The following is a 72,089-nucleotide window of genomic DNA, read 5'->3' as shown; positions in this document are numbered from 1 at the left end:
ACAAAGTCGTCAAGCATCCACAGCTTCAGTTCCCAGCGCGGCCGCTGTCGGCGCTCAACGATGCAGGCTTCGTGAGTGTCCGAAGCGGTACATGGGCCACTAAAGGACAGGTCCTGAAATCGTCAACGTACCCCAGGTCCTACCATGTGATGCTGGAGGAGGAGCGGACCCTTCGGCGCAATCGCAAACACCTGCTGCCGACGGGAGAAGCCTTCCAACTTGACTTCAGTCACGGCAACGATGTGGGGGAGCTGTAGTGCGTGAGTTCAAGTGCGCCCGTCAATGACGCAGCTAACAACACCACAGCAGCCCCTGCCCTGCCTCACAGTGTGCCTCCAAACCCCCCCCCCCCCCCGGAGCTCCCAAAGACAGACAAAAGCACCACCAGGACTAGAATACGACCAAAACTTTGAACAGATTTCTTGAGTTCGCTGTGCTCATATTTTCGCGTGTTACTTTCTGTTACAAGCTGTACCGTCACAAAACTTTGACACGGTCCATTTGAAAATAACGGCATAGTTCAATTCCTTTCACTGCAACAAAAGAGGATGTGACGTATCGCGCCTGGCTTCGAACGACAAGCTTGATAAGCCGAAGGGGCGTTGCCCCGTTTCTGGGTATAAAAGCGAGCGCGCAATTAAGCTTGCGGGATTCGTGCCATGGCACTGCGCTCATGCTGGTATTGTCGGTCAACCCAGTCGACGTGAAGTCGATACAATGTCCACTCGAATTTCGAGAGCGTATTCAACAGAAGCGTGAGGGAGAAACCAAGCTGCGGCTCTGCAAGCCTGAAAACCTAACGGGCGAATCCAGGGTGCGCTAGCAAGGCCAGTCGACGAAAGAGTGGCTGTTAGTTGGGAGTTTGATGACGTAAGAGTGACTAACGCAAAAAAGCGCCAGAGAAATGCTTAACTCTGTGTTATTAAAGTGGGGTGGGTTATTATGGTAGGCTGTGTCTTAAAAAATTGACTGGGTTTTGCCACAAGCAAGAAGTCTAGGAGTTCCCTCCTTACGTGCTTGGCTATGGCGCCCTCTTGTCAGTGTCAGGGCACCCTTTTCGTGATGTTGATAACTTTTTATGGCGCAAGTGCTTTTATGGTAAAAGAGCGCCAACGCACAAGGTGTTTTCGTCTGTTCGATATTGGGTCAGAGACAAATTTCCCAAGCAGTAAACGCTAACAAAGCCGAACAAAGGCGTAGGGAAAGCTTGCTCATCCCCTAAAAGAATGAACGACAGCATGGTGGGCGGTACTCATAAAAATTTCGAATTGCATGCCACAGTACGACAGTACGTTTCATAAAATGGCAGTTAAAAACCAACTAAACGTGGACCATTGCAGTGCTGACATTCCCACGGCTTCACCGACAGGTCCAATATGATGAAGCATATTCGTATCCACACAGGCGAAAAGCCATTCCAGTGCACACATTGCAGAAAAACGTTCACCCAGAAGCATAGTATGATGACACACATTCGCACCCACACCGGCAAGAGACCATTCAAGTGCACTAACTGCAGCAAGACCTTCACTAGAAAAGATTTACTGTCTGCCCATTTCCGCATCCACACGGCCGAGAGGCCATACCAGTGCAACCTATGTCCACTGGCTTTTACGCAAAAAATGAATCTAAAGAGGCATGTGAAAACCCAAAAGAAGTGAGCATTTCTATGACATTTACTTAAGGGCACTTGCCTGTTAACAAGAACTTAAATACTGAATGGAAAGCTGCACACTCCCATTAAACTCTTGCCCCTTTTCTAAGCATCCAGGGTCACACATATAGACTGCCTTCATTCATTGCTCTGATTGACAAATTTTGCTGCCTATTCATTTCCATTGGGCTCATCTTTATGCAGCATAGAAAATTTCCCCAGTATTCAAGGCGGCAATTTGCCGCGTTTTCACGCGGATAGGATTTTAAATATATCACCTCCAATCCAGGATTCCCGCGATCAAACGGGCTAGCCGAAAAGGATGTTCAGGTGGTAAAGAGCCTGCTCAAGAAAACTACCGAAGCAAAGCAGGATTTCTGTCCGGCACTTTTGGCGTACAGGACTTCTCCTTTGGAGGGTGGACAGACACCAGCAGCTATCCTCCAAGGCCACAGACTACGGACAACTCTGCCTGACTACCAATCTGGACCAGCCCACAAAGTCGTCAAGCATCCACAGCTTCAGTTCCCAGCGCGGCCGCTGTCGGCGCTCAACGATGCAGGCTTCGTGAGTGTCCGAAGCGGTACATGGGCCACTAAAGGACAGGTCCTGAAATCGTCAACGTACCCCAGGTCCTACCATGTGATGCTGGAGGAGGAGCGGACCCTTCGGCGCAATCGCAAACACCTGCTGCCGACGGGAGAAGCCTTCCAACTTGACTTCAGTCACGGCAACGATGTGGGGGAGCTGTAGTGCGTGAGTTCAAGTGCGCCCGTCAATGACGCAGCTAACAACACCACAGCAGCCCCTGCCCTGCCTCACAGTGTGCCTCCAAACCCCCCCCCCCCCGGAGCTCCCAAAGACAGACAAAAGCACCACCAGGACTAGAATACGACCAAAACTTTGAACAGATTTCTTGAGTTCGCTGTGCTCATATTTTCGCGTGTTACTTTCTGTTACAAGCTGTACCGTCACAAAACTTTGACACGGTCCATTTGAAAATAACGGCATAGTTCAATTCCTTTCACTGCAACAAAAGAGGATGTGACGTATCGCGCCTGGCTTCGAACGACAAGCTTGATAAGCCGAAGGGGCGTTGCCCCGTTTCTGGGTATAAAAGCGAGCGCGCAATTAAGCTTGCGGGATTCGTGCCATGGCACTGCGCTCATGCTGGTATTGTCGGTCAACCCAGTCGACGTGAAGTCGATACAATGTCCACTCGAATTTCGAGAGCGTATTCAACAGAAGCGTGAGGGAGAAACCAAGCTGCGGCTCTGCAAGCCTGAAAACCTAACGGGCGAATCCAGGGTGCGCTAGCAAGGCCAGTCGACGAAAGAGTGGCTGTTAGTTGGGAGTTTGATGACGTAAGAGTGACTAACGCAAAAAAGCGCCAGAGAAATGCTTAACTCTGTGTTATTAAAGTGGGGTGGGTTATTATGGTAGGCTGTGTCTTAAAAAATTGACTGGGTTTTGCCACAAGCAAGAAGTCTAGGAGTTCCCTCCTACCGTGCTTGGCTATGGCGCCCTCTTGTCAGTGTCAGGGCACCCTTTTCGTGATGTTGATAACTTTTTATGGCGCAAGTGCTTTTATGGTAAAAGAGCGCCAACGCACAAGGTGTTTTCGTCTGTTCGATATTGGGTCAGAGACAAATTTCCCAAGCAGTAAACGCTAACAAAGCCGAACAAAGGCGTAGGGAAAGCTTGCTCATCCCCTAAAAGAATGAACGACAGCATGGTGGGCGGTACTCATAAAAATTTCGAATTGCATGCCACAGTACGACAGTACGTTTCATAAAATGGCAGTTAAAAACCAACTAAACGTGGACCATTGCAGTGCTGACATTCCCACGGCTTCACCGACAGGTCCAATATGATGAAGCATATTCGTATCCACACAGGCGAAAAGCCATTCCAGTGCACACATTGCAGAAAAACGTTCACCCAGAAGCATAGTATGATGACACACATTCGCACCCACACCGGCAAGAGACCATTCAAGTGCACTAACTGCAGCAAGACCTTCACTAGAAAAGATTTACTGTCTGCCCATCTCCGCATCCACACGGCCGAGAGGCCATACCAGTGCAACCTATGTCCACTGGCTTTTACGCAAAAAATGAATCTAAAGAGGCATGTGAAAACCCACAAGAAGTGAGCATTTCTGTGACATTTACTTAAGGGCACTTGCCTGTTAACAAGAACTTAAATACTGAATGGAAAGCTGCACACTCCCATTAAACTCTTGCCCCTTTTCTAAGCATCCAGGGTCACACATATAGACTGCCTTCATTCATTGCTCTGATTGACAAATTTTGTTGCCTATTCATTTCCATAGGGCTCATTTTTATGCAGCATAGAAAATTTCCCCAGTATTCAAGGCGGCAATTTGCCGCGTTTTCACGCGGATAGGATTTTAAATATATCACCTCCAATCCAGGATTCCCGCGATCAAACGGGCTAGCCGAAAAGGATGTTCAGGTGGTAAAGAGCCTGCTCAAGAAAACTACCGAAGCAAAGCAGGATTTCTGTCCGGCACTTTTGGCGTACAGGACTTCTCCTTTGGAGGGTGGACAGACACCAGCAGCTATCCTCCAAGGCCACAGACTACGGACAACTCTGCCTGACTACCAATCTGGACCAGCCCACAAAGTCGTCAAGCATCCACAGCTTCAGTCCCCAGCGCGGCCGCTGTCGGCGCTCAACGATGCAGGCTTCGTGAGTGTCCGAAGCGGTACATGGGCCACTAAAGGACAGGTCCTGAAATCGTCAACGTACCCCAGGTCCTACCATGTGATGCTGGAGGAGGAGCGGACCCTTCGGCGCAATCGCAAACACCTGCTGCCGACGGGAGAAGCCTTCCAACTTGACTTCAGTCACGGCAACGATGTGGGGGAGCTGTAGTGCGTGAGTTCAAGTGCGCCCGTCAATGACGCAGCTAACAACACCACAGCAGCCCCTGCCCTGCCTCACAGTGTGCCTCCAAACCCCCCCCCCCCCGAGCTCCCAAAGACAGACAAAAGCACCACCAGGACTAGAATACGACCAAAACTTTGAACAGATTTCTTGAGTTCGCTGTGCTCATATTTTCGCGTGTTACTTTCTGTTACAAGCTGTACCGTCACAAAACTTTGACACGGTCCATTTGAAAATAACGGCATAGTTCAATTCCTTTCACTGCAACAAAAGAGGATGTGACGTATCGCGCCTGGCTTCGAACGACAAGCTTGATAAGCCGAAGGGGCGTTGCCCCGTTTCTGGGTATAAAAGCGAGCGCGCAATTAAGCTTGCGGGATTCGTGCCATGGCACTGCGCTCATGCTGGTATTGTCGGTCAACCCAGTCGACGTGAAGTCGATACAATGTCCACTCGAATTTCGAGAGCGTATTCAACAGAAGCGTGAGGGAGAAACCAAGCTGCCGCTCTGCAAGCCTGAAAACCTAACGGGCGAATCCAGGGTGCGCTAGCAAGGCCAGTCGACGAAAGAGTGGCTGTTAGTTGGGAGTTTGATGACGTAAGAGTTACTAACGCAAAAAAGCGCCAGAGAAATGCTTAACTTGCTTAACTCTGTGTTATTAAAGTGGGGTGGGTTATTATGGTACGCTGTGTCTTAAAAAATTGACTGGGTTTTGCCACAAGCAAGAAGTCTAGGAGTTCCCTCCTACCGTGCTTGGCTATGGCGCCCTCTTGTCAGTGTCAGGGCACCCTTTTCGTGATGTTGATAACTTTTTTATGGCGCAAGTGCTTTTATGGTAAAAGAGCGCCAACGCACAAGGTGTTTTCGTCTGTTCGATATTGGGTCAGAGACAAATTTCCCAAGCAGTAAACGCTAACAAAGCCGAACAAAGGCGTAGGGAAAGCTTGCTCATCCCCTAAAAGAATGAACGACAGCATGGTGGGCGGTACTCATAAAAATTTCGAATTGCATGCCACAGTACGACAGTACGTTTCATAAAATGGCAGTTAAAAACCAACTAAACGTGGACCATTGCAGTGCTGACATTCCCACGGCTTCACCGACAGGTCCAATATGATGAAGCATATTCGTATCCACACAGGCGAAAAGCCATTCCAGTGCACACATTGCAGAAAAACGTTCACCCAGAAGCATAGTATGATGACACACATTCGCACCCACACCGGCAAGAGACCATTCAAGTGCACTAACTGCAGCAAGACCTTCACTAGAAAAGATTTACTGTCTGCCCATCTCCGCATCCACACGGCCGAGAGGCCATACCAGTGCAACCTATGTCCACTGGCTTTTACGCAAAAAATGAATCTAAAGAGGCATGTGAAAACCCACAAGAAGTGAGCATTTCTGTGACATTTACTTAAGGGCACTTGCCTGTTAACAAGAACTTAAATACTGAATGGAAAGCTGCACACTCCCATTAAACTCTTGCCCCTTTTCTAAGCATCCAGGGTCACACATATAGACTGCCTTCATTCATTGCTCTGATTGACAAATTTTGTTGCCTATTCATTTCCATTGGGCTCATTTTTATGCAGCATAGAAAATTTCCCCAGTATTCAAGGCGGCAATTTGCCGCGTTTTCACGCGGATAGGATTTTAAATATATCACCTCCAATCCAGGATTCCCGCGATCAAACGGGCAAGCCGAAAAGGATGTTCAGGTGGTAAAGAGCCTGCTCAAGAAAACTACCGAAGCAAAGCAGGATTTCTGTCCGGCACTTTTGGCGTACAGGACTTCTCCTTTGGAGGGTGGACAGACACCAGCAGCTATCCTCCAAGGCCACAGACTACGGACAACTCTGCCTGACTACCAATCTGGACCAGCCCACAAAGTCGTCAAGCATCCACAGCTTCAGTCCCCAGCGCGGCCGCTGTCGGCGCTCAACGATGCAGGCTTCGTGAGTGTCCGAAGCGGTACATGGGCCACTAAAGGACAGGTCCTGAAATCGTCAACGTACCCCAGGTCCTACCATGTGATGCTGGAGGAGGGAGAAGCTTTTCAACTTGACTTCAGTCACGGACACGATGTGGGGGAGCTGTAGTGCGCGAGTTCAAGTGCGCCCGTCAATGACGCAGCTAACAACACCACAGCAGCCCCTGCCCTGCCTCACAGTGTGCCTCCAACCCCCCCCCCCCCCCCCCCGGAGCTCCCAAAGACAGACAAAAGCACCACCAGGACTAGAATACGACCAAAACTTTGAACAGATTTCTTGAGTTCGCTGTGCTCATATTTTCGCGTGTTACTTTCTGTTACAAGCTGTACCGTCACAAAACTTTGACACGGTCCATTTGAAAATAACGGCATAGTTCAATTCCTTTCACTGCAACAAAAGAGGATGTGACGTATCGCGCCTGGCTTCGAACGACAAGCTTGATAAGCCGAAGGGGCGTTGCCCCGTTTCTGGGTATAAAAGCGAGCGCGCAATTAAGCTTGCGGGATTCGTGCCATGGCACTGCGCTCATGCTGGTATTGTCGGTCAACCCAGTCGACGTGAAGTCGATACAATCTCCACTCGAATTTCGAGAGCGTATTCAACAGAAGCGTGAGGGAGAAACCAAGCTGCGGCTCTGCAAGCCTGAAAACCTAACGGGCGAATCCAGGGTGCGCTAGCAAGGCCAGTCGACGAAAGAGTGGCTGTTAGTTGGGAGTTTGATGACGTAAGAGTGACTAACGCAAAAAAGCGCCAGAGAAATGCTTAACTCTGTGTTATTAAAGGGGTGGGTTATTATGGTACGCTGTGTCTTAAAAAATTGACTGGGTTTTGCCACAAGCAAGAAGTCTAGGAGTTCCCTCCTACCGTGCTTGGCTATGGCGCCCTCTTGTCAGTGTCAGGGCACCCTTTTCGTGATGTTGATAACTTTTTTATGGCGCAAGTGCTTTTATGGTAAAAGAGCGCCAACGCACAAGGTGTTTTCGTCTGTTCGATATTGGGTCAGAGACAAATTTCCCAAGCAGTAAACGCTAACAAATCCGAACAAAGGCGTAGGGAAAGCTTGCTCATCCCCTAAAAGAATGAACGACAGCATGGTGGGCGGTACTCATAAAAATTTCGAATTGCATGCCACAGTACGACAGTACGTTTCATAAAATGGCAGTTAAAAACCAACTAAACGTGGACCATTGCAGTGCTGACATTCCCACGGCTTCACCGACAGGTCCAATATGATGAAGCATATTCGTATCCACACAGGCGAAAAGCCATTCCAGTGCACACATTGCAGAAAAACGTTCACCCAGAAGCATAGTATGATGACACACATTCGCACCCACACCGGCAAGAGACCATTCAAGTGCACTAACTGCAGCAAGACCTTCACTAGAAAAGATTTACTGTCTGCCCATTTCCGCATCCACACGGCCGAGAGGCCATACCAGTGCAACCTATGTCCACTGGCTTTTACGCAAAAAATGAATCTAAAGAGGCATGTGAAAACCCAAAAGAAGTGAGCATTTCTATGACATTTACTTAAGGGCACTTGCCTGTTAACAAGAACTTAAATACTGAATGGAAAGCTGCACACTCCCATTAAACTCTTGCCCCTTTTCTAAGCATCCAGGGTCACACATATAGACTGCCTTCATTCATTGCTCTGATTGACAAATTTTGCTGCCTATTCATTTCCATTGGGCTCATCTTTATGCAGCATAGAAAATTTCCCCAGTATTCAAGGCGGCAATTTGCCGCGTTTTCACGCGGATAGGATTTTAAATATATCACCTCCAATCCAGGATTCCCGCGATCAAACGGGCTAGCCGAAAAGGATGTTCAGGTGGTAAAGAGCCTGCTCAAGAAAACTACCGAAGCAAAGCAGGATTTCTGTCCGGCACTTTTGGCGTACAGGACTTCTCCTTTGGAGGGTGGACAGACACCAGCAGCTATCCTCCAAGGCCACAGACTACGGACAACTCTGCCTGACTACCAATCTGGACCAGCCCACAAAGTCGTCAAGCATCCACAGCTTCAGTTCCCAGCGCGGCCGCTGTCGGCGCTCAACGATGCAGGCTTCGTGAGTGTCCGAAGCGGTACATGGGCCACTAAAGGACAGGTCCTGAAATCGTCAACGTACCCCAGGTCCTACCATGTGATGCTGGAGGAGGAGCGGACCCTTCGGCGCAATCGCAAACACCTGCTGCCGACGGGAGAAGCCTTCCAACTTGACTTCAGTCACGGCAACGATGTGGGGGAGCTGTAGTGCGTGAGTTCAAGTGCGCCCGTCAATGACGCAGCTAACAACACCACAGCAGCCCCTGCCCTGCCTCACAGTGTGCCTCCAAACCCCCCCCCCCCCCCCGGAGCTCCCAAAGACAGACAAAAGCACCACCAGGACTAGAATACGACCAAAACTTTGAACAGATTTCTTGAGTTCGCTGTGCTCATATTTTCGCGTGTTACTTTCTGTTACAAGCTGTACCGTCACAAAACTTTGACACGGTCCATTTGAAAATAACGGCATAGTTCAATTCCTTTCACTGCAACAAAAGAGGATGTGACGTATCGCGCCTGGCTTCGAACGACAAGCTTGATAAGCCGAAGGGGCGTTGCCCCGTTTCTGGGTATAAAAGCGAGCGCGCAATTAAGCTTGCGGGATTCGTGCCATGGCACTGCGCTCATGCTGGTATTGTCGGTCAACCCAGTCGACGTGAAGTCGATACAATCTCCACTCGAATTTCGAGAGCGTATTCAACAGAAGCGTGAGGGAGAAACCAAGCTGCGGCTCTGCAAGCCTGAAAACCTAACGGGCGAATCCAGGGTGCGCTAGCAAGGCCAGTCGACGAAAGAGTGGCTGTTAGTTGGGAGTTTGATGACGTAAGAGTGACTAACGCAAAAAAGCGCCAGAGAAATGCTTAACTCTGTGTTATTAAAGTGGGGTGGGTTATTATGGTACGCTGTGTCTTAAAAAATTGACTGGGTTTTGCCACAAGCAAGAAGTCTAGGAGTTCCCTCCTACCGTGCTTGGCTATGGCGCCCTCTTGTCAGTGTCAGGGCACCCTTTTCGTGATGTTGATAAATTTTTATGGCGCAAGTGCTTTTATGGTAAAAGAGCGCCAATGCACAAGGTGTTTTCGTCTGTTCGATATTGGGTCAGAGACAAATTTCCCAAGCAGTAAACGCTAACAAAGCCGAACAAAGGCGTAGGGAAAGCTTGCTCATCCCCTAAAAGAATGAACGACAGCATGGTGGGCGGTACTCATAAAAATTTCGAATTGCATGCCACAGTACGACAGTACGTTTCATAAAATGGCAGTTAAAAACCAACTAAACGTGGACCATTGCAGTGCTGACATTCCCACGGCTTCACCGACAGGTCCAATATGATGAAGCATATTCGTATCCACACAGGCGAAAAGCCATTCCAGTGCACACATTGCAGAAAAACGTTCACCCAGAAGCATAGTATGATGACACACATTCGCACCCACACCGGCAAGAGACCATTCAAGTGCACTAACTGCAGCAAGACCTTCACTAGAAAAGATTTACTGTCTGCCCATTTCCGCATCCACACGGCCGAGAGGCCATACCAGTGCAACCTATGTCCACTGGCTTTTACGCAAAAAATGAATCTAAAGAGGCATGTGAAAACCCACAAGAAGTGAGCATTTCTGTGACATTTACTTAAGGGCACTTGCCTGTTAACAAGAACTTAAATACTGAATGGAAAGCTGCACACTCCCATTAAACTCTTGCCCCTTTTCTAAGCATCGAGGGTCACACATATAGACTGCCTTCATTCATTGCTCTGATTGACAAATTTTGCTGCCTATTCATTTCCATTGGGCTCATCTTTATGCAGCATAGAAAATTTCCCCAGTATTCAAGGCGGCAATTTGCCGCGTTTTCACGCGGATAGGATTTTAAATATATCACCTCCAATCCAGGATTCCCGCGATCAAACGGGCTAGCCGAAAAGGATGTTCAGGTGGTAAAGAGCCTGCTCAAGAAAACTACCGAAGCAAAGCAGGATTTCTGTCCGGCACTTTTGGCGTACAGGACTTCTCCTTTGGAGGGTGGACAGACACCAGCAGCTATCCTCCAAGGCCACAGACTACGGACAACTCTGCCTGACTACCAATCTGGACCAGCCCACAAAGTCGTCAAGCATCCACAGCTTCAGTTCCCAGCGCGGCCGCTGTCGGCGCTCAACGATGCAGGCTTCGTGAGTGTCCGAAGCGGTACATGGGCCACTAAAGGACAGGTCCTGAAATCGTCAACGTACCCCAGGTCCTACCATGTGATGCTGGAGGAGGAGCGGACCCTTCGGCGCAATCGCAAACACCTGCTGCCGCCGGGAGAAGCCTTCCAACTTGACTTCAGTCACGGCAACGATGTGGGGGAGCTGTAGTGCGTGAGTTCAAGTGCGCCCGTCAATGACGCAGCTAACAACACCACAGCAGCCCCTGCCCTGCCTCACAGTGTGCCTCCAAACCCCCCCCCCCCCCCCCCGGAGCTCCCAAAGACAGACAAAAGCACCACCAGGACTAGAATACGACCAAAACTTTGAACAGATTTCTTGAGTTCGCTGTGCTCATATTTTCGCGTGTTACTTTCTGTTACAAGCTGTACCGTCACAAAACTTTGACACGGTCCATTTGAAAATAACGGCATAGTTCAATTCCTTTCACTGCAACAAAAGAGGATGTGACGTATCGCGCCTGGCTTCGAACGACAAGCTTGATAAGCCGAAGGGGCGTTGCCCCGTTTCTGGGTATAAAAGCGAGCGCGCAATTAAGCTTGCGGGATTCGTGCCATGGCACTGCGCTCATGCTGGTATTGTCGGTCAACCCAGTCGACGTGAAGTCGATACAATCTCCACTCGAATTTCGAGAGCGTATTCAACAGAAGCGTGAGGGAGAAACCAAGCTGCGGCTCTGCAAGCCTGAAAACCTAACGGGCGAATCCAGGGTGCGCTAGCAAGGCCAGTCGACGAAAGAGTGGCTGTTAGTTGGGAGTTTGATGACGTAAGAGTGACTAACGCAAAAAAGCGCCAGAGAAATGCTTAACTCTGTGTTATTAAAGTGGGGTGGGCTATTATGGTACGCTGTGTCTTAAAAAATTGACTGGGTTTTGCCACAAGCAAGAAGTCTAGGAGTTCCCTCCTACCGTGCTTGGCTATGGCGCCCTCTTGTCAGTGTCAGGGCACCCTTTTCGTGATGTTGATAAATTTTTATGGCGCAAGTGCTTTTATGGTAAAAGAGCGCCAATGCACAAGGTGTTTTCGTCTGTTCGATATTGGGTCAGAGACAAATTTCCCAAGCAGTAAACGCTAACAAAGCCGAACAAAGGCGTAGGGAAAGCTTGCTCATCCCCTAAAAGAATGAACGACAGCATGGTGGGCGGTACTCATAAAAATTTCGAATTGCATGCCACAGTACGACAGTACGTTTCATAAAATGGCAGTTAAAAACCAACTAAACGTGGACCATTGCAGTGCTGACATTCCCACGGCTTCACCGACAGGTCCAATATGATGAAGCATATTCGTATCCACACAGGCGAAAAGCCATTCCAGTGCACACATTGCAGAAAAACGTTCACCCAGAAGCATAGTATGATGACACACATTCGCACCCACACCGGCAAGAGACCATTCAAGTGCACTAACTGCAGCAAGACCTTCACTAGAAAAGATTTACTGTCTGCCCATCTCCGCATCCACACGGCCGAGAGGCCATACCAGTGCAACCTATGTCCACTGGCTTTTACGCAAAAAATGAATCTAAAGAGGCATGTGAAAACCCACAAGAAGTGAGCATTTCTGTGACATTTACTTAAGGGCACTTGCCTGTTAACAAGAACTTAAATACTGAATGGAAAGCTGCACACTCCCATTAAACTCTTGCCCCTTTTCTAAGCATCGAGGGTCACACATATAGACTGCCTTCATTCATTGCTCTGATTGACAAATTTTGCTGCCTATTCATTTCCATTGGGCTCATCTTTATGCAGCATAGAAAATTTCCCCAGTATTCAAGGCGGCAATTTGCCGCGTTTTCACGCGGATAGGATTTTAAATATATCACCTCCAATCCAGGATTCCCGCGATCAAACGGGCTAGCCGAAAAGGATGTTCAGGTGGTAAAGAGCCTGCTCAAGAAAACTACCGAAGCAAAGCAGGATTTCTGTCCGGCACTTTTGGCGTACAGGACTTCTCCTTTGGAGGGTGGACAGACACCAGCAGCTATCCTCCAAGGCCACAGACTACGGACAACTCTGCCTGACTACCAATCTGGACCAGCCCACAAAGTCGTCAAGCATCCACAGCTTCAGTTCCCAGCGCGGCCGCTGTCGGCGCTCAACGATGCAGGCTTCGTGAGTGTCCGAAGCGGTACATGGGCCACTAAAGGACAGGTCCTGAAATCGTCAACGTACCCCAGGTCCTACCATGTGATGCTGGAGGAGGAGCGGACCCTTCGGCGCAATCGCAAACACCTGCTGCCGCCGGGAGAAGCCTTCCAACTTGACTTCAGTCACGGCAACGATGTGGGGGAGCTGTAGTGCGTGAGTTCAAGTGCGCCCGTCAATGACGCAGCTAACAACACCACAGCAGCCCCTGCCCTGCCTCACAGTGTGCCTCCAAACCCCCCCCCCCCCCCGGAGCTCCCAAAGACAGACAAAAGCACCACCAGGACTAGAATACGACCAAAACTTTGAACAGATTTCTTGAGTTCGCTGTGCTCATATTTTCGCGTGTTACTTTCTGTTACAAGCTGTACCGTCACAAAACTTTGACACGGTCCATTTGAAAATAACGGCATAGTTCAATTCCTTTCACTGCAACAAAAGAGGATGTGACGTATCGCGCCTGGCTTCGAACGACAAGCTTGATAAGCCGAAGGGGCGTTGCCCCGTTTCTGGGTATAAAAGCGAGCGCGCAATTAAGCTTGCGGGATTCGTGCCATGGCACTGCGCTCATGCTGGTATTGTCGGTCAACCCAGTCGACGTGAAGTCGATACAATCTCCACTCGAATTTCGAGAGCGTATTCAACAGAAGCGTGAGGGAGAAACCAAGCTGCGGCTCTGCAAGCCTGAAAACCTAACGGGCGAATCCAGGGTGCGCTAGCAAGGCCAGTCGACGAAAGAGTGGCTGTTAGTTGGGAGTTTGATGACGTAAGAGTGACTAACGCAAAAAAGCGCCAGAGAAATGCTTAACTCTGTGTTATTAAAGGGGTGGGTTATTATGGTACGCTGTGTCTTAAAAAATTGACTGGGTTTTGCCACAAGCAAGAAGTCTAGGAGTTCCCTCCTACCGTGCTTGGCTATGGCGCCCTCTTGTCAGTGTCAGGGCACCCTTTTCGTGATGTTGATAACTTTTTTATGGCGCAAGTGCTTTTATGGTAAAAGAGCGCCAACGCACAAGGTGTTTTCGTCTGTTCGATATTGGGTCAGAGACAAATTTCCCAAGCAGTAAACGCTAACAAAGCCGAACAAAGGCGTAGGGAAAGCTTGCTCATCCCCTAAAAGAATGAACGACAGCATGGTGGGCGGTACTCATAAAAATTTCGAATTGCATGCCACAGTACGACAGTACGTTTCATAAAATGGCAGTTAAAAACCAACTAAACGTGGACCATTGCAGTGCTGACATTCCCACGGCTTCACCGACAGGTCCAATATGATGAAGCATATTCGTATCCACACAGGCGAAAAGCCATTCCAGTGCACACATTGCAGAAAAACGTTCACCCAGAAGCATAGTATGATGACACACATTCGCACCCACACCGGCAAGAGACCATTCAAGTGCACTAACTGCAGCAAGACCTTCACTAGAAAAGATTTACTGTCTGCCCATTTCCGCATCCACACGGCCGAGAGGCCATACCAGTGCAACCTATGTCCACTGGCTTTTACGCAAAAAATGAATCTAAAGAGGCATGTGAAAACCCAAAAGAAGTGAGCATTTCTATGACATTTACTTAAGGGCACTTGCCTGTTAACAAGAACTTAAATACTGAATGGAAAGCTGCACACTCCCATTAAACTCTTGCCCCTTTTCTAAGCATCCAGGGTCACACATATAGACTGCCTTCATTCATTGCTCTGATTGACAAATTTTGCTGCCTATTCATTTCCATTGGGCTCATCTTTATGCAGCATAGAAAATTTCCCCAGTATTCAAGGCGGCAATTTGCCGCGTTTTCACGCGGATAGGATTTTAAATATATCACCTCCAATCCAGGATTCCCGCGATCAAACGGGCTAGCCGAAAAGGATGTTCAGGTGGTAAAGAGCCTGCTCAAGAAAACTACCGAAGCAAAGCAGGATTTCTGTCCGGCACTTTTGGCGTACAGGACTTCTCCTTTGGAGGGTGGACAGACACCAGCAGCTATCCTCCAAGGCCACAGACTACGGACAACTCTGCCTGACTACCAATCTGGACCAGCCCACAAAGTCGTCAAGCATCCACAGCTTCAGTTCCCAGCGCGGCCGCTGTCGGCGCTCAACGATGCAGGCTTCGTGAGTGTCCGAAGCGGTACATGGGCCACTAAAGGACAGGTCCTGAAATCGTCAACGTACCCCAGGTCCTACCATGTGATGCTGGAGGAGGAGCGGACCCTTCGGCGCAATCGCAAACACCTGCTGCCGACGGGAGAAGCCTTCCAACTTGACTTCAGTCACGGCAACGATGTGGGGGAGCTGTAGTGCGTGAGTTCAAGTGCGCCCGTCAATGACGCAGCTAACAACACCACAGCAGCCCCTGCCCTGCCTCACAGTGTGCCTCCAAACCCCCCCCCCCCCCGGAGCTCCCAAAGACAGACAAAAGCACCACCAGGACTAGAATACGACCAAAACTTTGAACAGATTTCTTGAGTTCGCTGTGCTCATATTTTCGCGTGTTACTTTCTGTTACAAGCTGTACCGTCACAAAACTTTGACACGGTCCATTTGAAAATAACGGCATAGTTCAATTCCTTTCACTGCAACAAAAGAGGATGTGACGTATCGCGCCTGGCTTCGAACGACAAGCTTGATAAGCCGAAGAGGCGTTGCCCCGTTTCTGTGTATAAAAGCGAGCGCGCAATTAAGCTTGCGGGATTCGTGCCATGGCACTGCGCTCATGCTGGTATTGTCGGTCAACCCAGTCGACGTGAAGTCGATACAATCTCCACTCGAATTTCGAGAGCGTATTCAACAGAAGCGTGAGGGAGAAACCAAGCTGCGGCTCTGCAAGCCTGAAAACCTAACGGGCGAATCCAAGGTGCGCTAGCAAGGCCAGTCGACGAAAGAGTGGCTGTTAGTTGGGAGTTTGATGACGTAAGAGTGACTAACGCAAAAAAGCGCCAGAGAAATGCTTAACTCTGTGTTATTAAAGTGGGGTGGGTTATTATGGTACGCTGTGTCTTAAAAAATTGACTGGGTTTTGCCACAAGCAAGAAGTCTAGGAGTTCCCTCCTACCGTGCTTGGCTATGGCGCCCTCTTGTCAGTGTCAGGGCACCCTTTTCGTGATGTTGATAAATTTTTATGGCGCAAGTGCTTTTATGGTAAAAGAGCGCCAATGCACAAGATGTTTTCGTCTGTTCGATATTGGGTCAGAGACAAATTTCCCAAGCAGTAAACGCTAACAAAGCCGAACAAAGGCGTAGGGAAAGCTTGCTCATCCCCTAAAAGAATGAACGACAGCATGGTGGGTGGTACTCATAAAAATTTCGAATTGCATGCCACAGTACGACAGTACGTTTCATAAAATGGCAGTTAAAAACCAACTAAACGTGGACCATTGCAGTGCTGACATTCCCACGGCTTCACCGACAGGTCCAATATGATGAAGCATATTCGTATCCACACAGGCGAAAAGCCATTCCAGTGCACACATTGCAGAAAAACGTTCACCCAGAAGCATAGTATGATGACACACATTCGCACCCACACCGGCAAGAGACCATTCAAGTGCACTAACTGCAGCAAGACCTTCACTAGAAATGATTTACTGTCTGCCCATCTCCGCATCCACACGGCCGAGAGGCCATACCAGTGCAACTTATGTCCACTGGCTTTTACGCAAAAAATGAATCTAAAGAGGCATGTGAAAACCCACAAGAAGTGAGCATTTCTGTGACATTTACTTAAGGGCACTTGCCTGTTAACAAGAACTTAAATACTGAATGGAAAGCTGCACACTCCCATTAAACTCTTGCCCCTTTTCTAAGCATCCAGGGTCAAACATATAGACTGCCTTCATTCATTGCTCTGATTGACAAATTTTGCTGCCTATTCATTTCCATTGGGCTCATTTTTATGCAGCATAGAAAATTTCCCCAGTATTCAAGGCGGCAATTTGCCGCGTTTTCACGCGGATAGGATTTTAAATATATCATCTCCAATCCAGGATTCCCGCGATCAAACGGGCTAGCCTAAAAGGATGTTCAGGTGGTAAAGAGCCTGCTCAAGAAAACTACCGAAGCAAAGCAGGATTTCTGTCCGGCACTTTTGGCGTACAGGACTTCTCCTTTGGAGGGTGGACAGACACCAGCAGCTATCCTCCAAGGCCACAGACTACGGACAACTCTGCCTGACTACCGATCTGGACCAGCCCACAAAGTCGTCAAGCATCCACAGCTTCAGTCCCCAGCGCGGCCGCTGTCGGCGCTCAACGATGCAGGCTTCGTGAGTGTCCGAAGCGGTACATGGGCCACTAAAGGACAGGTCCTGAAATCGTCAACATACCCCAGGTCCTACCATGTGATGCTGGAGGAGGAGCGGACCCTTCGGCGCAATCGCAAACACCTGCTGCCGACGGGAGAAGCCTTCCAACTTGACTTCAGTCACGGCAACGATGTGGGGGAGCTGTAGTGCGTGAGTTCAAGTGCGCCCGTCAATGACGCAGCTAACAACACCACAGCAGCCCCTGCCCTGCCTCACAGTGTGCCTCCAAACCCCCCCCCCCCCCCCCACGGAGCTCCCAAAGACAGACAAAAGCACCACCAGGACTAGAATACGACCAAAACTTTGAACAGATTTCTTGAGTTCGCTGTGCTCATATTTTCGCGTGTTACTTTCTGTTACAAGCTGTACCGTCACAAAACTTTGACACGGTCCATTTGAAAATAACGGCATAGTTCAATTCCTTTCACTGCAACAAAAGAGGATGTGACGTATCGCGCCTGGCTTCGAACGACAAGCTTGATAAGCCGAAGGGGCGTTGCCCCGTTTCTGGGTATAAAAGCGAGCGCGCAATTAAGCTTGCGGGATTCATGCCATGGCACTGCGCTCATGCTGGTATTGTCGGTCAACCCAGTCGACGTGAAGTCGATACAATGTCCACTCGAATTTCGAGAGCGTATTCAACAGAAGCGTGAGGGAGAAACCAAGCTGCGGCTCTGCAAGCCTGAAAACCTAACGGGCGAATCCAGGGTGCGCTAGCAAGGCCAGTCGACGAAAGAGTGGCTGTTAGTTGGGAGTTTGATGACGTAAGAGTGACTAACGCAAAAAAGCGCCAGAGAAATGCTTAACTCTGTGTTATTAAAGTGGGGTGGGTTATTATGGTACGCTGTGTCTTAAAAAATTGACTGGGTTTTGCCACAAGCAAGAAGTCTAGGAGTTCCCTCCTACCGTGCTTGGCTATGGCGCCCTCTTGTCAGTGTCAGGGCACCCTTTTCGTGATGTTGATAACTTTTTATGGCGCAAGTGCTTTTATGGTAAAAGAGCGCCAACGCACAAGGTGTTTTCGTCTGTTCGATATTGGGTCAGAGACAAATTTCCCAAGCAGTAAACGCTAACAAAGCCGAACAAAGGCGTAGGGAAAGCTTGCTCATCCCCTAAAAGAATGAACGACAGCATGGTGGGCGGTACTCATAAAAATTTCGAATTGCATGCCACAGTACGACAGTACGTTTCATAAAATGGCAGTTAAAAACCAACTAAACGTGGACCATTGCAGTGCTGACATTCCCACGGCTTCACCGACAGGTCCAATATGATGAAGCATATTCGTATCCACACAGGCGAAAAGCCATTCCAGTGCACACATTGCAGAAAAACGTTCACCCATAAGCATAGTATGATGACACACATTCGCAACCACACCGGCAAGAGACCATTCAAGTGCACTAACTGCAGCAAGACCTTCACTAGAAAAGATTTACTGTCTGCCCATCTCCGCATCCACACGGCCGAGAGGCCATACCAGTGCAACCTATGTCCACTGGCTTTTACGCAAAAAATGAATCTAAAGAGGCATGTGAAAACCCAAAAGAAGTGAGCATTTCTATGACATTTACTTAAGGGCACTTGCCTGTTAACAAGAACTTAAATACTGAATGGAAAGCTGCACACTCCCATTAAACTCTTGCCCCTTTTCTAAGCATCCAGGGTCACACATATAGACTGCCTTCATTCATTGCTCTGATTGACAAATTTTGCTGCCTATTTATTTCCATTGGGCTCATCTTTATGCAGCATAGAAAATTTCCCCAGTATTCAAGGCGGCAATTTGCCGCGTTTTCACGCGGATAGGATTTTAAATATATCACCTCCAATCCAGGATTCCCGCGATCAAACGGGCTAGCCGAAAAGGATGTTCAGGTGGTAAAGAGCCTGCTCAAGAAAACTACCGAAGCAAAGCAGGATTTCTGTCCGGCACTTTTGGCGTACAGGACTTCTCCTTTGGAGGGTGGACAGACACCAGCAGCTATCCTCCAAGGCCACAGACTACGGACAACTCTGCCTGACTACCAATCTGGACCAGCCCACAAAGTCGTCAAGCATCCACAGCTTCAGTTCCCAGCGCGGCCGCTGTCGGCGCTCAACGATGCAGGCTTCGTGAGTGTCCGAAGCGGTACATGGGCCACTAAAGGACAGGTCCTGAAATCGTCAACGTACCCCAGGTCCTACCATGTGATGCTGGAGGAGGAGCGGACCCTTCGGCGCAATCGCAAACACCTGCTGCCGACGGGAGAAGCCTTCCAACTTGACTTCAGTCACGGCAACGATGTGGGGGAGCTGTAGTGCGTGAGTTCAAGTGCGCCCGTCAATGACGCAGCTAACAACACCACAGCAGCCCCTGCCCTGCCTCACAGTGTGCCTCCAAACCCCCCCCCCCCCCCGGAGCTCCCAAAGACAGACAAAAGCACCACCAGGACTAGAATACGACCAAAACTTTGAACAGATTTCTTGAGTTCGCTGTGCTCATATTTTCGCGTGTTACTTTCTGCTACAAGCTGTACCGTCACAAAACTTTGACACGGTCCATTTGAAAATAACGGCATAGTTCAATTCCTTTCACTGCAACAAAAGAGGATGTGACGTATCGCGCCTGGCTTCGAACGACAAGCTTGATAAGCCGAAGGGGCGTTGCCCCGTTTCTGGGTATAAAAGCGAGCGCGCAATTAAGCTTGCGGGATTCGTGCCATGGCACTGCGCTCATGCTGGTATTGTCGGTCAACCCAGTCGACGTGAAGTCGATACAATCTCCACTCGAATTTCGAGAGCGTATTCAACAGAAGCGTGAGGGAGAAACCAAGCTGCGGCTCTGCAAGCCTGAAAACCTAACGGGCGAATCCAGGGTGCGCTAGCAAGGCCAGTCGACGAAAGAGTGGCTGTTAGTTGGGAGTTTGATGACGTAAGAGTGACTAACGCAAAAAAGCGCCAGAGAAATGCTTAACTCTGTGTTATTAAAGTGGGGTGGGTTATTATGGTACGCTGTGTCTTAAAAAAATGACTGGGTTTTGCCACAAGCAAGAAGTCTTGGAGTTCCCTCCTACCGTGCTTGGCTACGGCGCCCTCTTGTCAGTGTCAGGGCACCCTTTTCGTGATGTTGATAAATATTTATGGCGCAAGTGCTTTTATGGTAACAGAGCGCCAACGCACAAGGTGTTTTCGTCTGTTCGATATTGGGTCAGAGACAAATTTCCCAAGCAGTAAACGCTAACAAAGCCGAACAAAGGCGTAGGGAAAGCTTGCTCATCCCCTAAAAGAATGAACGACAGCATGGTGGGTGGTAGTCATAAAAATTTCGAATTGCATGCCACAGTACGACAGTACGTTTCATAAAATGGCAGTTAAAAACCAACTAAACGTGGACCATTGCAGTGCTGACATTCCCACGGCTTCACCGACAGGTCCAATATGATGAAGCATATTCGTATCCACACAGGCGAAAAGCCATTCCAGTGCACACATTGCAGAAAAACGTTCACCCAGAATCATAGTATGATGACACACATTCGCACCCACACCGGCAAGAGACCATTCAAGTGCACTAACTGCAGCAAGACCTTCACTAGAAATGATTTACTGTCTGCCCATCTCCGCATCCACACGGCCGAGAGGCCATACCAGTGCAACCTATGTCCACTGGCTTTTACGCAAAAAATGAATCTAAAGAGGCATGTGAAAACCCACATGAAGTGAGCATTTCTGTGACATTTACTTAAGGGCACTTGCCTGTTAACAAGAACTTAAATACTGATTGGAAAGCTGCACACTCCCATTAAACTCTTGCCCCTTTTCTAAGCATCCAGGGTCACACATATAGACTGCCTTCATTCATTGCTCTGATTGACAAATTTTGCTGCCTATTCATTTCCATTGGGCTCATTTTTATGCAGCATAGAAAATTTCCCCAGTATTCAAGGCGGCAATTTGCCGCGTTTTCACGCGGATAGGATTTTAAATATATCACCTCCAATCCAGGATTCCCGCGATCAAACGGGCTAGCCTAAAAGGATGTTCAGGTGGTAAAGAGCCTGCTCAAGAAAACTACCGAAGCAAAGCAGGATTTCTGTCCGGCACTTTTGGCGTACAGGACTTCTCCTTTGGAGGGTGGACAGACACCAGCAGCTATCCTCCAAGGCCACAGACTACGGACAACTCTGCCTGACTACCGATCTGGACCAGCCCACAAAGTCGTCAAGCATCCACAGCTTCAGTCCCCAGCGCGGCCGCTGTCGGCGCTCAACGATGCAGGCTTCGTGAGTGTCCGAAGCGGTACATGGGCCACTAAAGGACAGGTCCTGAAATCGTCAACATACCCCAGGTCCTACCATGTGATGCTGGAGGAGGAGCGGACCCTTCGGCGCAATCGCAAACACCTGCTGCCGACGGGAGAAGCCTTCCAACTTGACTTCAGTCACGGCAACGATGTGGGGGAGCTGTAGTGCGTGAGTTCAAGTGCGCCCGTCAATGACGCAGCTAACAACACCACAGCAGCCCCTGCCCTGCCTCACAGTGTGCCTCCAAACCCCCCCCCCCCCCCCGGAGCTCCCAAAGACAGACAAAAGCACCACCAGGACTAGAATACGACCAAAACTTTGAACAGATTTCTTGAGTTCGCTGTGCTCATATTTTCGCGTGTTACTTTCTGTTACAAGCTGTACCGTCACAAAACTTTGACACGGTCCATTTGAAAATAACGGCATAGTTCAATTCCTTTCACTGCAACAAAAGAGGATGTGACGTATCGCGCCTGGCTTCGAACGACAAGCTTGATAAGCCGAAGGGGCGTTGCCCCGTTTCTGGGTATAAAAGCGAGCGCGCAATTAAGCTTGCGGGATTCGTGCCATGGCACTGCGCTCATGCTGGTATTGTCGGTCAACCCAGTCGACGTGAAGTCGATACAATGTCCACTCGAATTTCGAGAGCGTATTCAACAGAAGCGTGAGGGAGAAACCAAGCTGCGGCTCTGCAAGCCTGAAAACCTAACGGGCGAATCCAGGGTGCGCTAGCAAGGCCAGTCGACGAAAGAGTGGCTGTTAGTTGGGAGTTTGATGACGTAAGAGTGACTAACGCAAAAAAGCGCCAGAGAAATGCTTAACTCTGTGTTATTAAAGTGGGGTGGGTTATTATGGTAGGCTGTGTCTTAAAAAATTGACTGGGTTTTGCCACAAGCAAGAAGTCTAGGAGTTCCCTCCTACCGTGCTTGGCTATGGCGCCCTCTTGTCAGTGTCAGGGCACCCTTTTCGTGATGTTGATAACTTATTATGGCGCAAGTGCTTTTATGGTAAAAGAGCGCCAACGCACAAGGTGTTTTCGTCTGTTCGATATTGGGTCAGAGACAAATTTCCCAAGCAGTAAACGCTAACAAAGCCGAACAAAGGCGTAGGGAAAGCTTGCTCATCCCCTAAAAGAATGAACGACAGCATGGTGGGCGGTACTCATAAAAATTTCGAATTGCATGCCACAGTACGACAGTACGTTTCATAAAATGGCAGTTAAAAACCAACTAAACGTGGACCATTGCAGTGCTGACATTCCCACGGCTTCACCGACAGGTCCAATATGATGAAGCATATTCGTATCCACACAGGCGAAAAGCCATTCCAGTGCACACATTGCAGAAAAACGTTCACCCAGAAGCATAGTATGATGACACACATTCGCACCCACACCGGCAAGAGACCATTCAAGTGCACTAACTGCAGCAAGACCTTCACTAGAAATGATTTACTGTCTGCCCATCTCCGCATCCACACGGCCGAGAGGCCATACCAGTGCAACCTATGTCCACTGGCTTTTACGCAAAAAATGAATCTAAAGAGGCATGTGAAAACCCACAAGAAGTGAGCATTTCTGTGACATTTACTTAAGGGCACTTGCCTGTTAACAAGAACTTAAATACTGATTGGAAAGCTGCACACTCCCATTAAACTCTTGCCCCTTTTCTAAGCATCCAGGGTCACACATATAGACTGCCTTCATTCATTGCTCTGATTGACAAATTTTGCTGCCTATTCATTTCCATTGGGCTCATTTTTATGCAGCATAGAAAATTTCCCCAGTATTCAAGGCGGCAATTTGCCGCGTTTTCACGCGGATAGGATTTTAAATATATCACCTGCAATCCAGGATTCCCGCGATCAAACGGGCTAGCCTAAAAGGATGTTCAGGTGGTAAAGAGCCTGCTCAAGAAAACTACCGAAGCAAAGCAGGATTTCTGTCCGGCACTTTTGGCGTACAGGACTTCTCCTTTGGAGGGTGGACAGACACCAGCAGCTATCCTCCAAGGCCACAGACTACGGACAACTCTGCCTGACTACCGATCTGGACCAGCCCACAAAGTCGTCAAGCATCCACAGCTTCAGTCCCCAGCGCGGCCGCTGTCGGCGCTCAACGATGCAGGCCTCGTGAGTGTCCGAAGCGGTACATGGGCCACTAAAGGACAGGTCCTGAAATCGTCAACATACCCCAGGTCCTACCATGTGATGCTGGAGGAGGAGCGGACCCTTCGGCGCAATCGCAAACACCTGCTGCCGACGGGAGAAGCCTTCCAACTTGACTTCAGTCACGGCAACGATGTGGGGGAGCTGTAGTGCGTGAGTTCAAGTGCGCCCGTCAATGACGCAGCTAACAACACCACAGCAGCCCCTGCCCTGCCTCACAGTGTGCCTCCAAACCCCCCCCCCCCCTCCCCGGAGCTCCCAAAGACAGACAAAAGCACCACCAGGACTAGAATACGACCAAAACTTTGAACAGATTTCTTGAGTTCGCTGTGCTCATATTTTCGCGTGTTACTTTCTGTTACAAGCTGTACCGTCACAAAACTTTGACACGGTCCATTTGAACATAACGGCATAGTTCACTTCCTTTCACTGCAACAAAAGAGGATGTGACGTATCGCGCCTGGCTTCGAACGACAAGGTTGATAAGCCGAAGGGGCGTTGCCCCGTTTCTGGGTATAAAAGCGAGCGCGCAATTAAGCTTGCGGGATTCGTGCCATGGCACTGCGCTCATGCTGGTATTGTCGGTCAACCCAGTCGACGTGAAGTCGATACAATGTCCACTCGAATTTCGAGAGCGTATTCAACAGAAGCGTGAGGGAGAAACCAAGCTGCGGCTCTGCAAGCCTGAAAACCTAACGGGCGAATCCAGGGTGCGCTAGCAAGGCCAGTCGCACGAAGGAGTGGCTGTTAGTTGGGAGTTTGATGACGTAAGAGTGACTAACGCAAAAAAGCGCCAGAGAAATGCTTAACTCTGTGTTATTAAAGTGGGGTGGGTTATTATGGTACGCTGTGTCTTAAAAAATTGACTGGGTTTTGCCACAAGCAAGAAGTCTAGGAGTTCCCTCCTACCGTGCTTGGCTACGGCGCCCTCTTGTCAGTGTCAGGGCACCATTTTCGTGATGTTGATAACTTTTTATGGCGCAAGTGCTTTTATGGTAAAAGAGCGCCAACGCACAAGGTGTTTTCGTCTGTTCGATATTGGGTCAGAGACAAATTTCCCAAGCAGTAAACGCTAACAAAGCCGAACAAAGGCGTAGGGAAAGCTTGCTCATCCCCTAAAAGAATGAACGACAGCATGGTGGGCGGTACTCATAAAAATTTCGAATTGCATGCCACAGTACGACAGTACGTTTCATAAAATGGCAGTTAAAAACCAACTAAACGTGGACCATTGCAGTGCTGACATTCCCACGGCTTCACCGACAGGTCCAATATGATGAAGCATATTCGTATCCACACAGGCGAAAAGCCATTCCAGTGCACACATTGCAGAAAAACGTTCACCCAGAAGCATAGTATGATGACACACATTCGCACCCACACCGGCAAGAGACCATTCAAGTGCACTAACTGCAGCAAGACCTTCACTAGAAAAGATTTACTGTCTGCCCATCTCCGCATCCACACGGCCGAGAGGCCATACCAGTGCAACCTATGTCCACTGGCTTTTACGCAAAAAATGAATCTAAAGAGGCATGTGAAAACCCAAAAGAAGTGAGCATTTCTATGACATTTACTTAAGGGCACTTGCCTGTTAACAAGAACTTAAATACTGAATGGAAAGCTGCACACTCCCATTAAACTCTTGCCCCTTTTCTAAGCATCCAGGGTCACACATATAGACTGCCTTCATTCATTGCTCTGATTGACAAATTTTGCTGCCTATTCATTTCCATTGGGCTCATCTTTATGCAGCATAGAAAATTTCCCCAGTATTCAAGGCGGCAATTTGCCGCGTTTTGACGCGGATAGGATTTTAAATATATCACCTCCAATCCAGGATTCCCGCGATCAAACGGGCTAGCCGAAAAGGATGTTCAGGTGGTAAAGAGCCTGCTCAAGAAAACTACCGAAGCAAAGCAGGATTTCTGTCCGGCACTTTTGGCGTACAGGACTTCTCCTTTGGAGGGTGGACAGACACCAGCAGCTATCCTCCAAGGCCACAGACTACGGACAACTCTGCCTGACTACCAATCTGGACCAGCCCACAAAGTCGTCAAGCATCCACAGCTTCAGTTCCCAGCGCGGCCGCTGTCGGCGCTCAACGATGCAGGCTTCGTGAGTGTCCGAAGCGGTACATGGGCCACTAAAGGACAGGTCCTGAAATCGTCAACGTACCCCAGGTCCTACCATGTGATGCTGGAGGAGGAGCGGACCCTTCGGCGCAATCGCAAACACCTGCTGCCGACGGGAGAAGCCTTCCAACTTGACTTCAGTCACGGCAACGATGTGGGGGAGCTGTAGTGCGTGAGTTCAAGTGCGCCCGTCAATGACGCAGCTATCAACACCACAGCAGCCCCTGCCCTGCCTCACAGTGTGCCTCCAAACCCCCCCCCCCGGAGCTCCCAAAGACAGACAAAAGCACCACCAGGACTAGAATACGACCAAAACTTTGAACAGATTTCTTGAGTTCGCTGTGCTCATATTTTCGCGTGTTACTTTCTGTTACAAGCTGTACCGTCACAAAACTTTGACACGGTCCATTTGAAAATAACGGCATAGTTCAATTCCTTTCACTGCAACAAAAGAGGATGTGACGTATCGCGCCTGGCTTCGAACGACAAGCTTGATAAGCCGAAGGGGCGTTGCCCCGTTTCTGGGTATAAAAGCGAGCGCGCAATTAAGCTTGCGGGATTCGTGCCATGGCACTGCGCTCATGCTGGTATTGTCGGTCAACCCAGTCGACGTGAAGTCGATACAATCTCCACTCGAATTTCGAGAGCGTATTCAACAGAAGCGTGAGGGAGAAACCAAGCTGCGGCTCTGCAAGCCTGAAAACCTAACGGGCGAATCCAGGGTGCGCTAGCAAGGCCAGTCGACGAAAGAGTGGCTGTTAGTTGGGAGTTTGATGACGTAAGAGTGACTAACGCAAAAAAGCGCCAGAGAAATGCTTAACTCTGTGTTATTAAAGTGGGGTGGGTTATTATGGTACGCTGTGTCTTAAAAAATTGACTGGGTTTTGCCACAAGCAAGAAGTCTAGGAGTTCCCTCCTACCGTGCTTGGCTATGGCGCCCTCTTGTAAGTGTCAGGGCACCCTTTTCGTGATGTTGATAAATTTTTATGGCGCAAGTGCTTTTATGGTAAAAGAGCGCCAACGCACAAGGTGTTTTCGTCTGTTCGATATTGGGTCAGAGACAAATTTCCCAAGCAGTAAACGCTAACAAAGCCGAACAAAGGCGTAGGGAAAGCTTGCTCATCCCCTAAAAGAATGAACGACAGCATGGTGGGTGGTACTCATAAAAATTTCGAATTGCATGCCACAGTACGACAGTACGTTTCATAAAATGGCAGTTAAAAACCAACTAAACGTGGACCATTGCAGTGCTGACATTCCCACGGCTTCACCGACAGGTCCAATATGATGAAGCATATTCGTATCCACACAGGCGAAAAGCCATTCCAGTGCACACATTGCAGAAAAACGTTCACCCAGAAGCATAGTATGATGACACACATTCGCACCCACACCGGCAAGAGACCATTCAAGTGCACTAACTGCAGCAAGACCTTCACTAGAAAAGATTTACTGTCTGCCCTTCTCCGCATCCACATGGCCGAGAGGCCATACCAGTGCAACCTATGTCCACTGGCTTTTACGCAAAAAATGAATCTAAAAAGCCATGTGAAAACCCACAAGAAGTGAGCATTTCTGTGACATTTACTTAAGGGCACTTGCCTGTTAACAAGAACTTAAATACTGAATGGAAAGCTGCACACTCCCATTAAACTCTTGCCCCTTTTCTAAGCATCCAGGGTCACACATATAGACTGCCTTCATTCATTGCTCTGATTGACAAATTTTGCTGCCTATTCATTTCCATTGGGCTCATTTTTATGCAGCATAGAAAATTTCCCCAGTATTCAAGGCGGCAATTTGCCGCGTTTTCACGCGGATAGGATTTTAAATATATCACCTCCAATCCAGGATTCCCGCGATAAAACGGGCTAGCCGAAAAGGATGTTCAGGTGGTAAAGAGCCTGCTCAAGAAAACTACCGAAGCAAAGCAGGATTTCTGTCCGGCACTTTTGGCGTACAGGACTTCTCCTTTGGAGGGTGGACAGACACCAGCAGCTATCCTCCAAGGCCACAGACTACGGACAACTCTGCCTAACTCCCGATCTGGACCAGCCCACAAAGTCGTCAAGCATCCACATCTTCAGTCCCCAGCGCGGCCGCTGTCGGCGCTCAACGATGCAGGCTTCGTGAGTGTCCGAAGCGGTACATGGGCCACTAATGGACAGGTCCTGAAATCGTCAACATACCCCAGGTCCTACCATGTGATGCTGGAGGAGGAGCGGACCCTTCGGCGCAATCGCAAACACCTGCTGCCGACGGGAGAAGCCTTCCAACTTGACTTCAGTCACGGCAACGATGTGGGGGAGCTGTAGTGCGTGAGTTCAAGTGCGCCCGTCAATGACGCAGCTAACAACACCACAGCAGCCCCTGCTCTGCCTCACAGTGTGCCTCCAACCCCCCCCCCCCCCCGGAGCTCCCAAAGACAGACAAAAGCACCACCAGGACTAGAATACGACCAAAACTTTGAACAGATTTCTTGAGTTCGTTGTGCTCAAATTTTCGCGTGTTACTTTCTGTTACAAGCTGTACCGTCACAAAACTTTGACACGGTCCATTTGAAAATAACGGCATAGTTCAATTCCTTTCACTGCAACAAAAGAGGATGTGACGTATCGCGCCTGGCTTCGAACGACAAGCTTGATAAGCCGAAGGGGCGTTGCCCCGTTTCTGGGTATAAAAGCGAGCGCGCAATTAAGCTTGCGGGATTCGTGCCATGGCACTGCGCTCATGCTGGTATTGTCGGTCAACCCAGTCGACGTGAAGTCGATACAATGTCCACTCGGATTTCGAGAGCGTATTCAACAGAAGCGTGAGGGAGAAACCAAGCTGCGGCTGCGCAAGCCTAAAAACCTAACGGGCGAATCCAGAGGGCGCTAGCAAGGCCAGTCGCACGAAGGAGTGGCTGTTAGTTGGGAGTTTGATGACGTAAGAGTGACTAACGCAAAAAGGGCCAGAGAAATGCTTAACTCTGTGTTATTAAAGTGGGGTGGGTTATTATGGTACGCTGTGTCTTAAAAAATTGACTGGGTTTTGCCACAAGCAAGAAATCTAGGAGTTCCCTCCTACCGTGCTTGGCTACGGCGCCCTCTTGTCAGTGTCAGGGCACCCTTTTCGTGATGTTGATAACTTTTTATGGCGCAAGTGCTTTTATGGTAAAAGAGCGCCAACGCACAAGGTGTTTTCGTCTGTTCGATATTGGGTCAGAGACAAATTTCCCAAGCAGTAAACGCTAACAAAGCCGAACAAAGGCGTAGGGAAAGCTTGCTCATCCCCTAAAAGAATGAACGACAGCATGGTGGGTGGTACTCATAAAAAATTCGAATTGCATGCGACAGTACGACAGTACGTTTCATAAAATGGCAGTTAAAAACCAACTAAACGTGGACCATTGCAGTGCTGACATTCCCACGGCTTCACCGACAGGTCCAATATGATGAAGCATATTCGTATCCACACAGGCGAAAAGCCATTCCAGTGCACACATTGCAGAAAAACGTTCACCCAGAAGCATAGTATGATGACACACATTCGCACCCACACCGGCAAGAGACCATTCAAGTGCACTCACTGCAGCAAGACCTTCACTAGAAAAGATTTACTGTCTGCCCATCTCCGCATCCACACGGCCGAGAGGCCATACCAGCGCAACCTAAGTCCACTGGCTTTTACGCAAAAAATGAATCTAAAGAGGCATGTGAAAACCCACAAGAAGTGAGCATTTCTGTGACATTTACTTAAGGGCACTTGCCTGTTAACAAGAACTTAAATACTGAATGGAAGGCTGCACACTCCCAAATAAACTCTTGCCCCTTTTCTAAGCATCCAGGGTCACACATATAGACTGCCTTCATTCATTGCTCTGATTGACAAATTTTGCTGCCTATTCATTTCCATTGGGCTCATTTTTATGCAGCATAGAAAATTTCCCCAGTATTCAAGGCGGCAATTTGCCGCGTTTTCACGCGGATAGGATTTTAAATATATCACCTCCAATCCAGGATTCCCGCGATCAAACGGGCTACCCGAAAAGGATGTTCAGGTGGTAAAGAGCCTGCTCAAGAAAACTACCGAAGCAAAGCAGGATTTCTGTCCGGCACTTTTGGCGTACAGGACTTCTCCTTTGGAGGGTGGACAGACACCAGCAGCTATCCTCCAAGGCCGCAGACTACGGACAACATGCCTGACTACCGATCTGGACCAGCCCACAAAGTCGTCAAGCATCCACAGCTTCAGTCCCCAGCGCGGCAGCTGTCGGCGCTCAACGATGCAGACTTCGTGAGTGTCCGACGCGGTACATGGGCCACTAAAGGACAGGTCCTGAAATCGTCAACGTACCCCAGGTCCTACCATGTGATGCTGGAGGAGGGAGAAGCTTTTCAACTTGACTTCAGTCACGGACACGATGTGGGGGAGCTGTAGTGCGCGAGTTCAAGTGCGCCCGTCAATGACGCAGCTAACAACACCACAGCAGCCCCTGCCCTGCCTCACAGTGTGCCTCCGAACCCCCCCCCCCCCCCCCCGGAGCTCCCAAAGACAGACAAAAGCACCACCAGGACTAGAATACGACCAAAACTTTGAACAGATTTCTTGAGTTCGCTGTGCTCATATTTTCGCGTGTTACTTTCTGTTACAAGCTGTACCGTCACAAAACTTTGACACGGTCCATTTGAAAATAACGGCATAGTTCACTTCCATTCTTTCACTGCAACAAAAGAAGATGTGACGTATCGCGCCTGGCTTCGAACGACAAGCTTGATAAGCCGAAGGGGCGTTGCCCCGTTTCTGGGTATAAAAGTGAGCGCGCAATTAAGCTTGCGGGATTCGTGCCATGGCACTGCGCTCATGCTGGTATTGTCGGTCAACCCAGTCGACGTGTCGGTCAAGCCAGTCGACCTGATGTCGATACAATGTCCACTCGGATTTCGAGAGCGTATTCAACAGAAGCGTGAGGGAGAAACCAAGCTGCGGCTGCGCAAGCCTAAAAACCTAACGGGCGAATCCAGAGGGCGCTAGCAAGGCCAGTCGCACGAAGGAGTGGCTGTTAGTTGGGAGTTTGATGACGTAAGAGTGACTAAGGCAAAAAAGCGCCAGAGAAATGCTTAACTCAGTGTTATTAAAGTGGGGTGGGTTATTATGGCACGCTGTGTCTTAAAAAATTGACTGGGTTTTGCCACAAGCAAGAAGGCTAGGAGTTCCCTCCTACCGTGCTTGGCGCTTGGCTCCTACCGGTGATAAATTTTTATGGCGCAAGTGCTTTTATGGTAAAAAAGCGCCAACGCACAGGGTGTTTTCGTCTGCTCGATATTGGGTCAGAGACAAATTTCCCAAGCAGTCAACGCTAACAAAGCCGAACAAAGGCGTAGGGAAAGCTTGCTCATCCCCTAAAAGAATGAAGGACAGCATGGTGGTGGTACTCATAAAAATTTCGAATTGCATGCGACAGTACGTTTCATAAAATGGCCGTTAAAAACCAACTAAACGTGGACCATTGCAGTGCTGACATTCCCACGGCTCTGCTCCCCAAAGCAAGTAGTTCTTTGTTAGGTGTTTGTCCGATTCGTAGCATTGAATGTATGACTCGGTAATATCTGTTCTTGTGACGCCAATCGTTCCATTCATTTATATTGGGCTTAACGCGATGCAATAAATAATTTTCTTCGCGTTTCAAAACAAGTTTCCATTTGGACATCAGCACTCGTTTAAATATTCCTTTATAGTACTGCGAGGAATTTTCATTAGCAGGTATCGCTCACATTTGGGTTTCCTTCTATAGAGTGAGCAAGCTCGTTCTCTGCAATGCCACCACGACCTTTGAGCCCAGCTGAAGTGCACACTGCAGCCGCATATCGCAAGATGATGTTGTACGCTGTATAGTAAAAGGGGGATATTTATTTCATTGCTTTGAAATAACTGCGGTCCTAGCGCTCCTTGAGTGGGTGTGAATTACCGCCGTATTATTAATTCACTACTTATTTCCAACGCCGTTGATATGACATGCAATTCAGCAGAATACACACTGCCTTTTGGACTAATGGTAATGACATCAAGAATGAAACGCTTCAGCACATCAGTTGCAATAGCACCGTCATGTGTTCTGCAGCCATCTCTATAGAAAGCTGAAAAATCACGATACTATTCAGTAATGATTTGCCGTAACGGTCCTCGCACTAGCGGTAAATATACTTCAAGACGATGCCCAGCCGTCAGTGTGAGTTTTTTTCACTCTGCACTGTTTTCACAATACTATACACAAGCAATGGTGGAAAATTTGCGGGCGATTATAACTTGATGCTCCTGATTTAAGCGGTAGTCGCAAAGCTTTTTATGCTGAAGAATAGGATACATACCGTGTCCTAGTTACTCGACGAGGACGCGATCAGTCTTATGGCGGAGGTTTTGTGAGCAAGAAAAACGCACCCGTAGGCGCCATTATGAGTGCCTTGTCTCCCCCTGGAACGTTCCTCTTCTCATGCAAGAAACTGAAGACCGCGTCAGTCGCTCCGTTTTGTCCCGGTTTCCTTGTCACAGTCGGCGTGTTATCTTGGTTGTGTTGAAATGAGATTCACGCTTCAGCGCTTCAGGACGTAGAGAATGTTGGCGCTTATATATTTTCGATCGCGATGACGACGACGTTGTTGTTAAGCATCTTTTCGTCTCTTAGATCCAGTTTTAACATTTTTTGAACGCTGTAACTTGACAGGCTCTTTAAAGATACGATATGCACACTAGCCCGTTCCTCGTGCCCAGAGAGGCCTTATTTATTATTATTTTCCGAGGCATTATTTCTTTTTCGACGACTTGCCATCGAGCCGCTGCCACGATTTCAACCTCTAAGCCTAAACCGCACGAACGCCGAGAGCGGACAACCTACGACGAGATCACCAGGCACGTTGCATAAACAACTACTTGTGTAAAACACATTTGACTGCCAACCAAATCTGAAGACAAGCGGTCGCAGAGGAGGAAGCCAAAGCTGGGTCCAATCTCTAGTGGCGCCACATTTCGTCCACAATGGAATTCCTTTCTTTAAACTGCCTATCCTAAGCCCATCTCAGTAGTTAAGGCCACGACCCTGCGCTGGAGAACACAGAGCCAATGAAAAAATCCTTTGCCTAACGGGCCCGAGGCCCCTACGTTGCCGTATAGGGCGCTTGTGTGAGGCGCTTCACGTGCGAGTGCCGGTACACGCGCGCGCACTGGAGCAACCCAGACAGGACCTATTATAGTGGGAGCAGAACAGGCACGGCACACGCCGGGAAGTGCGCTTGTGATTGGCGTAAGCTATAATGGACGCGGTAAGCCACACCTGTAGCGAGCGAAAGGCCTTGCACCGCTGCCAGTGCTGTTAAGAACATGGATGCTTTTTACGTCCACAGTGGCAGCGCACTGCTTGTCTTTTCTGGAATATTTTCTGTTAAGCAATGACTGTTATGCTGCACTGTAGTGTGTATTGCATCAGATGTCGCATAAGCTTGGACTGGTTACTCATCAAACGATGAGTCTATAGTTTTCGTCTGGCTTCGAACGCAGCAGGATGTTATGTGTGCGCGCACGTATCATGGTCGGTGAATTATGGCCCTGAAGAAGGGGACGCAGAGCGCGCCCGAAGAATGCAGCATTCGTAGCAACCCGGTAAGCAGGCAGCTTCCTACCGAGAACCTGACTGCCGCAGGGTTGTTATACACCACTATGCAGCGAAAGCAGCAAGGCAGCTTGCCGATGAGGGTGGGCTTCTCGCCTGCCTGCAGAATTCATTCAAATGGCTCTTGGTTGATGGTAGCAGCGGTGGCTACCACCTGAGCATCAGCCTAATCATCAGCGACTCAGCCCACACCACTGTACATAACCTCCGCGCTTCGTAAGCATGGAAACATCAAGCAAAGGTTATACAGGGCAGGGCGTGATGTTGGGTTGCCGTTCATGCGTCGGATACTCTGTGCAAGCCATTACGCCAGCCCTTTTCGTATCTCTCCAGAGTACCTGCTGCCAGTCTACCTGAGTTCGGGACGCTACTGGAGTGCACCCGCCAGCGAAAAGAAGCTTCGACGTCTATATCATGAGCCAGCCCCCCGAAGTGGACGTCGATCATGCTGCAACAGCCCTGAGTGCTGCCAACATCAACCAAACGCCCTGCGACGTGGGATTCGTTTGTTCGTGAAGTGCTGGACACGCTCATTAGCGTCATGCGGATGCAAAGAACACAGCTACTATGCACACACGTAATCAGCACCCGAACGAGCCCGTGATTGCATATGAGGAAGGAATTCGGCACGTCTTGTGAAGCACCGATGCCAATTTCATAATGCCAGGCTTGAAAGAGCAGTTTTTCGACAACACAAGCGTCGAAAATGCGGAACACTTTAATGTCGGATCGAAAATTTACAAATACATCACTGTGTTTTGAAGAGATCGCCAAGCGACGCTTAAAGACATCGACTCCGACCCTATACGAAAGGGCGGCCGCGGTACCCCTCAATGGGCGATACTTTCGTCTTTCCTTTTTAATGTCGCCCTGCGCAGATCACCAGGACAACTGATTAACAGAACTCAAGCACAGCCTTCTTGCCGACGATATTATGCTATGGGCGGAAGCAGGCAAGCCAGAGATTAAGAAGCCTTCTTTGAGGAAGGCAGTGATAAGGTGCATCAATTCGCGGGCGCACGAGGACTGGCATCCTTCACGGAAAAGTCTGAACAAATGGCGCTCCGGCCAACACACAGAGGTAGAACAAACTTGGACCACCGAGAAACTTACAGCTCAAATTAAGAGATGAACAAGTCGAACAAGTCAGTACGATTAGGCTCCTAGGAATGTGTTTTCCTAGGACTGATTTTTAAGCAAATCGTCGCAGTAGCGACAATATCTGCAAGCTGGAAACGTCACGCTCCAGACATCTCATTTCCTCAAACGGATCTCTAACAAGCCCTCCGAGATGAAGGAACATGAACTAATCAGAAAAAATAACTACGTGGCCTCGAAAAAGAAGCACTACGCAAGCATTACGCACTTCACAACTAGAAAGAGAAGCGGCCACGAGAGCAGGATGCCAGATCATGGAAAGTCTCGGCATCCGTTACTACACAGAAGGCCAGAAAGCCGCCGTTCCGGACGCGACCAGACAAACGGTAAGAGTCGACCCGATTCCACGGAACATCCACCTGGAACACAACCGGAGAAGGTAGCCAGGGCCAGAGCTATCCTGCATAGCCACGAAGGCGAAACGGAGACAAGGTTCGTTGACGCCGCGGAATACGCAGAACGCTCTCGATTCGCGGTTGCGGTCCTCAATTCGAGTGGCGAACCGCGCATAACGGTAGTGTACCGTGCGAGCGCGCAGAAGCGGAGGAAGCAGCGGTGGCACTCGCCGTCACGGATCCGATGTGCACCACAGTTCTTTGTGATTCGCGACAAATGGTCCGAAACTTCGCCAAAGGATGGATTTCAGAGAGCACGGCCCGAGTCCTGAGCAATCGACAAGTCCAGCGGGAGGTAGATTTTCAAACCACAATTCAGTGCTTCCCGGCGTACATGAGAGAGGTATCGAAGACATATCGCAACCGAAACGAGACGGCAGACGCCAAGGCGCGCGAGCTCGCGAACCACGCCAGTGACCATCGTCCATGGGACAGCAGACTGCTTGACCAGCTACAACTAAATTACCAAGGCCATCTGCCTGGCCCGCCGAACCTTCCCTCCACCCAGCGACAAGCTGGACCGGGCGCACGCGGTGGCCCTCAGACAACTGCAGACGCTCACGTACCCCAACCCGGAACGATACCACAGGCTCTACCCCGGCACATACCCAACAAATATATGCAAGGTCTGCCACACGAAAATCGCCACTTTAACCTATATGCTCTGGGACTGTAACAAAAACCCGCCCGGTGCTAACTCCGGAACCTTCCCGCCGCGGTGGGCCGCTGCCTTGCGCAGCCCCATCCTCGGTGACCAACTCTGGGCCGTCCAACAAGCCCGTGAGGCGACTGCGAGGCAACACCTCGACGTCACTGCGTGGGAGACCTAAGGCCCCGTCGGCGAAAGCACTGCAGGACCTTAAATAAAGTTGTTACCAACCAACCAAAGCGCTGTGCGACAGCAAAAGCATCTGCACATTGGAAATGGAGATAGTCTGTGTCAGCGAAGCGGCCGTCGAACTCAGCCAACATTTTTCAATCAAAATAACGTCATGCGCCGATTTTACCTTCATAGTTTTCTTGAAAAATTGTTCATATCACGTAATGGGTACTGCGATGGATGGCTTCACGCACTGACAGACAACGAGACTGAAAAAAATGACCCTTCCGTTTTGTATTTGGCGGCATTGGCAGTGGAGGCAGTTTTTCAGCGTGCTTTCTAAGCAAGCGCAACCTGAAACTTGTGGCCTTAGGCATGCATGACACGCATGAGCGTGACTTCCATGTAACCTGTAACGCCCTGTGTGAGACCGGGGCCGAGGATAAAAATACCGTTCAATGTACTCTGTTTTTTCTGCTCTAGCGATACCTGCAGCATTCACCGGTGTAGATGCTTAGTCGATATTGTCGCTTGTTGTCGCACAGGTGCTGCGAACCTTGAGAGCAAAATGCGGGCGCACGAGGACCGGCCTCCTTCACGGAAAAGTCTGAACAAATGGCGCTGCTGTCAATACGCAGAGGTAGACCAAAATGCAGACCACCGAGAAATCTATTAGCTCAAATTAAGAGATCAAGTCAAAGAAGTCGGTACGACCAGCGTCTAGGGATGTTATTTCAAGGAAAAGGTAACAGTAGCGACATGATCCGCAAGTTGGAAAGTGTCACGCTCCAAACATCTCACTTTATCAAACGGATGTCCACAGCCACTCCGATATGAAGGAACTTGAACTAATCAGGGGGAATAACTACGTGGTGCCGAAAAAAAGCATTACGCAAAGGAAGGAGCATAAGAGACAGCTCTTAAAACTCCCCCATCAGCACTTCTACCGAAAAACTAACCGCTTTGGGCATGGTCCACAAGACGATGAATAAACTTATCTAGCGTAACCTCTACTTGCAGTATACTCGTTTAAACACCGTGGCAACGGGATGGTGCATCCTTGCTGCCACAGGAATACATCACGAGAGGGCAACGCATCCAAAAACAAGCCTTAATTACCAAGCAAATTAGGAAGAATTTGTTGGCCCCTCCCTTCCCGAAGAGCATGCACCCGGAATACTCTGAATCACGTTGCCAAGAACGCAGCAAACACCAGCACGAACGCTACCATAAAGACCCTGGGGTGGTGTACACGGACGCAGCCGACTTTTCCGTGAAAGAGGACTGGCATCTTTCACGGAAAGGTCCGAACAGATGCAAATGGCTCTCTAGCCGATACCCACAGGTAGAACAAAATGAAGACCACCGTGAAATTTGCAGCTAAAATTAAAGGGACACTGAGGAGAATTTGAAGTTGGCTTATATCAATAGAGTACCAGCTCCTGATCACAAAAACGCCACTCTTACTGAAAACAAAGCTGTTGTAAAGTAGAAAATAGCAAGAACCAAAATATAGGTATCGCCGCCACAGGCCAATCTCGCAAGTACTAGCGTGATGACGTCATAGGACAAGAGACGCCACCTTGGAGGAATTTTTATTCCCACATGGAAGTCGCGAATCTCTCAGGCTGACAAAGAAGGTTGCGCGTTGCAGTATTGAAGAAGTTTCGTTTTAAAACCGACAGTGTACTTTTATCACACAAGGAAGATAGACAAAAGACATCCTGAATGTTGAAAGCAAAGAAAACGGATGCTTGGCGGCGCCACAGGCGGCCAGGAGAGTTTCGACTTGTTATGGCAATTCGCGTCTATGAGATTTGCGTGCCCCGTGGTTTTGCTTTTGACGCGCCTGAAATGGCACGATGGTCGGTGATCGCACAAGGTAGTTCGCAGTATAAAGAGCACTTGTGTCCTCGCACGCTCGCGCGGCGAAACATTCCCGGCTGTGCCAGTCAACTTCAAACTACTAAACGGAAATCGTTTATTATGGACGGGAGACAGGGTATAAGGCCGTTAAGAAAAATTGCTGATGGCCTAGCTCTGTTAGGCCAGGATATACGTGGCAAAAGCGCAGAGACTTCTGCATCGGAGGAGTGCGTTCACTAGATGCGCCTTTATTCACTGCCAAAGTTTGAGCCGTCGTGGCGGAGTGGTAGCGTCTCCGCCTCAAACGCCAAAGGCCCTGGTTCGATACCCAGCCCCGGCACGTTTTGTTTTTCTTCAGTGAGTGGGCGGGCGGCTTCAGTGGCTCCCATAGATTCCGCCACCGAATACATTGGTTAGCGGTTAAGCGTAGGCTCTGCTGAGACGCGCTTATACTCCGGCGTAACGCGCGCGCGCGCTGCACGGTGACGTCACGTCGAACACAGCGAGACCCTCTATACTCCAACAGCGCCTGAGTGACCACCGACGCGTTCGGAAGCTTCGGCACACTCTGACCCCACTGGCGGAGACATGGAGCATGTCCCTATTTCGTGCCGAGTGCGTCAGCCGCCGCCAGCCCGGCCAGACCGAAATGGTCCGCGGCGAGGAGCGCATTGTGACGTCATTCAATAGCTTCGGCTAATTTAATCCATTCACAGTACACATCTGAAGGTACACGCAAGTGGCCGAGAGAGTCCCATCCAGTGCACCCCGTACCTCCGGAAACGCGCGAAAGCCGTTGAAGCGTCGTGCGTCGGCTTTACTTTCATGCCGCTAGCTTTAAACGTGAGCGCCCTTGAGCACCCGTCCGTTTTTTGTGGCAAAAAAATAACGTGGCCCTTCCAACCTTGAGAGACCTCGACGCCGCCTGCTGCAACGTGCAACCGCGCCGTTCAAGGAATCGCAATCCATTGGCCCCAAAGCCCCGGCCAGCCTCCGATGCGCGCAACGCGCCGACCTTGTCCTGGCCCCTCGCGACTCCTCGCACTGGGATTATGATATTTATTGGCAACGGCTCCTCACCGCGGAGGAGGGAACCGACCCGCTGGCGTCTAACCTAACCGTGCTCCCTCAAAAGCATCGCACGCTCTGTGGGGCCGAGGTCGCTGAAATGCAGGCCGGAGTTCTTGCGAGAACTTCGTCGTCGGGTTCGGAACGGGATCCATCGTAATTAGAAAACATTTCCTGCCTCCTCACTTGCGGAAGAGCATGCACCCCGAATGCCACGAATCACTTCGCCAAGAACGCAGCAAACACCTGCACGATCTCTACCACAAAGAGCCTGGGGTGGTTTACACGGGCGTAGCCAACCACGCCATATAACGGGCGATGAACGCGGTCGTCGCGGATGTACAGGGAATCCTTCACAGCGAAGGCATCATCAATACCACTAGTACCGAAACCGCCGAAGACCTCACCCTTTCACACATTGTCAGGATCACCTGGGCAGCCGCTCATTCCTGCCTCTCAGGCAACGATTCATCCCACAACGCTGCAATGAGCTACCATAGCAAGGAAAGAGAGAAGACGTAGAGGTCAGTAACTTCTCAGATGTGCTGACCATATAACAGGAATTAACGCAGGCCTACTGACTCTTCAATAAACAATAACCACCGGCCACAGAACCCTAAATAATCCTACTTGCGAGTTCATACACCTGTGTCCGCCCTGTCTGCAAGGCATCTCCCCTTTACCAGGGACGCTCAAGATCTGGGGAACTCTTTATTAGTGTTGTACGCGTGTTGAGTGTGTCTTTTTGTTTATGATTTCGTTTCTTAATGGCTATTTTTCTTTAAACTATACAAACGGCTTCGTTTTGTTTTTTACAATTGTTCGCTGTCTTGTTCGAAACTGCACGTGGTATCGTTCCTCTTCTGCAGTCAAGGCGCGTTTAAAATTCGCGACGCTAACACTACTAGTTGTAAGCACTGAATTGTAACGACACAGCACGCGCGCTGTGTGCAAGCCCCTGAAATCTGCGGTCGTATGCCGGCGCACTCTCCAAAGACCGGCAAGAGAAAAACACGACGAAATCAAGTTTCGTGTTCGTACCCTTCACAAAAATTTTGCGCTCTGCAAACTGTCTCTAAATTGCATTTGTGAGAAAGTATATGTAAGTAGACTACAGAGTTAACGCGCCGTTTTTCCGGCACCTTCATCCTCAACGTGCAACAGCCTCTGACCAACAACGAAGACGGCTTCCCCACGTTCAGATGTTTCTGGCAGGTGATGTAGGCACGGGAAGACAATGTTTTTCAGGCGCCACTTGAGGGAAGAGTTCAAAGGCAGATACGAGTCCATTCCTGGCGTGAACGTCGGCCCGCTCGGCTTCCACACAAACCGGGGTCCCATCAAGTTCGCCGTCTGGGACCGGCAGGACAAGAGTAGCTTGGCTGTCTGCGGGACGCCCCTACAGGGCCATGCAGAGCCAGTTCGCCATCGTGATGTTCGACGTGACCTCCCGCGCATCGTACGAGCACGTGAATGATTGGTACCATGGTTGGTCCGTGTCTACGACGACATCCCCGTTGTGCTATGCGGCAACAAAGCAGGCCTTAAGGAGTGCAAGGTAAATATCAAGTCGATCGATTTTCACATTAGAAACAACCTGCCGTACCACGACATCAGCGTGAAAACAATTTTCAATATTGAAAAGCCTTTCTTGTCACCGGCGAGCAAGTGTTTAGGCGTCCCGGAACTGGAGGTTGTTGTCGAACCGGCCCCAGTTCCTCCCGAGACCAGAACTGATGATGACCAGCAGGAAATACTCAACAGCGAAATGAGAACGGCTCTCCACGCGCTTCTTCCAGATGACGACGATGACTTTTAATTGGTGGTTATTTCACGCACTTTGCTGTTCCGGACAGGATGTAAGGTGCCTCCTTCATTCGTCCGCTGCTCCACAGGTGCGCAAGCTCTGTGCAGAGCTGTGTGCTTCCTGCAACTCCCTATTTTGCTGAAGATTATAATATCAAAGATTCGCTACAGGGGAGGTTAGTCAATCGTTGTTTGTGTGCAGTGTTTGCGTTTCGGTGATTATTTTTCAGTCAACTCAGTGCATGTGTAGAGGTAGTGATATGTGGTTATTGCCCCAAAGCGTCACATAGGCTATGATGGAGGGCTCCGGGATGATTTCGACTACCTGGAGATCTTTGCGTGCACTGGCACCGCTTGGCGCGGCGCGCAGGAGCCTTGGCTTTTACCCTCCATCGAAACGTTGCCGCCGCAGACGGGTTGAATCGGGGACTCTGGGTCAGTCCTGATATACAGCACTCCCAACGAGGACTGATCCGGAGTCCCCGGGTTCGAACACGACCGCGGCGGCAGCGTTTCGATGGAGTGGAAACGCCAAGGGGCCCGTTCCCCACGCGTTGCCAGTGCGCGCCAAAGATCGCCAGGTAGTCGAAATCATTCCAGAGCCCTCCATCACAGCCCATGTAACGCTTCGGGGCATTTACCACATATCACTACCTTTAGACATGCACTGAGTTGACTGAAAAATAATAAGCGATGCCAAAAAAAGCACGAAGCCAAAAAAATGTTGGGGCTGAGGTCCATAACGCTGGATGAGAAGTACGAGGTGTCGACATACATAGCGGCACACAAAAGCTGTGGCAAGGGAGTGGTACGCGCTCTAGATCTGAGGCTGTCTGCGAAAGACCTGGAATTGGCTTTCTCACACCCGCAGAATCGTCCCATTCTTGGTGTTGCACACCATCTCGGTGATCATCACTTTTCTTGGCGACTATATGCCGCAAATGGATGATGTACTTCGGGGCGACAATGAAGTGCTTTCTCTACAAGAGATATGAAGTATGCTAAAGGTGTGGTGAGCTGGGACATCGCTCCGACGTGTGGGCCAGTCCGCATGCAAAGTGCACAGGATGTCGGGCAACCTCCCCGACGAAGCACCTCGAGTGTGTGCCGAGGTGCCGATTGTCTGGCAAGGATCACATATCTGGAGATAAGAGGTGCAAGGCACTCTTCCGAACACCTTGCATAGTAAAGAAACGACAGTGGTAAATGAAGCTGGAAGAGGAAGCCAGAGAGAATGAAGAGCGACACAAGGCTAACGCAGAAAAGCAACGGCACAGCAGCAACGACTGGTTTAGAAATCGTTCGAGGAGTGAATCCAGGCATCGCAGCAAGTCAAGAGAGCTTTGTGAATCCTTCCCCCGACTGCCATCGGTGGAAAAGGAGAAACCGACCGCCAAGGAGCCTCAGAACTGTAGTGGCTCCACGCAAGCGAAGACGAAGTCTACTGGACAAAAGGTGGGTTGGGTAAATAAAGTCTCCCAGGATGCTAATGCAGAAATTATTAAAACCAAATTTTACAATAACAAAATGAAGAATTACACAAACTTTATGACATTAAGAAGCAGCTAGCCAACAAACCTGAACTGGCACCAGAAATATCCCGGCTAGCTAATCCTCCACCCTTAAGAAGAGGGCTAAGCAAACAGAGGTCGAGGATGATCGCGGAATGAGAATTGTAGCTCTTGGAGTTGAAAAAATGTCGTTGCATGGAATGCTTCTAACGGTACTTGAGCAGCGGGAGCTGGTCAATGCTGTCGAGCAAATGAAGGTTTAATTTGCTTGTAAGGACAGCCAGTTGCAATGGCTCTACTAAGAGGCTAAAATACTGAAAACTGAAACAAGATGGCTCTGCACCACTATAATCACACAGTTTGGCAGTGGAACTGTAGAGGTTTCTCGCGTAAACGTGCGGTTCTGCAGGCCTCTCTCATCAATGGAGATCGACTGGAGGTTATTGCAGGCTAGGAGTGCGGTAAAGATGCTAAATTAGCGGGTTACAAATCTTCTTCGAGGTCGGGTAACGCTACCCAAGTGACTACCTTTGGAAAAAGAAACATTTTTACGCTGCAACACAAGACGGCAAATGCGCATATCGATCATGTTTTGGTCGAACTCATCCCTCGTAATCGCAAAAACAATAAACTTGTCATCCTGAACGTGTATAGCTCGCCCAGGCTGCGCAAATGTGACCTTACCTATCTTTTTGCAAAAACCAAGGTTCTTTCAAAAAGAATGCCACTATGGATAGTGGGCGATTTTAATGCGCACCATCCGGCATGGGGATATAAATTCACGCGGGCTAAGGGCAGAAATCTCGGATAAAATTCAACAACATGGGCTCAGCCTCACTACAGACCCGATGAGGCCGACTAGGAGTAGAAATAGCGTATCCGACGACACGACACCTGATCTAACCATGGTCGCTAGTGGCATCACTGCTACGTGGTGCAACACCGGGGAAGACGTAGGAAGCGATCATAGGATACTAGAGATCATAGTTGAGAATGGCCCACCTATCATCAGTAAGAGCAGAGTTGAGACTATACTTTCGGATACCTTTAGAAGTATCAGGTCGAGACCGGACCCGATAAGATATATAAACTATTGCAGCAAGGGAGTTATTCAATTTGCTCAGGACGCTACCGAAGAGATAGAATGTGAAGGTGATCCGTAAGTCATTGATAGACATGTAGTGAGTTTATGGAAGAAAAAGAAAGGGTTAGAGCAAAAGATCAGCCAGGGAAGAGGTGACAGGAATCTCAGAAAACAACATGCTCCATTGAACAAAAACGTTGAAGAGCATGCATTGAAACTTACCAAGCAAAATTGGAGTAATATTTGGGAACAAATGGATAGGAATATTGGCAGTGCCGGAACGTGGAAACTGCTCCGACAACTATCAGATCAAGAGAAAACAAAATCTGAGGCTCGATAGGAGCTTCAAAATCTGGTGTAAAAATATAATGGTCCGACAAAGGAACTTATACGCGACGTTAAGAATCGCTACCTGAACTGCTCTGGAGTTGAGAGTCTCCCTGAATACGCGTGCTCGGAAGACCCGGAATTGGACAGTCCCATCACTGTCTGGCAAGTGAGGGGTGAACTCAACCGCCTAAGAACGAAAACGGCTGCCAGGCGGGAAAAATCAACAACAGGATGCTCAGTAACCTTGACGACCGTTCCATTCATCTTACAACCTATATGCAAGAATACTGGGACAAGGGAGAGATACCACAAGCGTGGAAAGCTGCGAACCTGGTCTTCATTCCGAAACCAGGGAAGAAGCTCAGCTTTGAGCCTCTTTGACCCATTTCCATCACATCTTGCGTTGGAAAATTGATGGAGCACGTAATTCAAACTAGAATGAATAGATTCATGAAAGATGAAAATCTTTATTCTGATATCATGATATGTTTCAGACCAAACCTATCGGCATGCGATGTCATGCTACCGCTGAAGGAGCAGGTAATCGATAAAAAGACTTGACACTAGGGTCATTGTGGGACTGGACCTCTGCAAAGCTTTTGATAGTAGACGTTTTTAGCATACCGGAGGCGTACTACCGGATACATATACCTGTTTACCGGTCAGCTGCGCACGCGAAGTGGCTCCCCCTCACCCCAACAATGCCACTGCGCGTGCGCAGGAGGGGTCCGGTAAACTTGTATACGTCTACGCTAGTGAGTCTCCGGTATGCTAAAAGCGTCTAGTGTCAAACCCGTAGCCATACTTGATAACCTTAGCGGCTAAATGTTGGAGTCAAGAAATATAACTACGCAAGGGAACTTATCTCAAATCTGACCGCCACTATCAGCCTGTGCGCACAATCACTCAAAAACAATACATTGGAGAATAGAGCGGCGGCACAAGGGTCCGTTCTCTCTCCGAGCCTGTTCACTGTAGCGATGATTGGGCTTCCAGGGCCGCTGGACGGAATCACAAATCTGCATCACACCATATATGCGGACGATTTGACGCTGTCGGTGAGCAGAGGTAGCGATGGACAGATTGAAAGCACACTTCAGAGACCATTGATGTAATAGAGAAATATCTCACGCCGATTGGGTTAAAATGCTCGACAGAAAAATCACAGGCTCTTTTACTGTCATCTCAAAAGAGGAAACGAAACAGTCCCCCTTGCAAAGGCTGTGATATTGCTTTACAAGTGAATGACAATGCCATTCCCACGGTAGACAATATTCGAGTCCTAGGGCTGCGCATACAACCAAATGGCAAAAAAACAAACTATCATGAGACCTAAGGCGAGTACCAGCCAGACGTGCCGGCTACTCAAGCGCATTTCTAACAAGCATGCGGGGATGAAGGGAGCCAATCTTTTGAGATTGGTTCAGGCTTTTGTCATAAGCCGAGCGCTATACGTTGCTGCCTATCTCAAACTGGCCAAAGCAGAAAAGGACAAAAGTGCAATCATAAGAAAAGGGAACAAAACCGCACTAGGACTTCTTCAGAACACTTCCACGGTAAGACATCTAAGGCTAGGTGTCTCCAAAACTCTGAGCTCAGAAAACTGCCACGGTGTAGCAGCATCAAAGGCTTATAAACCCAAAACTGCAAGAAAAATCATGGAGCGCCTGGAGTTCGAACACTCGGAGTGTACAAATCAGACAGATAACGTACCTAAAGCAACCAGAGATAGACTCAAAATTCCACCGCTGCCAAAGAACATGCATCTGGTATTTCACGAAGGTAGACGCAAAGGTAGGGCTGCCGCCTTACAGGACAAATTTCGAGGTAGATCCGGTGCGCTCTACACGGACGCTGCCGAATACGATCGCAAGGCAGCACACACAGCGGTAGAGGTTCGTGAGAGTGACGACCCGGTCTCGTGCTGCATCGTTAAAAACACAAGTGCAACTGAGGCAGAAGTTGCCATTGCTCTAGCAATAATGGAAAACGGTACAAGGGTGGTAGTGAGTGACTCTAAGGCAGCCATTAAATATTATGATATGGTCTCTCTGCTGCAACCGTCAAAATTATGAGAGAAGGGCAAGTACCATCAGTGCAAATCTCACTGATCTGGTCCTCGCCTCATCAGAGCCTGTGGGGGAACGACAAGGCGCACGCGACCACCCGAGGGCTCACTTTCCGGTCGATCGACGCTACGCGCTGCCTCCACGCGAGGAACACCTCCCTTCGGGTGACGTGCTCACACCATTCCATGAAATCATTTCTCATAAGCTCGGTCGTAAGACCTATCCCGCGGCATATAAACAGCTCATTAGAAAGAGGAAATCATGAGGAGGAAATTGCAAACTGGGGTGTTTCCAAACCCTCAGATGTACCGTAAATGGCATCCAGAAGTCTTTAACCCTAGTTGTACGCACTGCAATGGCATTGCCGATATAGTCCACACGGTCTGCACCTGCCCTTTTTATAACGACCCGAATAGAAATGTACAATCCTGGGAGCCCTTATTGCTCAACCTCGAAGAAAAACAACGCGAAGTCATCAGTCTCTCCCTGATAGCCGCCGAGTCCCAAGGGATTACGGCAGACGGGTAGGGGAATTAATGGGGTTTAGGCTACAGCCTTCTCCCCTGTCATTTTTGATGGGTGCAAATTAAAGTTATTTCTCTCTCTATCTCCAGATAAGTATCTGAGCGCCTCAATCGAGGTGGTAGAAATTATTCTGAAGCCCTACACTACGGCACCCTGTCATTTTTGATGGGTGCAAATTAAAGTTATTTCTCTCTCTATCTCCAGATCAGTATCTGAGCGCCTCAATCGAGGTGGTAGAAATTATTCTGAAGCCCTACACTACGGCACCCTGTCATTTTTGATGGGTGCAAATTAAAGTTATTTCTCTCTCTATCTCCAGATCAGTATCTGAGCGCCTCAATCGAGGTGGTAGAAATTATTCTGAAGCCCTACACTACGGCACCTCTTTCTTTCTTTCTTCTCTCAAGTCCCTCCTTTATCCCTTCCCTTACCGCACTGTTCAGGTGTCCGCCGAGATGTGTGACAGATACTACGTCATTCCCATACCGCAAAATCCTTTTTTTTCAGATTGAATGGTAAAACATTTATTGCGTCGAGGGCAGGTTGCAGGAGACACATACTAGATGGACGCTAGCCCATGGCTGGCGGCGACCTCATTGGCCCGCTCAATTGCCCGTGCTTGAATCTTAAGGTCCGAGCTGACCAGCACGGCCTCCCACCGCTAGGGAGAAGGAAGCTGTACAAACTCTGCCGGAGGCGGATCATTAGCGCTGTTCCACAGAATGTGGTCGTATGTGGCCCTTTCACCACATATATGTCAGTTTGGGTCGTACTGGCCAGGGTATATGAGGGCAAACACTGCCGGATTCAGAAGCAAGCGTGTTTGCAGTCGGCAAGAGGTAACTTCCTGCGCATTTGTTAACGATTTGTGGGGAGGGGGATATGCGCGCCTCTCCAGCCTAAAGTGATGGGTGATGTTATGAAATGAGATCAACCCGTAACTCGTGAAATTCGGGTCGGAAGGCGCGCTCACTGCCTGGCCGACGACACCTCGGGCTTGCACGTGAGCGGCCTCGTTCCGTGTATTAGACAAGTGGGCCGGGACCCCTATCAATTAAACTTCTCTAATCGGAAGGGGTGTGTTTTGAAGAATGCGTAGTGAGGTAAATGTGATACGGCCCCTCACGAAATTGCGGTTCTGTGAAGAGCTGTGTGCTTGCTGAAACTCCCTATTATGTCTTGCTGAACATTATAATATAAATTATTCGCCACAGGTGAGGTTAGTCAATCGTTGATTGTGTGCAGTGCTTGTCTTTCGCTCATTATTTTTCAGTCAACTCCGTACGTGCATAGAGGTAGTGATATGTGGTTAATGCCCCACAGTGTGACACGGGCTATGATGGAGGGCTCCGGAATGATTTGGACCACCTGGGGATATTTGGCGCGCACTTGCATCGCACGGCGCACGGGCGCCTTGGCGCTTCCCCTCCATCAAAACGCTGCCGTCGCGATCGGGTTCGAACCCGGGTATTCCACATCAGTAGCGAGAACCTCAATCCAGGTGGTGGTCGAAATTATTCTGGAGCCCTCAACTACAGCACCTTTTACCTCATTTCTTCTCTCAGTCTCTCGTTTATTCCTTATGGCACGGTTGAGGTGTCGGCCGAGATGTGAGAGAGATACTATGTCATTTCCTTTCCCCAAAAATCTTTTTTCTTTTTCAGAATAGGCCGCGTTTTGTTGGAGGCGAGGCGCTGGGCCGCTTTTGGGCTGTGCGATGTCAGTGCACGCCTTCAAAGTGCACGCCTCTTCCTTTCTTCTCTTAGTCCCTCGTTTATCTCTTCTCTTTCGGCATAATCCAGGTGTCCGCCGATATGTGAGACAGATACTGCACCATCTCCTTTCCCCAAACACCAATTTTCATTAATTGATTTTCTCTACATACACCCCTGTTGGTGATTACAGGAAAATAAAAGAACCCACAGCCCACTCTTTACCCGCAGAGTTACCCAGGCAGGTACAAAGGCCCACGCAAATTCCCTCAGCCAGCTAACCTCACACATATGATGTGGGAAGACGTCGCGGTGGCGCAGTGGTTATGGTGCTCGGCTGCTGACGCGAAAGATTTGAGATAGATCTCGGCCGAGTGGTCGCACTTCGAAGGAGCCGAAGAGCTAGAGATCAGTGTACTGGGCCATGAGAGTGCACGTGAAAGAACCCTAGGTGGGCGATATTACCGGGAGACCTGCACTGTATGGCGACCCTGGTAGCCTCAATTGCTTTGGGAGATTAAATCCCACAAACCGAACCACCATATATGACATCGATTGCTCAAATATTGCAAAAAGACAGCAACATTGAAAATACACAACTGTGGGAGGCAGTCATGCACAGGTCAGTTCCAGCCGTTCAAGAGGCGATACGTAAGTGGACAGCCTATAGAACCGTGGCTCAAAGGCTCCCGTGACCCATCCGCCTAATGCTATCAGTCTTCCCCTTATATATGTGTGCAAATGAGGTGTTTAAAACAACGACGATTTAGAAGGACCTGGATTATTCCAAATTCTCTTGGCGAGTCACCCGTGTGGTATGATTGGAAGCGATGATAACGTGCGGGATGTCATCCACGAGATAGTTCGTGAGGAGCACCGTCGCTGCTATCATCCTCGCCGCGGTCTCGAACTTCGACACATGGACTTCGTCATCGAAGAGGTGCACCACGCACTCAGCCCACTGCCACCGACCAGCATAACACAGGACGCATAGGCCTTGGCTTACGCTGCAGCACTGCGCACTTCTGTGCACCAGCGAGATGCCACAAGCAGCCTCTGTAGTGAACCTGCTGCGCCGGAACACCGCCCATTAACTTACCGCAGCACATGTTACGAGCGGCATCAAGCCTTTGGAAATGCAAGTCGTGGAAAACCCACGACCAACGACCGCTGTGCCTTCAATGCGGGGAAGCCGGAAACATTTTGCCACACTGACTATACAGGCGTGTGGGCCTCCGTGGTTTCCCTTTCGAATCACAGCAGGCGTGCCCGAACAGCAACCGAAAGAAATAGAAAACTACTTGAGCGGCGCACACTACTCGCAAATCATTCAACAAGATCCCCCTCGCTGTCATGCTATGCAGTGCCCACTGCTATGCAGTGCAATGCGTGGAAGATCCCCCAGCCTTTATAAAAGCAAACTGAAGAGCAGCGTTTGAAGGTGCGGCTGCTTCGAGCCACTACAATGACACCGCAAATGAAGAACTGAAAACTTGAAAATGACGTTGTGCGCGACACAGTGACATGTCTCAGCCGAGATCATAGCCCCGACAATGCCCTGACCCCGCACCAAGACCGATGTGCAACTCGACAGCGAGAACCTCTAACCTGGATGTAGCTATCGACCGCGGTAAAGGTAATGCTATAGTCGACACGGAAGTGGACTACACTGTAACAAGTGCGTCCTTAATAGGCTATTTTGAATGGCCCGCATATATTTACACCTGCACACCAGGTCATCGCTATCATTGGGTCGCTGTTCTGTATGATTGAAAGTGAACAAAATAAACGTACCCTGCGACATTCCTTGTTCTACAACAGTGCTTGCGTCACGTACTTTCAATCATCACTTTTCTAACACTAAACAGAGAAATCATCAGTCTCAAGTAGGAGTTCATCACGCTCTCGACGAACGATCCCCTACCACCGAACCTCATGCCTCCGTGACGGAAACAGCGCTCCGTGACGGTAACAAACTTTAGCCTGCAGTACCGAAACCTCAACAAAAATGTACATCTTCTGAGAAAAAAATCGCCAACGCCAGCACCACAACTGCCCTCTTAGACTCGGCATCAACGACATCATTGACGCAAAGACTCGAGCCGGTATTCAACCATAACCAAGCCTGCCCTGGCGCAAGGAACCACTACTCCTAGATCTTCGATGGAGCAACAACTGTTTTCCTGTCTCATCAAAGCCCGACATACTTCTTTTGCGAAAGACAGAATTTTAAGAGTTAGCTGCTGGGCTAGTTTGTTGCCAGACCTAATAAAATGATTACGCACCAAGACGAGTACACACAAGAAATAAGACAACACGGGTGCTTGCTCACAAGTGCTAGTGTTCTCGTTATTTTGTGTACGACATCTTGGCGCCAAAACCCTCTTATTGATAATCTTGTCAAGGACCCGAGTAACATACCGGGAGCCGACAGAAGCTTTTCACAAACTACGCGATCAGGCTTGATCAGCCTCAGCTCGGATAGGGAGAAAGCCTTGTAAGCGGCAGTGGCAGAAATGCTGCGCCAACTGCGGAAAACTGCGCCATTGCATTCAACCTGCGCCATTGCATGCTTGCGCTGAAGGAAACGCACGGACGGCCCAGGCAGCGCACCATCCATGGCGAGACTGAGGAGCGAGCGCCGCGAAGCAGCTGCTATCATACCGCCTAGACCAAGGCATGTGACAGTGCGGGGCGACGACGCTCACACCTGCCAGACTTTGCGCTCCGAGAGAGCTCAAGGTAACGGCGACAAAGGTGAATGACCTTGGAAGGTATGGCGTTGTAGACCTTGCGCTCCAAAAGCAGGTGACTGTCCAGAAGGCCACCAGGAGAAAGTTGATCCTGTGCATCCAGGAAGCGTGCGCTTTGATTACCGATAAAAGAAATTAATATGCGCCGGCCTTCGTTCTGATTTGGGAACATCAGCACATGCTGAAACAGAGAAAGTGGGCCTCAGCTTTACCGAAATGAATGGGATAATGATACGAGGGATTCCAGTAACGGCGACAAGGGGGCTTCATCAGAGCGACCAGTGTCTTTAAGAATCCAGTGCTGCTCTTGGTGAGACGGACAAGTGCAACTGCACGAACAAAACAAAGAATATGATGGCTGCATTGCCAGCTTCGCTGGCAGCTGGCTATCCACTTAATCACCTAGAAACACAATTGTACTACCAGCTACAAATCACACAGCAAAAAGATAGCTGCAACAGGAACGATCACACGAGGTGACATTAGTTCAGAAAGACTGAACACAACCACACTTTACAATCACTCCTGTGTTTCGAAAGCCGCATCTTGGATGTATTAATTTAATTAATCCAGCACCTTTTTGTTCCGTTATTTTTACAGCACGGTTTATTCTCCTCGCGTTTCATTTTTTGCTAACAGTCAATCATCCCAGTGCAGGACATGGACCGCTTGGGCCATTCATGCCGTAAATGTGGTACTTTCTCAACATGCATGCCTGATGTTTTTGCCTAGCGAGTCTTTCTTTGCTTCCCAGTTGGTGACCGAGCCGTGACCGATGAGACAACGTACACGCGGAGACTTAGATCTCTTCGAAGACACGTATACGATCATAAGTGATGCGTGCGCACTGCGACCGGACAATCAACACGTCGTCGGAGTGGCCTGCTTGAATCCCGAAGCCATCGTCTAGCAGGTTGTACCCTATCACACCTATGCACTGCTGCTCTACCACCCGCGTACAATGCTTCTTCTGGCCAACAGTTAACACTCAGAGCGTATTAACTGTTGGTCAGAGTACAGTTAGTACAGTTACAGTGCCTAGAATATACTGGTAGTACAGTCGTAAAGTGTTCTAGAACACTGTACCTCCAAGATCCAAAACACACCGTACCAGAGTGCTCCTGCAACATTTGGTAGGGCCAGCAATATACGCGTGTGGACCGGATACCTACAGGGCAAGGCCCTCGAAGAACTCAATAAGCGGACAGAAGATGCCCACTCGCATTTCGAGAGTGTATTCAACGGAAGCGCCATGGAGAAAATAAGCTGCGGCGGCGCATGGCTGAAACCGAAAGAGCGAATCTCGAGGGTTCTGCGCGAGGCCAGCCGCACGAATGAGTTGCTGTTAGTTGGGTTTCATGGCGTATGGGTGACTAAAGCAAAAGAGCGCCAAATAAATGCTAAACTTGGTGTTAATAAAAGAGAGTTGGTTATTATGACCCGCTGCTTATTAAAACAATGACTAGTTTTCCCACAAGCAAGAGGCTAGGAGTACCTTCCCACCATGCTTGGCTACAGCGCCCTCTTGTCACTGCCAGAACAACCTTTTGGTGATGGTGATAAATTTTTATGACCCAAGGATATCTGTGGCCAAACAGCGCCACCAAAGCACAAGGTGTTTTTGCCTGCTCAAGCTGAGGTCCGAGACAAATATCTCAAGCATTCAACGCTAACAAAGCCGAGCACCAGACCTCAGGAAAGCTTGCTCAATACCTAAAGAAATGAAGGATGGCATGGTGGGTAGTACCCATAAAATTTTCCAAATGCACGCGACAATTCGTTTCAGAAAATGGGCAGTTAAAGAAAACATCTAAATGTGGGGCATTGCAGTGGTGACATTCCGGCGGGTCTGCTCCACAAAGCAAGTATTTTTGTGTTAGTGTAGTTCTGTGCAAGAAATTTTCATCACCAGGTATCGCTCACATTTGGGTTTCCTTCTATGGAGTGAGCATGTTCGTTGCCTGCAATGCGAGCACGGCCTGGAACACAGCTGAACTGCACGCTGCAGCCGCATATCTCAAGATGATGAAGCAGTTGTACGCTGTATAGAAAAAGAGGGATATTTATTTCACTGTGTTGAAATAACTGCGGGAAATAACAGGTCTCCTAGAGTGGGTGTAAATTAACACAGGGTTATTGTTTTCATTACTTATTTCCAACGCCGTTAATATGACATGCAATTCAGCCGAATACACATTGCCTTTTGGGTTAATGGTAATGGCATCACGAATTGAACCCTTCTACACATCAGCTGCAATAACACGGTCATATGTTTTCGAGCTATCTGTATAGAAAGCTAGAAAATCACAATATATTCATCAATGATTTGCCGTAGCGTTCCTCGCGCTATCGCAAATAATATGTCCAGAGGATGCCCAGTCATCAGTCACTTTTTTCATTGTGCATTGCTTTAAAAGTACTATAAACAAGCATTGGTGGAAAATTTGCGGGCGAATATATATTGATGCTCCAGATTTCAGTGGTTGCTGTATAGCTTTTTATTCTGATTAATATAATACATTCCGTGTCTTAGATACTAGAGGATGGAGCGATCAGTCTTATGGCGGAGATTTTTTGCGCAAGAAAAACGCACCCGTAGGCGCCGTTATGAGTGCCTTTTCTCCGCCTGGAACGTTCCGCTTCTCATGCAAGAAACTGAGGATCGTGTCGTTGGCTGCGTTTTCTCTCGGTTTCCTTATCACAGTCAGGGTGTTATCTTGGCTGTGTTAATTGAGATTCATGATTCACCGCTGCAAAATGTACAGAATGTTGGCGCTTATATATTTTCGATCGCGCTGACGACGCTGGTGTTGTTAAGCATCTTTTGATCTCCTATATCAATTTTTTAAATTTTTTTAAACCCTGTAACGTGACGGGTTCCCTGAAGATGCGGTATGCACACAAGCCCGTTCCTCGTGCCCAGAGAGGCCTTATTTATTATTTTCCGAGGCATTATTTCTTTTTCGACGACTTGACATCGAGTCGCAGCCACGATTTCAACCTCCAAGCCTAAATCGCACGAACGCCGAGAGCGGACAACCTACGACGAGATAACCAGGCACGTTGCATAAACAACTACTTGTGTAAAACATTTGACGGCCAACCAAATCTGAAGATAAGCGGTCGCAGAGGAGGAAGCCAAAGCTGGGTCCAATCTCTAGTGGCGCCACATTTCGTCCACAATAGGATTCCTTTCTTTAAACAATCTATCCTCCGCCCATCTCAGTAGTTAAGGCCACGACCCTGCGCTGGAGAACACAGCGCCAATGAAAATATATTTTGCCTCACGGCCCCGAGGCCCGCACATTGCCGTATAGTGCCGATGTGTGACGCGGGTCACGTGCGAGAGCCGGTACACGCATGCGCACCGAAGCAACCCAGACAGGACCTATTATAGTGGGAGCAGAACAGGCACGGCACACGCCGGGCAGTGCGCTTGTGATTGGCGTAAGCTATAATGGACGCGGTAAGCCACACCTGTAGCGAGCGAAAGGCCTTGCTCCGCGGCCAGTGCTGTATGAACATGGATGCTTTTTACGTCCACAGTGGCAGCGCACTGCTTGTCTTTTCTGGAATATTTTCCGTTAAGCAATGACTGTTATGCTGCACTGTAGTGTGTATTGCATCAGATGTCGCATAAGCCTGGACTCGCTACTCATCAAACGATGAGTCTATAGTTTTCGTCTGGCTTAAAACGCAGCAGGACGTGATGTGTGCGCGTACGTGTCATGGTCGGTGGATTATGGCCCTGAAGAAGGGGACGCAGAGCGCGCGCGAAGAATGCAGCATTCGTAGCAACCCGGTAAGCAGGCAGCTTCCTACCGAGAACCTGACTGCCGCAGGGTTGTTATACACCACTATGCAGCGAAAGCAGCAAGGCAGCTTGCCGATGAGGGTGGGCTTCTCGCCTGCCTGCAGAATTCATTCAAATGGCTCTTGGTTGATGGTAGCAGCGGTGGCTACCACCTGAGCATCAGCCTAATCATCAGCGACTCAGCCCACACCACTGTACATAACCTCCGCGCTTCGTAAGCATGGAAACATCAAGCAAAGGTTATACAGGGCAGGGCGTGATGTTGGGTTGCCGTTCATGCATCGGATACTCTGTGCAAGCCATTACGCCAGCCCTTTTTGTATTCCTCCAGAGTACCTGCTGCCAGTCTACCTGAGTTCGGGACGCTACTGGAGTGCACCCGCCAGCGAAAAGAAGCTTCGACGTCTATATCATGAGCCAGCCCCCCGAAGTGGACGTCGATCATGCTGCAACAGCCCTGAGTGCTGCCAACATCAACCAAACGCCCTGCGACGTGGCATCCGTTTGTTCGTGAAGTGCTGGACACGCTCATTAGCGTCATGCGGATGCAAAGAACACAGCTACTATGCACACACGTAATCAGCACCCGAACGAGCCCGTGATTGCATATGAGGAAGGAATTCGGCACGTCTTGTGAAGCACCGATGCCAATTTCATAATGCCAGGCTTGAAAGAGCAGTTTTTGGACAACACAAGCGTCGAAAACGTTGAACACTTTAATGTCGGATCGAAAATTTACAAATACATCACTGTGTTTTGAAGAGACCGCCAAGCGACGCTTAAAGACATCGACTCCGACCCTATACGAAAGGGCGGCCGCGGTACCCCTCAATGGGCGATACTTTCGTCTTTCCTTTTTAATGTCGCCCTGCGCAGATCACCAGGACAACTGATTAACAGAACTCAAGCACAGCCTTCTTGCCGACGATATTACGCTATGGGCGGAAGCAGGCAAGCCAGAGTTTAAGAAGCCGTCTTTGAGGAAGGCAGTGATACGGTGCATCAATTCGCGGGCGCACGAGGACTGGCATCCTTCACGGAAAAGTCTGAACAAATGGCGCTCCGGCCATAACACAGAGGTAGAACAAACTTGGACCACCGAGAAATTTATAGCTCAGATTAAGAGATGAACAAGTCAAACAAGTCAGTACGATTAGGGTCCTAGGAATGAGTTTTCCTAGGAATGTTTTTTAAGGGAATCGTCAAAGTAGCGACAAGATCCGCAAGCTGGAAACGTCACGCTCCAGACATCTCATTTCCTCAAACGGATCTCTAACAAGCCCTCCGAGATGAAGTAACATGAACTAATCAGAGAAAATAACTACGTGGCCTCGAAAAAGAAGCACTACGCAAGCATTACGCACTTCACAACTAGAAAGATAAGCGGCCACGAGAGCAGGATGCCAGATCATGGAAAGTCTCGGCATCCGTTACTACACACAAAGCCAGAAAGCCGCCGTTCCGGACGCGATCAGACAAACGGTAAGAGTCGACCCGATTCCACGGAACGTCCACCTGGAACACAACCGGAGAAGATAGCCAGGGCCAGAGCTATCCTGCATAGCCACGAAGGCGAAACGAAGACAAGGTTCGTTGACGCCGCGGAATACGCAGAACGCTCTCGATTCGCGGTTGCGGTCGTCAATTCGAGTGGCGAAACGCGCATAACGGCAAGTGTACCGTGCGAGCGCGCAGAAGCGGAGGAAGCAGCTGTGGGACTCGCCCTCACGGATCCGACGTGCACCACAGTTCTTTGTGATTCGCGACAAATGGTCCGAAACTTCGCCAAAGGATTGATTTCACAGAGCACGGCCCGAGTCCTGAGCAATCGACAAGTCCAACGGGAGGTAGATTTTCGAACCACAATTCAGTGCTTCCCGGCGTACATGAGAGAAGTATCGAAGACATATCGCAACCGAAACGAGACGGCACACGCCAAGGCGCGCGAGCTCGCGATCCGCGCCGGTGACCGTCGTCCATGGGACAGCAGACTACTTGACCAGCTACAACGAAATTACCAAGGCCGTCTGCCTGGCCCGCCGAACCTTCCCTCCACCCAGCGACAAGCTGGACCGGGCGCACGCGGTGGCCCTCAGACAACTGCAGACGCTCACGTACCCCAACCCGGAACGATACCCAGGCTCTACCCCGGCACATACCCAACAAATATATGCAAGGTCTGCCACACGAACATCGCCACTTTAACCTATATGCTCTGGGACTGTAACAAAAACCCGCACGGTGCTAACTTCGGAACCCTCCCGCCGCGGTGGGCCGCTGCCTTGCGCAGCCCCAGCCTCGGTGACCAACTCTGGGCCGTCCAACAAGCCCGTGAGGCGACTGCGAGGCAACACCTCGACGTCACTGCGTGGGAGACCTAAGGCCCCGTCGGCGACAGCACTGCAGGACCTTAAATAAAGTTGCTACCAACCAACCAAAGCGCTGTGCGACAGCAAAAGCATCTGCACATTGGAAATGGAGATAGTCTGTGTCAGCGAAGCGGCCGTCGAACTCAGTCAACATTTTTTAATCAAAATAACGTCATGCGCCGATTTTACCTTCATAGTTTTTTTGAAAAATTGTTCATATCACGTAATGGGCACTGCGATGGATGGCTTCACGCACTGACAGACAACGAGACTTTGAAAAAAATGACCCTTCCGTTTTGTATTTGGCGGCATTGGCAGTGGAGGCAGTTTTTCAGCGTGCTTTCTAAGCAAGCGCAACCTGAAACTTGTGGCCGTAGGCATGCATGACACACATGAGCGTGACTTCCAGGTAACCTGTAACGCCCTGTGTGAGACCGGGGCCGAGGATAAAAACACCGTTCAATGTACTCTGTTTTTCCTGCTCTAGCGATAACTGCAGCATTCACCGGTGTAGATGCCTAGTCGATATTGTCGCTTGTTGTCGCACAGGTGCTGCGAACATTGAGAGCAAAACACGGGCGCACGAGGACCGGCCTCCTTCACGGAAAAGTCTGAACAAATGGCGCTGCTGTCAATACGCAGAGGTAGAACAAAATGCAGACCAGCGAGAAATCTATTAGCTCAAATTAAGAGATGAACAAGTCAAAGTCGGTACGATCAGCGTCTAGGGATGTTATTTCAAGGAAATGGTAACAGTAGCGATATGCTCCGCAAGTTGGAAAGCGTCACGCTCCAAACATCTCACTTCATCAAACGGATGTCCACAGCCACTCCGATATGAAGGAACTTGAACTAATCAGGGGGAATAACTACGTGGTGTCGAAAAAAGCATTACGCAAAGGAAGGAGCATAAGAGACAGCTCTTAATACTCCCCCATCAGCACTTCTACCGAAAAACTAACCGCTTTGGGCATGGTCCACAAGACGGTGAATAAACTTATCTAACGTAACCTCTACTTGCAGTATACTCGTTTAAACACCGTGGCAACGGGATGGTGCATGCTTGATGCCATAGGAATACATCACGAGAGGGCAACGCATCCAAAAACAAGCCTTAATTACCAAGCAAATTAGGAAGAATTTGTTGGCCCCTCCCTTCCCGAAGAGCATGCACCCCGAATACTATGAATCACGATGCCAAGAACGCAGCAAACACCCGCACGAACGCTACCACAAGGACCCTTGTGTGGTGTACACAGACGCAGCCGACTTTTCCGTGAATCTTCGCATTCGCAGTAGTTTTGTTTGTGTGGATCTCTGGTGAACAGTTACGTACACCTATGAAAATGTTGCGATGCACCATGATTGCCTACAGCAATTTTCTTGTGATGTGTGCAGATATTTCATAGAACGATAATTATCTGCAATTATTATCAGGTACACCACCAGGAATATATAGGAGACTAAGATGGGAGGCAGTTCAGGCATAGTTTATTTGGAAATGAGAGGTACGTTGAATATGTGCAGAGATCATTGGCCTGAATTATTTCCCAAACAGGGGGTTCTGGAATCAGCGCGGCCAAATTGTTAACACCCACTGTTCCTAATATGGGGTGAATACTGATCAGTGCAAATGAATGAAGATAAGGATGGCCCTGCCTTGATGACGAAGACAATGACAACAAGGATCCTCGAGGTACTGGAAACATAGGAGGTGCCACAACGTCTGAGGCATTCCTTCCTCCCTTCCTTTACGCGAGGACGTGATGGATGGTGAAAAGCGTCCGAATCGTGAACCACTAAGGGACTAGGCAGAAGAAGACAGTGCCAAGGAATCCCATGACGAGGGCGCGCCAGATGTAGACCCCTAGAAGCCAGGCCCTTCGATGATTCAGCGCATGGCCGAACCCCAAGGAGTCTCCTGGGCACCGCTGGTGTGGAAGCGCGCCGTTGAAGATCTCACTGCTCGCAAGCGGCCCGCAAAGGACAACCTAAGCTCAGCGGCTCCCGAGAGGATCCGGCTGAAGGACCATATCACGGAGTCGCTCGTGTACGACTACAAGACCATGGCCAAGCATAGCCTTAAGCTCACCGACTTCCCATTTAACGTCACCACCGAGGAGGTGCAGGAGCTTTGCAAGGACGCCGTTCAGATTCAGCACAAGGTTAGCCACGACTGCAGTCTCCTGCGCAGCACTGCGCGGTACGAAAGTGAACAGAGAGCGGTGGAATCCGCGGAGTCCCTCCAAAAGGCCACGCGGAAGAGTATTCCATTCCGCGTCTATTATTGCGGTGCACGCTAGGGTCAACTGACACGCTCTCCGCAACTTTTGCACGACAAGCTGAACCTGCACGGTGTGCCGGAGGAGTTGCGTAGCAAGGAAAAGCTGAGCACCTTCTTTCCCACGAGACAAATGATCGGCGTGCTAGCCGACGTTCGCATCGCGATGAAGCTCCCGTCTGCGAATGAGCTGATCAAGGCAGTCAAGGACATCAGGTGCTGGACCATCGGTGTTCAGGACATACGGTTCACTTTGAAAATCACGAAGAAGGATCCAGCTTGGGCAAGGTTCAAGAAGGGCAGAAAGGAAGGAAGGGAGTTGAAGAAAGGAAAGTCATTAGATGGGCCTGGAATCTCGGGATCTCAGGGTCCTGGTAAGACGCACGGGAAGAAACATCACTAGTCGGCTCATACAGTGAGTCAGAAGCCACGTTTCGTGCTCCCAGTAACGCCCAGTGAGGCTTCTGATTCCACCATAAACGCCATAGCAGATGACACTTTAGGAACTGACGGTATATTTGAGGACTACCCCGGGCAATGCGAAGAGGTGTGCATAGGAGACACACCGAATTTCCTAGGCGTATATCCGGATATGGACGTCTGTAGGGATGCCCTACGGACATGCCAACCTGGCAGTTTAGAATCGGACCTGCCACGGATATCAGTTGTTGATTGTATTCATATTTTCCTAACACGATTACCAACTAGAACATGCTCCATAATGAAGTGATTGCTCTTCGTGACTGAAAATTCTATTTAAAGCATAATTCAATTACATTTTTGTTCTGATTGCACACTCTTATATGTTGCTGCATTAACTGACATATTAATCTAATTTGCCATAAACCTGTGACCTTGTTTGACCCCTATAATAAAATCTCTCTACAGCATTGCCTGACTGGCGATGTAAGAATAGCTAAAAATAGATAAATAAAGACATAAATGACCTCGTATGCACTGGTTCTGATTCAGCTTTATACAAGAAGTCAACCACTAATCGCTGCTGCTGGCCAACATGCACGTTATTAATGGCTAATGTGGGACGCGCATTAATGCTAATTTGAAGCAAATCTCTGACTAGCTTCTGAGACAATGCTGCCATCAAAAAGAAGAAAAATAACGAAACAGCTTTTGCACATACCCTACAGCATATACAGATAATGGCCTACATACCGCTGAAATGCCGAACAAATGGCGATATTTACTTGCCTATGCACTATTTGTATTCGGTTTATGCACCACTGAAACAGCCACTCTAGCCGACCGAGATAATTGTGAATATGGCAGGTCCAAATGTTCTAAAAAATATGTTTCAGGGCTGAGGCTCCTGTGTTGTGAAGCCGCATGCGCTGCCGCCACGTGCCCTGCATATCTACTAAGGGCTCACCGAATAAGCTGCGTTATCGCCTGAGGTATCGGCCACACCCCTAGCGAGGGGGGCTATAAAACCAACTAACATTTCAATAAAACCGTCCCATTCTTCGCCAACCTCTTGTCGATTCACGTCAGTAACAAAGCAAAGTGACCACTCATTTGTGAGAAATGGCATTATCTTCAGCGAATAAAACGGAAGCTAACACTCTCCGGTTGCGGCCAATGAGACCGCGTCCGTCCGAACCTCCGCTTCTTCGGTGGCCGGCGTTGAACACGCGGTTTGTCACGTACCAAAAATGGTACGCGCAGCCGGACGCCAGTCATGTTTCATAGGGTGAATTTCTCCTTTTTCGCGGAATTTGAAGGGTGAAATTTGTCGAAGTGGGTGTTTTTACGTAGTGCCAGGATATTTAAGGACCCCAAATTGCCTCACTTTTTCCAAATTCACGGCGTTTTTAAGTTGTTACAAGGAAGGTCCTGAGATAGAAAATTATTTGTTCAGTTGAGAATATTATCGATCACGGCATGGAACTCACTGTCGAGCTCGCTATCGCTCACTGTGAAGAGCTGAGAATAGAGCAGTGGCTGAAGCTGGAGGCTACAAGAGACTATAAGCAGGTACCACCATATATAAGCCGACCTAGAATGCTCCACACCTTTAGTTCAATGCATTTTATGCAAATATGTAATTTAAACGGCGAGATAGGCTAAATTTTAATATGCCAAGAAATTATAAAGAGGGTGTAAGAAGGCATTCGTCTTTAAACAACACTTCCTTTTGTTCTCATCCTGGACAAAAAGTAACAGCCGTACTTCTTCGCAGAAACAAGTGTCGAGTTAGGAAACACACGCGGGTCAATGACATCATTGTCGAAATCGAGAGGAAGAAACGGGCTTGGGCAGGGTATGTAATGCCAAGGCAAGATAGCCGCAGGACCTTAAGGGTAACGGAGTGGATTCCAAGGAAGGCAAGCGTAGCAGAGGGCGGCAGAAAGTTAGGCGGGCGGATGAGATTAAGAAGTTTGCGGACATATGGTGGGCGAAGCTGGCACAGGACAGGGTTAATTGTAGGAACATGGAAGTGGCCTGTGCCCTGCAGTGTGTAGTCAGGCTGATGATGATATTATGCATGCTGTAAATAAATAAGTGCCCACACTGCAAGAATAAAAGCGCTCTGCTTCAAAGGCACTAACGAACCATACAAGAAACAGACTGAAGTTTTGCTCCGTATAAGACCAGCTAATAAGCATAATTCCCATTCTCGAACCACTGCTGAAGTGCTACAAACTGCAGTCTTGTCGCGCCGCATACACCACTTAACTTCCCTTGCGAAACGAATTCGACAGTGACCGCGTCCCGGCGATCAAGGAAAAATAGGAAGGACGTAAATTAAAATTCCGCAACATGCTGGGAAATAAATTAGTTAATGCCACATTTTCACTTTTCCAGGATTCGTGCTTCTTGGCATTCGCAGTAGTTTTGTTTGTGTGGAGCTCTGGAGAACAGTTACATACACCTAAGAAAATGTTGCGATGCGCCATGATTGCCTACAGGAATTTTGTTGTGGTGTGTGCAGATATTTCATAGAACGATGATTATCTGCAATTATTATCAGGTACACCACCACGAATATATTGGAGACTAACTATGGGAGGCAGTTCATGCATAGTTTATTTGGAAATGAGAGGTACGTTGAATATGTGCAGAGATCATTGGCCTGAATTATTTCCCAAACAGGGGGTTCTGGAATCAGCGCGGCAAAATTATTAATACCCACTGTTCCTAATATGGGGTGTATACTGATCAGTGCCAATGAATGAAGATAAGGATGGCCCTGCCTTGATGACGAAGACAAAGACAACAAGGATCCTCGAGGTACTGGAAGCATAGTAGGTGCCACAACGTCTGAGGCATTCCTTCCTTCCTTCCTTTAAGCGAGGACGTGATGGATGGTGAAAAGCGTCCGAGACGTGAACCACTAAGGGACCAGGCAGGAGAAGACAGTGCCAAGGAATCCCATGACGAGGGCGCGCCAGATGTAGACCCCTCGAAGCCAGGCCCTTCGATGATTCAGCGCATGGCCGAACCCCAAGGAGTCTCCTGGGCACCACTGGTGAGGAAGCGCGGTGTTGAAGATCTCACTGCTCGCAAGCGGCCCGCAAAGGACAACCTAAGCTCCGCGGCTCCCGAGAGGATCCGGCTGAAGGACCATATCACGGAGTCGCTCGTGTACGACTACAAGACCATGGCCAAGCATAGCCTTAAGCTCACCGACTTTCCATTTAACGTCACCGCCGAGGAGGTGCAGGAGCTTTGCAAGGACGCCGTTCAGATTCAGCACAAGGTTAGCCACGACTGCAGTCTCCTGCGCAGCACTGCGCGGTACGAAAGTGAGCAGAGAGCGGTGGAATCCGCGGAGTACCTCCAAAAGGCCACGCGGAAAGGTACTCCATTCCGCGTCTATTATTGCGGTGCACGCTGGAGTCAACTGACACGCTCTCTGCAACTTTTGCACAAGCTGAACCTGCACGGTGTTCCGGAAGAGTTGCGCAGCAAGGAAAAGCAGAGCACCTTCTTTCCCACCAGACAAATGATCGGCGTGCTAGCCGACGTTCGCATCGCGATAAGTTCCCGTCTGCGAATGAGCTGATCAAGGCAGTCAAGGACACCAGGTGCTGGACCATCGGTGTTCAGGACATACGGTTCACTTTGGCAATCACGAAGAAGGATCCAGCTTGGGCAAGGTTCAAGAAGGGCAGAAAGGAACGAAGGGAGTTGAAGAAAGGAAAGTCATTAGATGGGCCTGGAAGCTCGGGATCTCAGGGTACTAGTAAGGCGCACGGGAAGAAACACCACTAGTCGGCTCATACAGTGAGTCAGAAGCCACGTTTCGTGCTCCCAGTAACGCCCAGTGAGGCTGCTGATTCCACCATAAACGCCATAGCAGATGACACTTCAGGAACTGACGGTATTTTTGAGGACTACCCCGGGGAATGCGAAGAGGTGTGCATAGGAGATACACCGAATTTCCTAGACGTATATCCGGATATGGACGTCTGTAGGGATGGCCTACGGACATGCCAACCTGGCAGTGGAGAATCGGACCTGCCACGGATATCAGTTGTTGACTGTATTCATTATTTCCTAACACGATTACCAACTAGAACATGATCCATAATGAAGTGATTGCTGTTCGTGACTTTGAAAATTCTAGTTAAAGCATAATTCAATTACATTTTTGTTCTGATTGCACACTCTGTTATATGTTGCTGCATTAACTGACATATTAATCTAATTTGCTATAAGTAAACCTTTGACCTTGTTTGACCCCTATAATGAAGTCTCTCTACAACATTGCCTGACTGGCGATGTAAGAATAGCTAAAAATAAATAAATAACGACATAAATGACATCGTATGCACTGGTTCTGATTCAGCTTTAGAGAAGAAGTCAACCACTAATCGCTGCTGCTGGCCAACATGCCGGTTATTAATGGCTAATGTGGGACGCACATTAATGCTAATTTGAAGCAAATCTCTGACTAGCTTCTGAAAAAATTCTGCCATCAAAAGGAGAAAAATAAGCAAACAGCTTCTGCACATACCCTACAGCATATACAGATAATGGCCTACATACCGCTGAAATGCCGAGCAAATGGCGTTATTTACTTGCCTATGCACTATTTGTATCTGGTTTATGCACCACTGAAACGGCCACTCAAGCCGACCCAGATAATTGTGAATATGGCAGGTCCAAAAGTTCTAAAAAATATGTTTCAGGACTGAGGATCCTGTGTTGTGAAGCCGTATGCGCTGCCGCCACTTGCCCTGCATATCTACTCCGGGCTCACCGAATAAGCTACGTTATCGCCTGAGGTATCGGCCACACCCCTAGCGAGGGGGGCTATAAAGCCAACTAACATTTCAATAAAACCGTCCCATTCTTCGCCAACCTCTTGTCGATTCACTTCAGTAACAAAGCAAAGTGACCACTCATTTTTGAGAAATGGCATCATCTTCTGCGAATGAAACGGCCGCTAACACTCCGGTTGCGGCCAATGAGACCGCGTCAGTCCGAACCTCCGCTTCTTCGGTGGCCGGCGTTGGACACCCGGTGTGTCATGTACCAAAAATGGTAAGCGCAGCAGGACGCCAGTCATGTTTCACACGGTGAATTTTTCCTTTTTCGCGGAATTTGAAGGGTGAAATTTGTCGAAGTGGGTGTTTTAACGTAGTGTCAGGATATTTCAGGACCCCAAATTGCCTCTTTTTCCAAATTCACGGCGTTTTTAAATTGTTACAAGGATGGTCGTGAGTTAGAAAATTCTTTGTTCAGTTGAGAATATTATCGATCACGGCATGAAACTCACTGTCGAGCTCACTGTCGCTCACTGTAAAGAGCTGAGAATAGAGCAGTGGCTGAAGCTGGAGGCTACAAGAGACTACAAGCAGATACCATCATCTATGAGCCGACCTAGAATGCTCCACACCTTTACTTCAATGCATTTTATGCAGATATGTAATTTAAACGGCGAGATAGGCTAAATTTTAATATGCCAAGAAATTATAAAGAGGGTGTAAGAAGGTATTCGTCTTTAAACAACACTTGCTTTTGTTCTAATCCTGGACAAAATGTAACAGCCGTACTTCTTCGCAGAAAGAAGTGTCGAGTTAGGAAACACACGCGGGTCAATGACATCATTGTCGAAATCGAGAGGAAGAAACGGGCTTGGGCAGGGTATGTAATGCGAAGGCAAGATAGCCGCAGGACCTTAAGGGTAACAGAGTGGATTCCAAGAGAAGGCAAGCGTAGCAGAGGGCGGCAGAAAGTTAGGTGGGCGGATGAGATTAAGAAGTTTGCGGACATATGGTGGGCGAAGCTGGCACAGGACAGGGTTAATTGTAGGAACATGGAAGTGGCCTGTGCCCTGCAGTGTGTGTAGTCAGGCTGATGATGATATTATGCATGCTGTAAATAAATAAGTGCCCACACTGCAAGAACAATAGCGCTCTGCTTCAAAGGCACTAACGAACCATACAAGAAACAGACTGAAGTTTTGCTCCGTATAAGACCAGCTAATAAGCATAATTCCCATTCTCGAACCACTGCTGAAGTGCTACAAACTGCAGTCCTGTCGCGAAGCATATACCACTTAACTTCCCTTGCGAAACGAATTCGACAGTGTCCGCGTCCCGGCGATCAGAGAAAAATAGGAAGGACGTAAATTAAAATTCCGCAACATGATGGGAAATAAATTAGTTAATGCCAAATTTTCACTTTTCCGGGATTCGTGCTATCTTGGCATTCGCAGTAGTTTTGTTTGTGTGGAGCTCTGGTGAACAGTTACATACACCTACGAAAATGTTGCGATGCGCCATGATTGCCTACAGGAATTTTGTTGTGGTGTGTGCAGATATTTCATAGAACGATGATTATCTGCAATTATTATCAGGTACACCACCACGAATATATTGGAGACTAACTATGGGAGGCAGTTCATGCATAGTTTATTTGGAAATGAGAGGTACGTTGAATATGTGCAGAGATCATTGGCCTGAATTATTTCCCAAACAGGGGGTTCTGGAATCAGCGCGGCAAAATCATTAATACCCACTGATCCTAATATGGGGTGAATACTGATCAGTGCAAATGAATGAAGATAAGGATGGCCCTGCCTTGATGACGAAGACAAAGACAAGGATCCTCGAGGTACTGGAAGCACAGTAGGTGCCACAACGTCTGAGGCATTCCTTCCTTCCTTCCTTTACGCGAGGACGTGATGGATGGTGAAAAGCGTCCGAAACGTGAACCACTAAGGGACCAGGCAGAAGAAGACAGTGCCAAGGAATCCCATGACGAGGGCGCGCCAGATGTAGACCCCTCGAAGCCAGGCCCTTCGATGATTCAGCGCATGGCCGAACCCCAAGGAGTCTCCTGGGCACCACTGGTGAGGAAGCGCGCCGTTGAAGATCTCACTGCTCGCAAGCGGCCCGCAAAGGACAACCTAAGCTCCGCGGCTCCTGAGGGGATCCGGCTGAAGGACCATATCACCGAGTCGCTCGTGTACGACTACAAGACCATGGCCAAGCATAGCCTTAAGCTCACCGACTTTCCATTTAACGTCACCGCCGAGGAGGTGCAGGAGCTTTGCAAGGGCGCCGTTCAGATTCAGCACAAGGTTAGCCACGACTGCAGTCTCCTGCGCAGCACTGCGCGGTACGAAAGTGAGCAGAGAGCGGTCGAATCCGCGGAGTCCCTCCGAAAGGCCACGCGGAAGGGTACTCCATTCCGCGTCTATTATTGCAGTGCACGTTGGAGTCAACTGACACGCTCTCCGCAACTTTTGCACGACAAGCTGAACCTGCACGGTGTGCCGGAGGAGTTGCGTAGCAAGGAAAAGCTGAGCACATTCTTTCCCAAAAGACAAGACGGTCGCATCGCGATGAAGTACACGTCTGCGAATGAGCTGATCAAGGCTGTCAAGGACACCAGGTGCTGGGCCATCGGTGTTCAGGACATACGATTCACTTTGGCAATCACGAAGGATCCAGCTTGGGCAAGGTTCAAGAAGAGCAGAAAGGAAGGAAGGGAGTTGAAGAAAGGAAAGTCATTAAATAAGCCTGGAAGCTCAGGATCTCAGAGTCCTGGTAAGGCGCACGGGAAGAAACACCACTAGTCGGCTCATACAGTGAGTCAGAAGCCACGTTTCGTGCTCCCAGTAACGCCCAGTGAGGCTTCTGATTCCACCATAAACGCCATAGCAGATGACACTTCAGGAACTGACGATATTTCTGAGGACTACCCCGGGCAATGCGAAGAGGTGTGCATAGGAGATAAAATGAATTTCCTAGGCGTATATCCGAATATGGACGTCTGTAGGGATGCCCTACGGACATGCCAACCTGGCAGTGGAGAATCGGACCTGCCACGGATATCAGTTGTTGACTGTATTCATATTTTCCTAACACGATTACCAACTAGAACATGCTCCATAATGAAGTGATTGCTGTTCGTGACTTTGAAAATTCTATTTAAAGCATAACTCAATTACATTTTTGTTCTGATTGCACACTCTGTTATATGATGCTGCATTAACTGACATAATAATCTGATTTGCTGTAAACCTTTGGCCTTGTTTGACCCCTATAATAAAATATCTATACAACATTGCCTGACTGGCGATGTAACAATAGCTAAAAATAAATAAAGAAAGAAATAAATGACCTCGTATGCACTGGTTCTGATTCAGCTTTAAAGAAGAAGTCAACCACTAATCGCTGCTGCTGGCCAACATGCAGGTAATTAATGGCTAATGTGGGACGCACATTAATGCTAATTTGAAGCAAATCTCTGACTAGCTTCTGAAAAAATTCTGCCATCGAAAAGAAAAATAAGCAAACAGCTTCTGCACATACCCTACAGCATATACAGATAATGGCCTACATACCGCTGAAATGCCGAGCAAATGGCGTTATTTACTTGCCTATGCACTATTTGTATTTGGTTTATGCACCACTGAAACGGCCACTCAAGCCGACCCAGAAAATTGTGAATATGGCAGGTCCAAAAGTTCTAAAAAATATGTTTCAGGACTGAGGATCCTGTGTTGTGAAGGCGTATGCGCTGCCGCCACTTGCCCTGCATATCTACTCCGGGCTCACCGAATAAGCTACGTTATCGCCTGAGGTATCGGCCACACCCCTAGCGAGGGGGGCTATAAAGCCAACTAACATTTCAATAAAACCGTCCCATTCTTCGCCAACCTCTTGTCGATTCACTTCAGTAACAAAGCAAAGTGACCACTCATTTTTGAGAAATGGCATTATCTTCTGCGAATGAAACGGCCGCTAACACTCTCCGGTTGCGGCCAATGAGACCGCGTCAGTCCGAACCTCCGCTTCTTCGGTGGCCGGCGTTGGACACCCGGTGTGTCATGTACCAAAAATGGTAAGCGCAGCAGAACGCCAGTCATGTTTCACAGGGTGAATTTTTCCTTTTTCGCGGAATTTGAAGGGTGAAATTTGTCGAAGTGGGTGCTTTAACGTAGTGTCGGGATATTTCAGGACCCCAAATTGCCTCTTTTTCCAAATTCACGGCGTTTTTAAGTTGTTACAAGGATGGTCGTGAGTTAGAAAATTCTTTGTTCAGTTGAGAATATTATCGATCACGGCATGAAACTCACTGCCGAGCTCGCTGTCGCTCACTGTAAAGAGCTGAGAATAGAGCAGTGGCTGAAGCTGGAGGCTACAAGAGACTACAAGCAGATACCATCATCTATGAGCCGACCTAGAATGATCCACACCTTTACTTCAATGCATTTTATGCAGATATGTAATTTAAACGGCGAGGTAGGCTAAATTTTAATATGCCAAGAAATTATAAAGAGGGTGTAAGAAGGTATTCGTCTTTAAACAACACTTCCTTTTGTTCTCATCCTGGACAAAATGTAACAGCCGTACTTCTTCGCAGAAAGAAGTGTCGAGTTAGGAAACACACGCGGGTCAATGACATCATTGTCGAAATCGAGAGGAAGAAACGGGCTTGGGCAGGGTATGTAATGCGAAGGCACGATAGCCGCAGGACCTTAAGGGTAACGGAGTGGATTCCAAGAGAAGGCAAGCGTAGCAGAGGGCGGCAGAAAGTTAGGTGGGCGGATGAGATTAAGAAGCTTACAAGCATAGGGTGGATGACGCTGGAAAAAGACAGGGTTAATTGGAGAGGGATTTGCCCTGCAGTGGGTGTAATAAGGCTGATGATGACGATGATGATGATGATATCGCACAGCACATGGGCACCTTAGCATTTCGCCTCCATCGAAGCGCGGCCGCCGCGGTCGGGTTCGAACCCCGGGTACTCTGGATCAGTAGCCGAGCACCCTAACCACTGAGCCACCGCAGCGGGTTATTGTCGAAAACCATGTTGATGAATTGACAGCACATTATGTTCCAGCAAAAATTTCAGCATTAGCTTGCAATAACATGCCACTGCTTGAAAGATGTACTGGTAACAGCAACAGGCTTGAAATTACGAAGGGATATTGGGTCAACTTTCTTATAAATAGATACAATGCATGCATTACACCAGTCACCTAGTATTCGACTTGTAGACACAGATAGCTTGAACATGTCTATAAGCAGATACCACCATCTATAAGCCGACCTAGAATGCTCCACACCTTTAGTTCAATGCATTTTATGCAGATATGTAATTTAAACGGCGAGATAGGCTAAATTTTAATATGCCAAGAAATTATAAAGAGGGTGTAAGAAGGTATTCGTCTTTGAACAACACTTCCTTTTGTTCTCATCCTGGACAAAAAGTAACAGCCGTACTTCTTCGCAGAAAGAAGTGTCGAGTTAGGAAACACACGCGCGTAAATGACATCGTAGTCGAAATCGAGAGAAAGAAACGGGCTTGGGCAGGGTATGTAATGCGAAGGCAAGATATCCGCTGCACCTTAAGGGTAACGGAGTGGATTCTATGAGAAGGCAAGCGTAGCAGAGGGCGCCAGAAAGATAGGTGGGCGGATGAGATTAAGAAGTTTGCGGACATACGGTGGGCGAAGCTGGCACAGGACAGGGTTAATTGTAGGAACATGGAAGTGGCCTGTGCCCTGCAGTGTGTGTAGTCAGGCTGATGATGATATGCATGCAGTAAATAACTGCCCACACTGCAAGATAAAAGTGCTCTGCTTCAAAGGCACTAACAAACCATACAAGAAACAGACTGAAGTTTTGCTCCGTATAAGACCAGCTAATAAGCATAATTCCCATTCTCGAACCACTGCTGAAGTGCTACAAACTGCAGTCCTGTGGCGCAGCATACACCACTTAACTTCCCTTGCGAAACTAAATCGACAGTGACCGCATCCCGGCGATCAGAGAAAAATAGGATGGACGTAAATTAAAATTCCGCAACATGCTGGGAAATAAATTAGTTAATGCCACATTTTCATTTTTCCAGGATGCGTGCTATCTTCGCATTCGCAGTAGTTTTGTTTGTGTGGAGCTCTGGTGAACAGTTACGTACACCTATGAAAATGTTGCGATGCGCCATGATTGCCTACAGGAATTTCGTTCTGATGTGTGCAGATATTTCATACAACGATAATTATCTGCAATTATTATCAGGTACACCACCAGGAACATATTGGAGACTAACTATAGGAGGCACTTCAAGCATAGTTTATTTGGAAATGAGAGGTACGTTGAATATGTGCAGAGATCATTGGCCTGAATTATTTCCCAAACAGGGGGTTCTGGAAACAGCACGGCAAAATTAATAATACCCACTGTTCCTAATATGGGGTGAATACTGATCAGTGCAAATGAATGAAGTTAAGGATGGCCCTGCCTTGATGACGAAGACAAAGACAACAAGGATCCTCGAGGCACTGGAAGCATAGTAGGTGCCACAAGGTCTGAGGCATTCCTTCCTTCCTTCACGCGAGGACGTGATGGATGGTGAAAAGCGTCTGAGTCGCGAACCACTAAGGGACCAGGCAGAAGAAGACAGTGCCAAGGAATCCCATGACGAGGGCGCGCCAGATGTAGACCCCTCGAAGCCAGGCCCTTCGATGATTCAGCGCATGGGCGAACCCCAAGGAGTCTCCTGGGCACCACTGGTGAGGAAGCGCGCCGTTGAAGATTTCACTGCTCGCAAGCGGCCCGCAAAGGACAACCTAAGCTCCGCGGCTCCCGAGAGGATCCGGCTGAAGGACCATATCACGGAGTCGCTCGTGTACGACTACAAGACCATGGCCAAGCATAGCCTTAAGCTTACCGACTTTCCATTGAACGGAACCGCCGAGGAGGTGCAAGAAAGACGCAAGAAGGACGGTAAAATTCGTGTCTGGATGGACCCCAGGAAAGTAAACGAGTCCATTAAAAGAGAGCGCTACAAAATGCCTAGAAGCTACGAGGCTGAACTTGCGTGAGCAAAGGTGTTCACGCGCTTAGACCCAAACTCGGGATTCTATGAAATTCCGCTTCACGTAGAAACTTTCAGAATCTGCACGTTCGCAACACATTTTGGCCGCTATCGTTTCCTGCGATTGCCTTTCGGCATCTCGTCGCCATCCGAATTATTTCAAAAGACCTTAAACGATGTCTTCGAGGCATTGCCAGGAAAGAAAGTTTATGTCGATGACATACTAGTGTGGGGTGCCTCACGACAAGAACCGCATAATGAGGTCTGCGCTAAAGGCTGCAGAACGAGCAGGACTATGAAGCAGGAGCATGGACCCCAGGAAAATAAACGAGCCCATTAAAAGATAGCGCTACCAAATGCCAAGACGCTACGAGGCTGAACTTGCGTGAGCAAAGGTTTTCACGCGCTTAGACCCAAACTTGGGATTCTATCAAATTCCGTTTCACGAAGAAACTTTCAGAATCTGCACGTTCGCAACACCTTTTGGCCGCTATTGTATCCTGCGATTGCCTTTCGGCATCTCGTCGCCATCCGAATTTATTCAAAAGACCTTAAACGATGTCTTCGAGGCATTGCCAGGAAAGAAAGTTGACGTCGATGAAATACTAGTGTGGGGTGCCTCACGACAAGAACCGCATGTTGAGATCTGTTCTGAAGGCTGCAGAACAAGCAGTACTAATTTTAAATCTGGCTAAGTGCGTCATCGGCGTGACAAA

At 48.9% G+C, this 72,089-nt stretch overlaps 1 pseudogene; it reads left to right on the top strand.

Moving 5' to 3' along the window:
* The first annotated feature begins 33,923 nt into the window (after positions 1–33,923).
* Positions 33,924–40,635, top strand: LOC144122036 (GTP-binding nuclear protein Ran pseudogene; annotated as a pseudogene).
* Positions 40,636–72,089: the final 31,454 nt, after the last annotated feature.

The sequence above is a fragment of the Amblyomma americanum genome, chromosome 1, assembly GCF_052857255.1.
Source record: "Amblyomma americanum isolate KBUSLIRL-KWMA chromosome 1, ASM5285725v1, whole genome shotgun sequence".
Classification (NCBI taxonomy): domain Eukaryota; kingdom Metazoa; phylum Arthropoda; class Arachnida; order Ixodida; family Ixodidae; genus Amblyomma; species Amblyomma americanum.
This window is presented reverse-complemented; position numbering and strand designations above follow the sequence as displayed.